This window comes from Oncorhynchus keta, chromosome 31, assembly GCF_023373465.1.
Source record: "Oncorhynchus keta strain PuntledgeMale-10-30-2019 chromosome 31, Oket_V2, whole genome shotgun sequence".
NCBI classification, from domain to species: Eukaryota; Metazoa; Chordata; class Actinopteri; order Salmoniformes; family Salmonidae; genus Oncorhynchus; species Oncorhynchus keta.
Window position 1 is genome coordinate 9,056,805 of NC_068451.1, and position 72,089 is coordinate 9,128,893.

Sequence of the window (72,089 nt, forward strand, 5' to 3'; positions counted from 1 at the left end):
TGGCCAATGACCTTGAGCCTTCTTGGAAGGGGAATTGTAATATAACTCTATGGCAGGACCCAAAGGGCTGACATTTTGGATGTCTATCCTTACTAAGGACTTAAACTATGCTATGACGTACTGTCCCCATGAGTGACAAAACACTGAGCCAATCACGGCGCAATGCTCCTATTTTCTGCTGGTTCGCACTACCACCGCAGAAAGCACTGAGCTAGGCGGAACACCTGCATTTTGGAGCTGCCTTTCTCAAGAAAACAAAAAAGAGACCATGTGTGTATGCAGCTTTATTAACTGAATGATATATATATGTATATCTTTTAGATTGTTCGTAAACTGATATGTGACACGTATTAATGCCAAAATTACATACAAAGGCAAGCCACCAAAATATATTTATTTACAGTGGGGAGAACAAGTATTTGATACACTGGCGATTTTGCAGGTTTTCCTACTTATAAAGCATGTAGAGGTCTGTAATTTTGATCATAGGTACACTTCAACTGTGAGAGACGGAATCTAAAACAAAAATCCAGAAAATCACATTGTATGATTTTTAAGTGATTGATTTGCATTTTATTGCATGACATAAGTATTTGATACATCAGAAAAGCAGAACTTAATATTTGGTACAGAAACCTTTGTTTGCAATTACAGAGATCATACGTTTCCTGTAGTTCTTGACCAGGTTTGCACACACTGCAGTAGGGATTTTGGCCCACTCCTCCATACAGACCTTCTCCAGATCCTTCAGGTTTCGGGGCTGTCGCTGGGCAATACGGACTTTCAGCTCCCTCCAAAGATGTTCTATTGGGTTCAGGTCTGGAGACTGGCTACGCCACTCCAGGACCTTGAGATGCTTCTTACGGAGCCACTCCTTAGTTGCCCTGGCTGTGTGTTTCGGGTCGTTGTCATGCTGGAAGACCCAGCCACGACCCATTTTCAATGCTCTTACTGAGGGAAGGAGGTTGTTGGCCAAGATCTCGCGATACATGGCCCCATCCATCCTCCCCTCAATACGGTGCAGTCGTCCTGTCCCCTTTGCAGAAAAGCATCCCCAAAAGCATCCCCATCCCCATGTTTCCACCTCCATGCTTCACGGTTGGGATGGTGTTCTCCAAACATGGCGAGTGTATTGGCAACGATGATGATTATGAACATGGTCTTTTGCCTGCTAATACCTGCAACGCAGTGAAGAAAACGGTGACAACAATAACGTCTAATGTAACTGGCCCCTCTAACAGTACCAATGGCCCCAGCTTGGCCCCCTTGTTGAAATGGTCTAGAACCGCCACTGTAGCCCATGTGCCTCACCCTAATAATTTGGTCTATTTTCACCAACGCTGTATTGTAAACACATTGTTCGTGGCTGATGTGTGCTTGTTTGAAAACTTTTTTTTGTACAGCTTTGATAGTGCTACTGATACTAATAAGTGGCGCTTGGCTTGCACGTGAAAATTCAGAACACACAACCTTCTACAATAGAATTGTGTTATTTGACGTGTCAAATTAAAAGCTTATTTAACATTTCAAATAGTGTTATATGACGTGTATATTTTTTGGCACGCAAAGACCCAAACAGCGTTCAATGTGCCTCACCCTAATAATTTGGTCTATTTCCACCTCTTAATTTCACCTATATCCTGTTTTAGAGAAATGTAATCATTGAATATTGTTAGAGCTTTCATTGTCTTATCATATGCCCCATTTATTTATCCTATGATTCTGACTTGGTGTACAGGAAGAACACTGTAAGAACGGCCCATGTTCTGAATTTTGTCACTGTACATTTCAAAAGTGCTGAACAAATAGTTATATTGACTACATCTGTCGTCGCTCGCTCATTAATGTCTTGATCAAAATTTCGAATGGCCTCTTATCCGCTTGTCGTCCCCTTATGCCATAGTTTGTACATCTCAATTGTCAGTAGAAACCACATTTGTTTAAGCAAGTCAGCCATATCAGCTATGTTTTTTTAAGGTAGTAACTGAGGCTGAATGAATTGTTTCGCTGCCAGACAAGGCTCCATTTAAAGCATGTTTAGCAGTGATAAGGTGTTGGGACTCTGCTGTTGGGACTGCTGTTTAGACAGCTTTATGTAGGCCCTAACAGTTTGTGGGGGCCGTTTGTCACCGTTATAGTGCAATTAACGTATTGTTTAGTGTTGTGTTGTGTGGTGTGGTGGCTTTGAAGGCATGCATCCCACTTTATTATTTTTTGCCTCACCAAGATTTACATGCTAAGATTGCCACGGTACAGTAGGTACAGCGCATCCATTTAGCTGAGAACAGTTTAAGGGGCCAGCTTGCAGAAAACATCAGCAGTTTTTCTCTTGTTATGTCAGTCACTGGCAGTCACTCAATTAGCCCACGTCAGCAATTTATGTTGTTGTTGTTGATTGGTAAGTTAGTATAAACATGTTGTAATAATGGTTGATGGGGACCCATTGATCACTCGCACTCAGATATCATATTAAAAACCGCAAACATTTATCTTCACCCTATGGCAAAATGGATAGAATTGCAGCAAACTTGCTCAAAAACGTCAACATGTTCTCTATGCCCCATGGCAAACATCTGTAGAATTGCAGGAAATTAAATCTAAAACATGCATGTTTTTTTCTCTCCGCTGTCAAGAGGGGAGGCCTAAAATGTTGTGTTGGCAAAGTGGGGGAAACCACATTTTGCTTAGGGCCCCCAAAAGGATAGGGCCGGCTCTGACAACATGTGTGGGTATGGCTGTGGGTATGCAGACCCGTAAGCCCTCCGTGATCAGTTCAGATGTATTGTGGCCTCCACCCCCATCAATGGTGCCCATCCCTGATTTATACCATTGGTAGCCTATAATTACTGTTGAACGAATTTTGCGGAGATGGTAGGTTGGAAATAGCTAAAAAAATACATTGAAAAAATACATTCTTTTATCAGATTTCTGAGAACAAACAACTTAAAATACACAAAGCCATTAAGTGAGGTAGTGCCTCAATATAAAACAATACTGCAATAATGCACAAAAATATTCTCATATACGGGTTCACTGACAATGTCATGAAAACGATACGCTTCAATGGGGCAGAAGACCGCATGTTGTGGTGATTCTGGATGGCCAGATATCTAGCAGCAATGACACAAAGCTGCCATCTGGGGAATAGTAGGTGGCTCGTTTCAGCTAGTTTTGTGGTTTTTTTTAGGTCCTTTATGCTAATATGGCAAGCATTTGCTAGCTAGCTAACCAACAACTGTAAAAATGTATTTGAGAGACAAGTGCTCATTGTGCAAATGTATTTATATTTTCAAAAAACATTGGAGATTAAATATAGTTCATATGTTGTCAACAATCGAAACCAACCCGTCTGTTTTACCCCATAGTTGTGCACTCGTCTGTTTGGTTGCCAAACAGCCAACCCATCTATAGTACACAACTTTTAAGTACTTTTTAACCATTTCATTTGAGCTCTCTGGCTAGCCCAACACCACACATACTACATAACATCCCCACCCATAAAAAAAATGGAATGAAAGAGGAGAAAAACAAGAAATGGTTTGACCTCTCAACTTTTCCAAACCACATCATTGTCAGTCCTTCCTTATGGTGACATAACAGAATCGTTACAAAAAGTAAAATGACTCTTCCTTGAAAAACTTTATAAAAACTTGACCAAAACTTGCTTCTATGTACAACTAGAAAATATTCCTATTGAAAATGTTACAACCACCAGATACATACAGTACCATCTGACACAGGGCTGTAAAATAAATCATTTACCAAAACTATTAACTACAGTAGTTTCAGTTATTAAACAACGTCTCTGTATTATCATAAAACATTCAAACTTGATTTGGCACATGAGGAAACAACACCAAAACTACAGTAGTTTCAGTTGAGCAAAAGTCCCAGTATCAACATAAAACATTCAATCTGGATTCAGAAAATGATAAAGGAACACATGGCTATATAATACTGCATGCTATCCCCCATGTTTCTAGTGAAAATATCTGCGTCACTCTCCACCACCCATAATAGCCTTGACGTTGGAGTAAAGCGATGTATGCTCATCTGTCTCTGCTGCTGGCTTACCATTCTCGTTCTCCTCATCCTTCCCCATCATCATCATCATCATCATTCCACTCTCCTCTCCTCCATCTTCATCCCCTTCGTTCTTCTCTCGTTTAATTTTGGCGTACTCTGACTCTGCGGTGGTGGTCTTCTTCTCGGCCTCCTCAGGAGTCTTCTTCTTCAGCAGGGAGTAGTTGATACTGGCGTAGTCCACTTCATTTGGTTCTTCCCTTGTGTCAAATTTTCCTGCAGCTCCACTGGTCTGGGTCCCTCCGTTTTCTGCTCCTCCTCTCAGCTTCAACTGCAGAGGGTTCTGTTCACCCCCCACAGTCTGTCCTGCATCCGTCTGTGGAGTACATTACAGAAAGTTGTGATAGGAGTATTTTGTTAGCTTGGTGGTCCCAGACCTGTTTATGCTGTATTATCAACTACCGAAAGCACTGTGTGAGGAGTCTTTTGTTAGCTTGGTGGTCCCAGACCTGTTTATGCTGTATTATCAACTACAGAAAGCACTGTGTGAGGAGTCTTTTGTTAGCTTGGTGGTCCCAGACCTGTTTATGCTGTATTATCAACTACAGAAAGCATTGTGATAGGAGTATTTTGTTAGCTTGGTGGTCCCAGACCTGTTTATGCTGTATTATCAACTACAGAAAGCACTGTGTGAGGAGTCTTTTGTTAGCTTGGTGGTCCCAGACCTGTTTATGCTGTACTATCGACTACAGAAAGCACTGTGTGAGGAGTCTTTTGTTAGCTTGGTGGTCCCAGACCTGTTTATGCTGTACTATCAACTACAGAAAGCACTGTGTTAGGAGTCTTTTGTTAGCTTGGTGGTCCCAGACCTGTTTATGCTGTATTATCAACTACAGAAAGCATTGTGATAGGAGTATTTTGTTAGCTTGGTGGTCCCAGACCTGTTTATGCTGTACTATCAACTACAGAAAGCATTGTGATAGGAGTCTTTTGTTAGCTTGGTGGTCCCAGACCTGTTTATGCTGTATTATCAACTACAGAAAGCACTGTGTGAGGAGTCTTTTGTTAGCTTGGTGGTCCCAGACCTGTTTATGCTGTACTATCAACTACAGAAAGCACTGTGTTAGGAGTCTTTTGTTAGCTTGGTGGTCCCAGACCTGTTTATGCTGTACTATCAACTACAGAAAGCATTGTGTTAGGAGTATTTTGTTAGCTTGGTGGTCTCAGACCTGTTTATGCTGTATTATCAACTACAGAAATCACTTCGATACTACTATTGGCATGTCAATGCTAACTAAGTGTTGGTAAAGCTGAATAAAGAAAGAAACTGGTGCTGCACCTGTTGGTCTTCACATGCCACCATCTCCAGGTTTAGGAAAGGGGTTTTGGAATCCTTTGGGATCCTCTTTTTTTGCCTATTGAAAATATGACAAATTATATTTCTCAATAACTATATTTTGGAGGGGTTCGCATGCAAGTCCATTACAATAAGGTGCAAGGCATTGCAACTTTTGACAATATATCTGATAGTCTTGATAGGAAATGTGAATTTCTAAAGACAATCACCAACACTCATAGAACACTAACTGTACTTCAGTAACAGAATGCATGTACCTTTTACATTTCCCTGTCAAACACAGGATGATACAACAGATGGTGGCTGAGCAGGCTGCACCAATCACAAATGCAGCAATCAGTTTTAGGTCTGACAGCATAGCTATAATGTCTTCCCATTCCTTATCTAAAAAGAGAACAACAACTCTGTATGGGAAATGGCTCACATTACTTCATATCCTCTGGAAGAAAAAAATGGCAATTTTCCTACTCTCAGCCTAAATGTACAGAACATTCTCAATATTGCAAACATTGGGTGGGATTGGGAAGCTGTGGCTCTCTATCCAAGTACCTTGACTAATATAATTACCTTCTTGCTTTTCTTGGCTCTTATTTTGGGTGATCTGCAACTTCTCTCTCACTACACCCACCACATTGCTGCTGACACACTCCACAGTGATGTTGTTGTAGTTTCCAACAAGCAGGCTGATGGTGCTGTTCACTGAGGAACCCAACGCTGACGTTGTGTTCTCTGTGTTGAGCTCCAGCAGTGGCCACTCTATGAGGGGTAAGGGAACCCCCTGACTGACACACACACAGGTCATGACCTCTGCCTGGTCCACACACCCAGAGCCAGGAAGAATCACAGGAAGGTCTGGAGAAAGACAGTGAAAAGAGAGATATTAGTGATAGATTGATCCTATAAACATGGCAACATATTTCCATATCATAAAATATGAAATTAGTTTGTACTTACACATCACATTGACAACAGTGGAAGCTGTCATTGTCCTGTTGCGGTGATGAACTGTACACACATACTCCCCAGCATGTTCTCTTGTCACATTGGAGATGGTGAGAGTGGCATTTTCAATGTAATTCTGAAGTGGGGGACTTGTCCCATTCTTACTCCAAGTGATGTCAGATGGCGTTTCACTGTCAACACTGCAGGTCAGATCCAGGGTACCATCCTCCTTCACCATTTTATGTCCAGTTATTTGGGGGTCTTTCACATCTTTGAGTGCAAAGAGTCTCTAATTTTACACATATTTTCTTTTACACATACTCTAAATTCAAACTATATTGGTTGAGGGACTAATAACAATGGATCATGATTTAAAAGGGGAAAAGTCAAAGCCATGACATAACTGGGTGTAGACTACATATTGTATCATTTGTTTATTATGAAGGTTAATCCTAGGTTTCAAAGATTCTCTGGAATAAGGTATTTCATGTCAAATGTAGGATAGATGGTACTCACATGACACATTCAAAGTTACTGTCTCTTTAAATGTATATGTTTTCTGGAAGGTTACTTGACACGTAACCATCATGTTGTGGTGCCCAGCTGAGGGGGTAAAGGTCAAAGTTGAGAAGTGGGTTGTTGTCACGTTGGTCAGGTCCTCTCTCCTCTGTATGGTGGTGTTGTCTCGAAGCTCAGTGATGTTGTCGCCTGTCCCTCTCCATGTCCATGTGATGTTAGGAGGAGATCCAGAGACGATTCCTGGGGCGGTGCAGGTCAGAGTCGCTGGTTCTCCCTCTGTCAGAGGAGGAGTCAACACTGAGGGCTTCTGGGTTAGAGCTGGAGACAGGAAATACAAACACAGAAGTGAGTTTTACATCTGTCTACAAAACAGCAGTGACACATAATCATTAGTAGATGTGGTAGCAGTAGTGGTATGGCAAATATCTCAATAGATGCTACATCATGAAAAATGTTACAAACAAGTGAAGTAGTATTGAAGTGCTTTCTGTATTACTCCTGACTTTATTCATGTCCCACCTTTAGGGCAGCCACAACTACCACCACCACCAACAGCATCACCCTGAACCATCGCCTTCAGTCCAGCAAAGATAACAGGAGAGAAGGGACTATGTGCTGTAATTTCATGCACCTTCAATCATGCAGAGAACTTCAAAACTACTGCAGCAATATGGTTAAAATGTCCTAAAAATGGCAAATGTGATCAGGATGAAAATATAATTATCCACCCTGAAACTCCCTCTGAAGCTCAGGAGGGTTATAAACACAGAGTGTCTCTACTGGAGACCGATTTGACAAAGAAGAACTGTAGTGTGATCATCAACGACATCAGAGAGAATGACACTGGAGAGTATCAATTCAGACTGCTAAGTGCATATACATACCCCAAGAAAGTGAAAATCACAGTGAAAGGTACTTCATTGCTATTATTACCAGTTACAGTGACAGACTATTACTGTAGCTCATTGTATACAGTTCACCACTTGCCAAGTTCCAGCTCAACATATATCTGAAAGAAAATGGATGTAGCAACTACAGATTTCCCTTTTAAGTCTATCAAAAGTGTGGAAGTTTGAGCATGTGTCCATTTTTTAAAAATCAGCATGAATTAGATTGAGCAATAAAAGCCCACTTTTATTCCATAGGCTTGGATCCTCACTATTCAGCTTTTGCAAGAGCGCATTTTTCACTGGCTGTCCACTGGTTTCAAAAACAGCTTAAACTTCCTGAATTCAACCGTTATATGTTTCCAATACACATTTAGATTTGTGAAAAGCTGTCCACAACAACCAGAATCCGTATGGCGCAAATAGCTGAATGAGAGAGGAGCAGTGTGATTCACGTCAATACGCTATGTAGATATCAATAATAAGTCATATCTGTATCGCCGTAGTCTACACCACTGCTGTCAGCCTTACCTCCAATAGTTTATTCATGTTGGATCATCTTTGGATGCCGACAGCAGTCCGCACCATTGGAAGACATAGCTTGGACTGTAACCTACAAAAGCTTATTCCTGCTCTTTTCCTGCGATTCATCAAACACATTTGGTGTGTCATCATAGTGGTCTCTAACTTGTAGTCAGACTCGCGCCTTTTCTCAATGCTGATTTGAATGTCATTGAGAAAACAGAGCAGTGTGAACCATTTTTTGGGCAAACATCCTTTCTGAATTCAATCATCTTGTTTTTCAAAAGTATCTGTAATCTGATTACAATAATCTTGCTGGTAAAATTCACTTCCATCCCTTCCATGTAACGGATTACATATAATCCGTTACTCCCCAACCCTGCTCCTCCCCAACCCTGCTCCTCCCCACCGCTGCTCCTCCCCACCCTGCTCCTCCCCAACCCTGCTCCTCCCCACCGCTGCTCCTCCCCACCCTGCTCCTCCCCACCGCTGCTCCTCCCCACCCTGCTCCTCCCCAACCCTGCTCCTTCCCACCGCTGCTCCTCCCCACCGCTGCTCCTCCCCAACCCTGCTCCTCCCCACCGCTGCTCCTCCCCACCGCTGCTCCTCCCCACCGCTGCTCCTCCCCACCGCTGCTCCTCCCCAACCCTGCTCCTCCCCACCGCTGCTCCTCCCCACCGCTGCTCCTCCCCACCGCTGCTCCTCCCCACCCTGCTCCTCCCCAACCCTGCCCTCCCCAACCCTGCTCCTCCCCACCGCTGCTCCTCCCCACCCTGCTCCTCCCCAACCCTGCTCCTCCCCACCGCTGCTCCTCCCCACCCTGCTCCTCCCCACCGCTGCTCCTCCCCACCCTGCTCCTCCCCAACCCTGCTCCTCCCCACCGCTGCTCCTCCCCACCCTGCTCCTCCCCACCGCTGCCCTCCCCAACCCTGCTCCTCCCCACCGCTGCTCCTCCCCACCCCTGCTCCTCCCCACCCCTGCTCCTCCCCACCGCTGCTCCTCCCCAACCCTGCTCCTCCCCAACCCTGCTCCTCCCCACCCTGCCCTCCCCACCGCTGCTCCTCCCCACCGCTGCTCCTCCCCACCGCTGCTCCTCCCCACCGCTGCTCCTCCCCAACCCTGCTCCTCCCCAACCCTGCTCCTCCCCAACCCTGCTCCTCTCATAACAGTACAAGATGTCATTACTGGGAAAACTCCCATTCAAAGTCAACACATGCATGCATGCTCTCCTACAGCTGATTATTATATTAACGCTAGAGTAGTGATAAAAGGGACCTTACTTGGGCATGTGGTTCTCTCTGTCAGAGAGAGAAGTAGAGCTGCCCAGATGAGGACCCACATCCTGCCTCTACTGCCTCGATGAATCAACCACAACACTGGGGTCTCTCTCCTCTTTCTCCTCTTTGTCTAATGGTCACGATCTCTGTCTGTGTCTACTGGTATGGAGCAGGAGACAAGTGTGAAATACAATATGAAATGGTGTTGTGATGATAACAACATATAGCAATACACATCGGATATGAATATTTCATTACACCTTTATGAGTGCTACAGTGGCATTCATAACAACCTTCTTAGCACGTTTATTCAACTAAGATGTATTTTTCTGTAATGCCTAGAGAGGATGTCATAGAAACATTTATGTTCAAGGTTCATATGAATGCCTTCTTCATAATGCATTACAAGCCCATTTATAACTCCTTATGAGTGACTCCTTATAATACAATATAATGGCACTAATAACTGCTCATAAATATCTTTAACTGCATTCAGAAATCTTTATAGCTAGGCTATATAAAGCCTTTTGAAGCTATATGTTGAAATGCCCTAAATGAATAATAGAATATTACCATTATATTACTTAGTCATAATCCAGTTAACAGTCATTCAATGTAACAAAACAAAACAATATAATGGTTCAATAGCTTGTCTTTTGATCCATGCAGAAAAAAAATACTGAATCAGCACATTACCTCTCTCTGAGTTCTCTCCCTTCCTATTGACTGTGAGCCCTGTGTGAGTCTCTGATGGGTGTGAACTGTCACTTCATGTCCCCAGTCTGTTACTCCTCCCTCTAACCTGGTGCTGCAATCCATGAAGTTCCTCTGTACTATATCGTCCAGCCATACTTGTACTGTATGGACCATAATCAACACAAACCCATTAACCAACCCTTATAACCCCATCAATCCACAACCATCACCAAACCTTGGTTAACACTACAATCCCCTTGCCTTTTATATTCAGATGCAGTTTTATTTCACTATAAGAAACTTTCTATAAGATTTCTAAGATTGGCTGTTTGTAACATGCAGTGATTTAAAGTACTGAAGTAAACATACTTGAACGTACTACTTAAGTATTTTTGGAGCGGTATCTGTACTTCACTATTTCTATTTTTGACAGCTTTTACTTTTCCTTCACTACATTCCTAAAGAAAATGATATACTTTTTAATCCACACATTTTCCCTGACACCCAAAAGTACTTGTTACATTTTGAATGCTTCTTAGCAGGACAGGAAAATGGTCCAATTCACACATTTATCATCCCTACTGCCTTTGATCTGATGTACTCACTCAACACCAAAATATGATAAATGTGCTATATTTCGTATTGGGTCACAAAAAAATGCAACTTTTACATTACTGTGTAGTTGACCAATAAAATGGTCTGACGGGGATGTGGACATACTCGGTATACATATCACGAAAGAAAGAAATGATCTCACTCCAATACATTTTTATAGAAAGTTAGCGAAAATAGATGTGATCTTGCTACCATGGAAAGGAAAATACCTGTCTATTTGTGGAAAAATCACCCTGATTAACTCTTTAGTCATATCACAGTTGACCTATATGCTTATGGTTTGGCCTACACCTAGTGACCTGCAAAACATATTCCCTTTTAATTGGAATAGCAAGCCAGACAAAATTAAAAGAGACTATTTATATAATGAATATGAATTCGGGGGGGCAGAAATGATTAAATATTAAAGCATTAGACCTCTCACTAAAGGCATCAGTCATACAAAGGCTATACTTAAATCCGAACTGGTTCTCTAGCAAATTAGTAAGAATGTCTCACCCCATGTTCAAGAACGGCCTTTTTCCATTTATTCACAACCACTCACTTTCGGTTATTTGAAAACAAAATCTTCTCCAAAATGTCGTAATTTTTAAGAACAAGACATAGAAAGTTGGTTGCAATTTCAGTTTAATCCACCAGAAAAGACTGAAGAAATAATACATCAAATATTGTAGTTAAACTCAAATATGCTAATATATGCCTTTATCTTTCAATAAAAAAATGTAAAAAGTATCATCTTTGTTATGTCACACATGCAGTTAACACAAATATATGGAAATATCTGCTCTACCCAAAATGACAACCAACTAATTGCAGCATTACCGCAAAAATGAAAGAGGCAAGTTGAAGAGGCTAATAGTAAGGAACTTGTCTGTCAGCCCTTCAATTAAAGACTAAAATTGGATAAAGAAAATTGTGATAAATAAAAATATATACGAGTTTCATTTAACGACCAAAGAATTGACAGCTGTGCCATATAGATTACAAAATAGTTGGGAAGAGATTTCCGATGTACCGATTCCATGGCACATGGTTTATGAATTGACAAGCAAAACGACACCGGATTCAAAACTGAATTTTTCAATTGAAATTATTTTGCAAAATTCTTGCAACCAATAGAATGTTTTATATATATATATATATGGGGGATAAAACCTTACCAGCTCTGCAGATTTTGCTGAGAGGAGGCACAGTCATTAGATATTTGTTTTTGGTACTGTCCATATGTAGCTGGTTTTTGGTCACAGGTCAAGGAATGTCTGAAGAATTGCAACATTTACTTGGAGCTAATGCTGCAGATAGCACTACCGGGTGATCAATAATACTACTAGCAAAAATGTTTATCTTTCATTTACAATCTGTAGAAACTATGAGAATAGAAAGGTTCAGAACTTTTGTGAAGCATCACAGGACAGTTGAAAAAATATATGGCAAATAGAAATCCAATATGGATGGTGTTAAGAGATGGATGGGAGGGGTTGAATGGAGCTGAAGAGTGGGCCTAATAAAAACAAGATAACAAATGTAAAATATACTGTGTCTGTAACATGTATATATATAGGTTCAGAACATTTGGCCAATAGAAATCAAACTGGATGGACATCAGAAATAGAGGAAGGCCAGGACTAAAGACAAACAAAATATTAATATTGTAAAATAGATTGTGTCCTTGAAATGTATATAGTATGTATAAACTGGAAGTGGAAGCCTAAGTGATGTTGTTCATTAGTTTAATCCAGTTTGGGGAGGGGTGGTAGGGTTTGTGGGAAAAAAATAAAGGAAAATATATTTAATTAAGATGTGTATATATGTATGTATGTGCGCTACTGACTCGGTACTACCTTTATTATCAATGTTAGAGGCTACTGGGTTGTATTCAATATATTTTTGTGATGGTCTTATACCACAATCTTTCACGTATACACACATATAAGACCAACTTATGAAGAGAGCTGATTCCTCTTTCACCGTTACATTATGTTGACTTAATAGCAAGAAGACATGATAATAATGCAACTGATCACAGCCTGGAATGGAAGGAATTTGTTGCAACAATGCCTGATAAAGTGTCAGTAATGTGTAAACTGTCAGATGAATTTCAGTTTCAATTTGTGTAGTTGTAATGGAAGTGCATCTAGTCATACATCAACATAATTGTGCATTTCTCTAAAAACAATATCACTGTAAAAGCCATGATGCCGTCTTCAACTCAGTTTCCCATTACATTTTTATTGTGTTTAACCAGACCGGTTAGTGTGTCTTCACAGAGTTCGACCAAAGCTTACAACACTCTTTGGCCCTATTTTAGTTCCTTTTCACACTTTGAGACTGTGCTAAAGTGCAAAGGCCTTGCTACATTTGTTAGTTGGGGTTTTACTTCTCCTAAATACTTACATGCCACTTGGAACACAAGTCACTTTAATGATGCCACTTGAATAATGTTTACATATCTTGCATTTCTCATCTCATATGTATATACTTTATTCTATACTATCTACTACCTGTCTATGCCGTTCTGACATTGCTCATCCATGTATTTATATATTCCCAATTCCATTCCTTTACTTAGATTTGTGTGTATTAGGTGTTTGTCGTGAATTTGTTAGATATTTCGCTACACCCACAAAAACATCTGCTAAGCACGTGTGACAAATACAATTTGATTTGATTTGAAAGTCCATCATCAGCATGCACCATACTACACACATTCACAAAGTTGGTCCCTAAACTAAAAGCCTTGTAGAGTTATTTTAGCCATTGTAAGTTATAGTCAAATGGATTGGAATTGAATTGAAATTGAGGGTAAAACTAAGTGGGTAAACAACTAAGTAAAACGTACTCAACTGATGCATTTGGCACAACTAATGTGATAAAACAAGGTTTGGTATGCACAAATATAAGCATTGTGGAAGCCTGCACATTGGTTGTTTAAACGCTTTATTGTATCACAAAAATATCAGCTATCACAGCCATGGTGTCAAATGTGTTGTACATCAGTTGTACAACCTGAGTGTGTACAGGTCCAAAGATATCTATTCAGTCAGATATTAGTGACTATTAGTAAAGATCCACCATGAGATCCACCAGTTATGTATGCTCTACCAATGACGTTTGGTTTGCTTTTGGTTGTTTTTGTAATACGTTGAGATGCACTAAAAACGGAGCTGTTAAGATGGAACGCAAGATCTGACCAATGTGAACCATATGCACAATTATTTAATTGAAATTTGAACTGCCCTCATGCATTAGTGCAAAGACTGAAAAAACAATTATACCAAGGGCCTGAATGTCAATGCAATATTTTAGGTTACTTTATGTTGACTTTAGCATCATCTACAACTGTGGCTAATAGTGCTGAAATTAAAATTTGTAGGGATAGGGTCTAGTTTCCTGAATTTCCGCCTGACTGTTGTGCCCAAAGTAAACTGCCTGTTACTCAGGCCCAGAAGCCAGGATATGCATATAATTGATAGCATTGGATAGAAAACACGTTGAAGTTTCTAAAACTGTTAAAATAATGTCGGAAACTATAACAGAATTGATACAATTCCAACTGAAATTATTTTTTTTAGGTCCCAGGCTCTTATAATGGAAACCTATTCCTGTTCCAATGTAAGTCTGTCTCCCAGATTGCAATTCCTATGGCTTCCACTAGATGTCAACAGTCTTTATTCAAGGTTTCAGGCTTGTTTTTGAAAAACAAGCAAGAATTTGGAGTTTTGGTTAGGAGAGCACCGGTACAATATCAATCTTTTGGCGCGCTTTTTGGGATATAAAGAAGGATTTTATCGAACAAAACGACCATTCATGTTGTAGCTGGGACTCTTGGGATTGCAAACAGAGGAAGGTCTTCAAAAGTAAATTATTTATTTCATCGCTATTTGTGACGTTATGAAGCCTGTGCTGGTTGAAATATATGTTGATGTGGGGCGCCGTCCTCAGACAATAGCATGGTTTGCTTTTGCCAGAAAGCATATTGTATATCGGACAAGCAGTTAGATTAACAAGAATTTAAGATTTTAAATTATATAAGATACTTACTTGTATGTTCATGAATGTTTAAAATTATGATTATTTATTTGAATTGCGCACCCACCAATTTCATGGAATGTTGTCGGCTGGTGTCCCGCTAGCGGGACGCCTATCCCTAGTGTTGTACTGTGCAACAGTTTGTTGTCTCACCACAAAATTTCGGAGTGAGAAGGGGGCACAAAATACAGATACTGACTCTCAACTCTGGCCTCTACAGATATTTTTAAATTTCTCGCAATTTGTAATGACAAACAGTAATTAGATACTGTATATCTGTGATCTGTAAATGTGCTCACAAGTATCAGAGAAGAAGATCTCCACTGAACAGAGATACCTAAGTGAAACAGGCAGAGAGCAGGTGCACAGTAGAGAGTGGTAAGTTGATTCGTAATCGATTATTCATCGATTTCACACTTCACAACCATTGAAGAAGATATTTTGTGGAAAGCGATCTCAGGTAATGTGATCCTAGAAACAGCCACAGTGATCAGTGTTCGCTGATATTTCAGCTCTGTTTACATACACACACACATACATTGTCTCAACGAGGTACATTTTGGCCTGCTGTGCGAGTGCTACAGTTGTCACGCCCTGGTCATAGAGAGGTTTTTATTCTCTATTTTGGTTAGGCCAGGGTGTGACTAGGGTGGGCATTCTAGTTTCTTTATTTCTATGTTGGTGTGGTTCCCAATCAGAGGCAGCTGTCTATCGTTATCTCTGATTGGGGATAATATATAAGTTGTCCTTTTTCATTTGGGTTTTGTGGGTAGTTGTTTTCTGTTTAGTGTCTGCACCTGACAGAACTGTTTTGTTTTGTTCAACTTTGTTATTTTGTTGCGGTGTTCAGTTTGATTAAAAATCATGAACGCCTACCACGCTGCACCTTGGTCTCCTTCTTCATCCGACGACAGCCGTGACAGAACTACTCACCACAGAAAGACCATGGTCAGGAGGAATGGACATGGGAGGACATTTTGAATGGGAAAGGATCCTGGATGTGGGAGGAGATCCTGGCTGGAAGGGATCGTCTCCTACGGGAGCAGACGGAGGCAGCAAGGAGGAAGCAATTTTACAAGGGGTCACGGCTAGCATGGAAGCCCGTTTTGTTGCGGTGTTCAGTTTTATTAAAAATCATGAACGCCTACCACGCTGCACCTTGGTCTCCTTCTTTATCCGACGGCAGCCGTGACAACAGTGAAGTCATGTATGCCAGATTGATCCAAAAATGTATTCTAACCTATTGGTTCCCATTTAAGGATAAGTTAACACTTACCCTTAGCAAAACAGAGAAATCGTCCAAAAGTACTAGTAATTGAATCATGGGCAACGGCATAAATAGAACATTCTGTGTTTACCCCGGCATATTTCCACAAGGGCGAAATATAATGCAATCAGTGCTTATAATGCATAAAAACAAAAAATCAGGCCACTTCTTGCACAAACAGAACCTTGTGTTCGAGTCTTGACAAACCTCTTAGAGTATCCATTTTCTCTCTTTATATAAAATCAAAGAAAAAGTCATTTCTCATCATCATCAAAAGCCACGGAGTCACAGCACACATCACTATTGAACTATATGTTGGAACAGAATATGTGAGATGAAGATGACAGGGTTCAATTGGATGTGTATCAGGCCTAACGTTTGTTGAACACTGGTCAGCGTTGACAACCACTGGATCAGGAAGAGAGAAGAGATCCCTCATTTCCTCCAGATCCAGGGTCAGAAATAGAGATATTTAAAAGTACAAAACACACCCCTTTCCCTGACACTTCAACTGGCAGCGGACACAGTGGAGAAGAACTATAATGGACGGATCTAGAACAGGAGCAGGTACAAGTTAACCTGGTATCCAAACTGATTGCTCTGCGTTACACAGGAAAATAGTGGTGAGTGCAGCATTCAATCTGGTTTAACCAGGCTACCTATGAGTGTGATATAGGATGACATGCAGAAGGGGAGCCCCAGAAAATGTGTTACTGTGTCCCAAGCATGAGAGCAGGGCCAACAATTAATGGTGTAGAGATGGAAATAGAAACATTTAATCTAGATGATACAGTACAGTAACTAACACATTGCACCTGTTGTGAGGGAATTGTTTGACTATGAACAATAGAGTAAGAGCCTGGAGACCGACAGCTGCTGATAATACAAAGATCTTTTTACATTGTCCACTGGGCCGTGTTCTGACCCTGCAAGTAGCTACCAGCAGTCCTGGGTGGCGAGATGTGACTGGGGCTCCTCCTGGAGGCCGGGGGGTTGACTAACGGAGACGTCATTTCAGATGATTCAGGGATAGGGGGAGATCAAATCAGATACAATTTTAATAGTCACATGCCCCGAATACAACAGGTGTTGACCTTGCAGTGAAATGCTTACTTACGAGCCCCTAACCAACAATGCAGTTAAGATAAATACGGATGACGGCAGCAACTACCCCGAGATCAATTCCAAATAAATCGCGATTCTTCCCTGCGGTAATCCCCCTCCCTGAGGCCCCCATCCCTGGAGCGCCCCCAGAAACTGCAGGGCGGCGTAGTTCAGCTCTTGCCTCTCCAAGTCTGCCACAGAGCCCACAGGTTGATAATCCCTGTCTTCTCCCTGTTGAAAGTACAGAAATAGATGAAAGCCCATTCAGAATCACAGGTTATATCAGCACAATGCCACCAATGCCATTGACACCTCAGAACATTCAGAGTATAAAGGGATAACAAGATAAGTATTTGGTCACTTACGGGTGTATATAACTTTGAACTGACTTTGGAGATAGTTTCATAATTATGACTGTTCCATGGTTTATCTTGGTCCTTCTGTAGCTCAGTTGGTAGAGCATGGCGCTTGTAACGCCAGGGTAGTGGGTTCGATTCCGGGACCACCCATGACACACATGACTGTAAGTCGCTTTGGATAAAAGCGTCTGCTAAATGGCATATATTATTATTATATTAAAGGGATGACATGACAGACATTGAGAGAGGAGAAAGGCGTAAGGAGATTGAGGTGGTTTAGCATATCCTGTTAGTATCGAGGCAGCCGTGCAACAGTAGTAGTGGAAATCAAAGACAATACAGCACATGGAAGAGAGCAGACGACTGTGGGCCAGATCTGGTTGTTGGTGACACATATGTGGCTTTGTTCTGGCACCACAATGTGTCATATGGCCCAGATTTGGTCCAAATTTTGGAGATGCGAACTGAGGGAGGGTTGGCACTTTGCTTATGGGCCATCTCTGGCTTGAGTTATGTGGCCGAAAGGACTTCCCATAGTTATTGGTCTACTTTTGGTCTGAATGTAGGCCACATCCACATTGCCAGGCAAGGTCTGGACATTTCATGCTACAGATCCACTTCAGGACCGTAACACCATGTGGTTAACTGGGTAAAATGGTATAATGGTATAATTTTGCTGTCTGTGATGTGTGAGGGATGCTGTCTACCACTGAGACATGGAGTTGGGATTGGGACTGGGTTGTTTAGGAACCTTACCGTGCTCTCCTCTAGAATGGAGTTAAACTTTGGGGGTGAAGATGAGCATGCTTGACAGTACGGCTGTGTTGCTCTCTTCCACGTATTCTGAGGTATAGTGGGGTTCAGGCAGGTAGTCTGTGTACATCCATTGGATCTCTGGGCTATTCTCTGGACAGTTGTCTGGAGGATGCTGTAGCACGCCAACGTCATCAGCAACTATCTCCGCAGGGATGTCAATGTGGGCTGGTATGGGGAACAGAGAGGACATACAGTGGGGCAAAAAAGTATTTAGTCAGCCACCAATTGTGCATGTTCTCCCACTTAAAAAGATGAGAGAGGCCTGTAATTTTCATTATAGGTACACTTCAACTATGACAGACAAAATGAGAAAACAAAATCCAGAAAATCACATTGTAGGATTTTTAATTAATTTATTTGCAAATTATGGTGGAAAATAAGTATTTGGTCACCTACAAACAAGCAAGATTTCTGGCTCTCACAGACCTGTAATTTCTTCTCTAAGAGGCTCCTCTGTCCTCCACTCGTTAACTGTATTAATGGCACCTGTTTGAACTTGTTATCAGTATAAAAGACACCTGTCCACAACCTCAAACAGTCACACTCCAAACTCCACTATGGCCAAGACCAAAGAGCTGTCAAAGGACACCTGAAACAACACTGTAGACCTGCACCAGGCTGTGAAGACTGAATCTACAATAGGTAAGTAGCTTGGTTTGAGGAAATCAACTGTGGGAGCAATTATTATCTCACCCCGTGTGGTCAAAATGATCACAAGCACTGTGAGCAAAAATCCCAGAACCACACGGGGGGACCTAGTGAATGACCTGCAGAGAGCTGGGACCAAGGTAACAAAGCCTACCATCAGTAACACACTACGCCGCCAGGGACTCAAATCCTGCAGTGCCAGACGTGTCCCCCTGCTTAAGCCAGTACATGTCCAGGCCCGTCTGAAGTTTGCTAGAGAGCATTTGGATGATCCAGAAGAAGATTGGGAGAATGTCATATGGTCAGATGAAACCAAAATATAACTTTTTGGTAAAAACTCAACTCGTCGTGTTTGGAGGACAAAAAATGCTGAGTTGCATCCAAAGAACACCATACCTACTGTGAAGCATGGGGGTGGAAACATCATGCTTTGGGGCTGTTTTTCTGCAAAGGGACCAGGACGACTGATCCGTGTAAAGGAAATAATTAATGGGGCCATGTATCGTGAGATTTTGAGTGAAAACCTCTATCCATCAAGGAGTGGCTTCGTAAGAAGCATTTCAAGGTCCTGGAGTGGCCTAGCCAGTCTCCAGATCTCAACCCCAGAGAAAATCTTTGGAGGGAGTTGAAAGTCCATGTTGCCCAGCAACAGCCCCAAAACATCACTGCTCTAGAGGAGATCTGCATGGAGGAATGGGCCAAAATACCAGCAACAGTGTGTGAAAACCTTGTGAAGATTTACAGAAAACGTTTGACCTCTGTCATTGCCAACAAAGGGTATATAACAAAGTATTGAGATAAACTTATGTTATTGACCAAATACTTATTTTCCACCATAATTTGCAAATAAATTCATTCAAAATCCTACAATGGGATTTTCTGGATTTTGTTTTCTAATTTTGTCTGTCATAGTTGAAGTGTACCTATGATGAAAATTACAGGCCTCTCTCCTCTTTTTAAGTGGGAGTACTTGCACAATTGGTGGCGGACTAAATACTTTTTTGCCCCACTGTAAGTGAATGAGTTAAAATTCCCCAATTCACAACATTTACCTATTCTCATTAAAATCAAAATAATTATAATCACAGCTAGGGCAATCCTAGGCTGGTCCCATATCTATTTGTGCTTGCCAACTCCTACTGTCATTGTTATCCCATGTCAATCCAAACAGTGGCCACAGTAGTTGGCAAGACAGCACAAACAGATATGATACAAGGCGAAGGCAATCCAGCCCATAAAAAAAGCCTCTCAGGGTCTCTCAGCAGGCTTACCCAGCACCTTGAGCTCAGAGAAATCTGGGAAGGTGTAGATGTTGGCACCGCCCAGGTCGGCACAGAAGTAGTACCTCCCTGAGTGCTCTGTACCTATATTACTGATGAGCAGGGTGCAGTTACCCAATGGTGCACGTCCCCAATGAGCTTGGTACGCCCTTTGTAACTTCAACGCACAATGTCTTGAACACCACAGACGGGAAGAGCTGGGAGTAAGGCTTGCCAAAGCACCAGATGTCGTGGATGCCACGGTGTGGCCGGATACATGAACGTGAAGTAGATGACCACGCAGGAGTTGGCCGAGACGTTCCTTGGTACCCAAACATTCCACTGGGATAGGGAGGGAGATTAGAAATGGGAATATTGAGAGTGAAACTGTATATCAATGAACAATCTACAATACATGAACAGTTTCAAAAGGAATCACTGAGAAAAGATGAGCAGAGAGAACAAAGGGAGAGAGAACAGAGGATGATATCATGATGTTCTCCCTGGGTGAGATGGTAAGAGCAGAGACCCTATGTGGAGGAAGCATATGCCTCACTCTCACCACTGGCAACACTTTAAGTGAGAGGGACAATGTTGAGCCAAGATGGACACCAGCCAGCACATCAGCACATTAGGCTGATTTCCTGCTGCCATGTGTACCAGGACACTGTATCTACTCTGTACCCGTTTGTTTTAGTGTTGTTTGCTGTAAGTTTGACACACTCTAAAAGTCAACTGGGTCAATGCAGTAAAACCACCAAATCAGTTTTACTGTGCAATTGCATATCTAGATTACTGCTTTTCTAGTATTACATATATAGTCTTTCAATTCATTTCCACAGTCTGAGTTATTGTGGTGTAATTGAGTAGTTATTCACACTGACACGAGGGAATGAGAAACATAAGAGTTTTACCTTTGATGACCAGCAACAGGGGCAGAAGCAGCTCCAAACACCACATGGTGTCTGTTGAATCCTCCAGCAGAGACCTCTGCAACAGACATCGGACCTCAATTACACATCAACTACTTCACACTTGACCATTCTGTTTCGGACCAATGGAGCCCCATGCTATGTGATATATGTCAATATAATGTTATATTCAATATATAAGTAATACGTTACCTGTGGTCAACTAATGTCAGTAGCAGTGACATATAACTGAAATGGTTCATGTCACTCTTTTTTTAAACATATTCTAATGAGCCTATGTTGCTTTAATCTCAGGTAACAATGACATATGTCAAGATGATTGTGTGTAAAAAGACAATAGACATATCTGAGGATCACCTTGAATGCTGAAGGTGGGAAAAGTAGCCAAGCCAGAAAAGCCAGATTCTTCAGCTTGGTGGTGGTAGTAGTAATAATGTTCACTAGAGGGCGCCCGATAAACTCCCAGACAGCTCTACAGTCCTCTGCCTCAAAAAGTATGTCTTTACCCTTATCACATTTGCCATTCGTAGGGCATTTGTACCATATTGCTGTTCTAAACTTGACGTGATCAGGGTGAGTGAAAGTACAGGAAATAACAGCACATAGGCCAGTCTGTGCTGTTATTTCTTCTGGACTAAAGGTTTGCAGTATTTGTTTGCAGCTGCTGGAGCTGCCTGTCCTGATGGAGGGGAATTAATAGTCATGAGTAATAAACACTTCACTTGTCTGTAACATTTTTGATGATACAGAATCAGTTTACATTAAAATGGGTTTTAATTGCCATACCATTACTACTACCTCATCTATACATCTACTAATGATTTCAATATTTAACATTACTTGAAATGATTAAAGGAACACTACTTTGAAATGTTGCTCTCTCTGCCAGAGAGAAGAGTAGAGCTGCCCAGATGAGGACCCACATCCTGTCTCCACTGCCTAAATGAGTCAATCACAACACCAGGGTCCGTCCTCTTTCACCTCTTTCTCTGGTCACCTTGTCTGTTTCCACAGGCCTGGAGCACAGAAAGAGTATAGAATAATATGATAATGTTATGATAATACACATCTCATTGCCAGCTGTGTAAGTGGAATACATAGGCATTCATAACATCTATCATTAACTTTTTATGACACGTTTATGATGGGTTCAACCTTCTTTGCACATTTCTTTAAGCTGTAATTTAATGCATGGAGAGAAGATATCAAATTCCTAGTAAAGCTTTATTTTACCCTCGGTGTCTGGAGTTTATTTAGAAACCACATGGTAACAGAGTAATTACAGACTTTTTACCTAAGTCATTATGGAGATTCATTGTAACAAACAAGAAAGTACCAATTGTTTCTACCAAGGAACAAGGAGATACTAGTTTTGTTAAATAATTTAAAGTAATGTCTAGAGTTGTCAATTTTTCCCAATTACTTTAACAGTTTTTTCAAGCCGTGCAGAGAATAATTTCTATATTATTTATTTACAAACAGTGGGTTAACTGCCTTGTTCAGGGGCAGAATGACAGATCTTTACCTTACCAGCTCGGGGATTAGATCTAGCAACCTTTCGGTTACTAGCCCAACACTCTAACCACTAGGCTACCTGCCACCCCAGAATTAGAACAAATCAGTACTTTATTGCTTTCTCAGTGTGCTCACTCCCCCTGTTGATTGTGAGCCCCGTGTATGAATCTGGTAAGACACGGGGTGGGGGCCTATGCATTTATGTAAACAACAGGTGGTGCACGATATCTACGGAAGTCTCAAAGTTTTGCTCGCCTGAGGTAGAGTATCTCATGATAAGCTGTAGACCACACTATCTACCTAGAGAGTTTTCATCTGTATTTTTCGTAGCTGTCTACATATCACCACAGAGCGAAGTTGGCACTAAAACTGCACTCAATGAGCTGTATTCTGCCATAAGCAACAGGAAACGCTCACCCAGTAGTGGCGCTCCTAGTGGCCGGTGACTTTAATGTAGGGAAACTTCAATCAGTTTTACCGAATTTCAATCAGCATGTTAAATGTGCAATCAGAGGGGGAAAAAATTCTAGACCACCTTTACTCCACACACAGAGATGCATACAAAGCTCTCCCTTCCCACTATTTGGCAAATCTGACCATAACTCTATCCTCCTGATTCCTACAAACAAGCTAAACTTGGTCAGATGAAGCAGATGCTTAACTACAGGACTGTTTTGCTAGCACAGACTGGAATATGTTCCGGGATTCTTCCGATGGAATTGAGAACTACATCACATCAGTCACTGTCTTTATCAAAAAGTGCATCGAGGACGTCATCCCCACAGTGACTGTATGTACAAAACCCAATTAGAAGCCATGGATTACAGGCAACATTTGCACAGAGCTAAAGGGCAGAGCTGCCGCTTTCAAGGAGCGGAACTCTAACCCGGAAGCTTATAAGAAATCCTGCCTTCCGACGAACAATCAAACAGGCAAAGCTGAATACAGGACAAAGATCGAATCATACTACTCTGGCTCTGACACTCGTCGGATGTAGCAGGGCTTGCAAACTATTACAGACTACAAAGGAAAGCACAACCAAGAGCTGCCCAGTGACACGAGCATACCAGAAAATAACTTCTATGCTCGCTTCGAGGCAAATAACACTGGAATATGTATGAGCGCTTCAGCTGGTCCGAATGACTGTGTGATCACGCTCTCCGCAGCAGATGTGAGTAAGACCTTTAAACAGGTCAACATTCACAAGGCCGCTGGGCCAGATGGATTACCAGGACCTGTACTCCGAGCATGTACTGACCAACTGTCAAGTGTCTTCACTGACATTTTCAACCTTTCCCTGTCTGAGTCTGTAATACCAACATGTTTCAAGCAGACCACCATAGTCCCTGTGCCCAAGAAAACTAAGGCAAACTGCCTATATGACTACCGACCCGTAGCACTCACGTCTGTAGCTATGAAATGCTTTGAAAGGCTGGTCAGGGCTCACATAAACACCATTATCCCAGAAACCCTAGACCCACTCCAATTTGCATACCGCACCAACAGATCCACAGATGATGCATTCTCTATTGCACTACACACTACCATTTTCCACCTGGACAAAAGGAACACCTATGTGAGGTTGCTACTCATTGACTACAGCTCAGCGTTCAACACCATAGTGCCCTCAAAGCTCATCACTAAGTTAAGGACCCTGGGACTAAACACCTCCCTTTGCAACTGGATCCTGAACTTCCTGACTGGCCGCCCCCCAGGTGATAAGGGTAGGTAACAACACATCCGCCACGCTTATCCTCAACATGGGGGCCCCTCAGGGGTGCGTGCTCAGTCCCCTCCAGTACTCCCTGTTCACTAATGACTCCATGGCCAGGCACAACTCCAGCACCATCATTAAGTTTGCTGATTACACAACAGTGGTAGGCCTGATCACAGACAACAATGAGACAGCCTATAGGGAGGAGGTTAGAGACTTGGCCGTGTGGTGCAAGGTCAACAACCTCTCCCTCAACATGATCAAGACAAAGGAGATGACTGGATACAGGAAAAGGAGGACCGAGCACGCCCACATTCTCATCGACAGGGCTGTAGTGGAGCAGGTTGAGAGCTTCAAGTTCCTTGGCGTCCACATCACCAACAAACTAACAAGGTACAAGCACATCAAGACAGTCGGGAATAGGGCACAACAAAACGTATTCCCCCTCAGGAGACTGAAAATATTTGGCATGGGTCCTCAGATCCTCAAAAGGTTTTACAGCTGCACCATCGAGAGCATCCTGACGGGTTGCATCACTGCCTAGTATGGCAACTGCTCGGCCTCTGACCGCTGAGGCACTACAGAGGGTAGGGCGTACGTCCCGGTACATCACCAGGGCCAAGCTTCCTGCCATCCAGGACCTCTATACCAGGCGGTGTCAGAGGAAGGCCCTAAAAATTGTCATAGACTCCAGCTGCCACCCTAGCCATAGACTGTTCTCTCTGCTAACGCACGGCAAGCGGTCCCCGAGCGCCAAGTCCAGTTCCAAAGGCTTACAAACAGTTTCTACCCCCAAGCCATAAGACTCCTAAACAGCTAATCAAATGGCTACCCAGATTATTTGCACCTCCCCATGCTGCTGCTACTCTCTGTTATTATCTATGCATAGCCACTTTAACAGTCCTACCTGCATGTACATAATTGCCTTGATTACCTCGACACCGGTGCCCCCGCACATTCACACATTGATTCTGAACCGGTTCCCCCTGTGTATTGCTCCTCCTTAATTATTTGTTTTGGGGGGAATTTCCTTAAAACTGCATTGTTGGTTAAGGGCTTGTAAGTAAGCATTTCACTGTATGTTCTACAACTGGTGTATTCGGCGCATGTGACAAATACAATTTGATTTGATGGGTGTGAACTGTCACCTCCTGTCCCCAGTCTGTTACTCCTCCCTCTAACCTGGTGCTGATGAATTTCAGTGTCATTTTGTGTAGTTAGTTGTAATGGAAGTGCACGTAGTCATAGATCAACATAATTTACCACTACTGTACAGTCAGAGATCTATCTGCAATTTATCACAAAACAATATTACTGTAAAAGACAATATGCCTTCTTGGTCTTCAACTGAGTTTTCCCACGTTTTTTAACGTTTCTTCAACACTTTGGGCTGCAGTTAAGTTCCTCTTCACACCTTAAGACTGTGTTTAAGTTCCCCCACCCTTACTATATTTGTATAGGTGGGTTTTTACTTCTCCCAAATACTTACATTTGAGCTATAATCCCTAAAATACAATATGTGTTGCTGCTATTAGAAAAATAATATGTTCCGATCAGAACAGGCCTCATGCCTCATGCCTCAAAACGGACATTATAGTGGTATATTTTCTTTACAATATTCATGACTATTATTAAGGTCTCTGGATATTACTTCTTTTTTGTTTGATGTTCTAAATGTCTGATGGCCTGGTGACAAGACCTTTAAACGTCTTCCAACCGGTGGCGGCCACTGATTGGCTGAATACCCAAGTTTATCACATATGAAGAAAAAGTAACTTCCTTCGATTCCAAGCAAAAATAAATGAAGAACATAAGAGAAAATGTGGCATGCTTGTAAGGAAACAGTAAGGAAAAAATATGGAATGGAAATATATTGGCAGGTGAAGGAATCTACAGGTTTCCACAGCAATGGACAGAGTGCAAGGAGCAAATATACCGTTTCAGGACATGGAATCATATCTCCGTATTTGATTCACATAGTTTATCTAAAGTAAAAATAGAAAATCGAATGTGCTTTTTCCTTTACTTATCATACAGTACTTACTTTTTTTCATACAGTACATACAGCACTTTTCCATGATATCCAAAATAATTTTAATGATAAAAAATTGTGCCTCTGGGGGGGGGGGATCACGTGACCCCTGAACAAGATGTCCGCATGAACTAAGAGCTCCTCACAAATAGTTCCTCACAAAAGTCATGGCGACTACAAAAGGCGACCTTTTTACCCGGACTCGAGAAATAGAAAAAGAAAAAGCCTCCAAGAAGCAGCTGTCTTCAGATAAAGCTAGTGCCATTAGCCAGGAGCAAGAGGACCCGTCCCCTTCCGAGGCCCAACAACAGCCAACCTCGCACTCTGTCGAAGACATCACTTTCTGAGCTGAGATCCCAATGTACAGAACTCAACATCAAATTAGAGGGCATTAACTCTCAGTTCAGTGTGATAGGGGACAAGGTGACAACCCTGGAAAATGCTTTGCCTGACATCAACAACAAGATAAGCATCAACGCGGGGCGCCTGGATGAGGCAGAGGGGAGAACCATGGAAAACTCACTGGCAGACGCCATTGAAACAATAGCGGCAGGGTAGCCTAGTGTGTAGAGCATTGGACTAGTAACTGAAAGGTTGCAAGTTAAAATCCCAGAGCTGACAAGGTACAAAATCTGTCGTTCTGCCCCTGAACGGGCAGTTAACCCACTGTTCCTAGGCAGTCATTGAAAATAAGAATTTGTACTTAACTGACTTGCCTAGTAAAATAAAGGTTAAAAAAAAATAAAAAAAATAAAACAGAGCATAAGGAAGAGAAAACAGAGGACATGGAAAATAGGGGCAAAGGAATAACATGCCACTGATCCGCTACCTGCAAGACAAACTTCCCAAGTGGCTTCACCTGTTCACCGACAGGCCCATAGTACTCGATAGAGCTCACCGAGCACTGAGGCCCCCACCAGCAGCCAGACAACAACCGCGCCCAATCACCATACGTTTCCTGAGATTCACCGACAAGGAACGAGTCCTACAGGTGGCGAAAATCAACACCATTACAGTGGGAAATGCCAAATTCCCCTTACACCAGGACTTGTCCGCTGGAATACCCCCGAAAGTGCCGAGAGATTGACAAGGTGAAGATATACTTCATTGACCGAGGAATCTTTAGGGGATTCAAATACCCAAACGAGCTGAAGATTCTTCACCAAGGAGCCCTGCGACACTTCAACACTCCCGAAGAGGCAAAGCGTTTTTTGAAGGACAATTCTGGCCACTGACAAAATGGACAAATTATTTAAAGAGATTACTGTTAATACTAATGAGGGTAAGACAACATATAGCCAATGACCCACAAGCCCCGCTTAATGTTGTTACAGCTGTCTAATTTGTATTTATTTTATTTTAGCTGAGACAGAGATAGGCCCTATAGCATAACCTAGGCCTTCTAAAGTTCTAGCCTACTTGTATTTCCACTTTTTTTTAAATTATTTGTAGTTATAATTTTCACAAAGGCCTCCGCCATTTATAGCCTGTCGATTACGACACATCTACAGACCTAACGAGAGGCTCAGTGTGTCAATTTTATGCCTATGGCCTTATCCTGTTGATATTTTGTTTTAATGAAAACAAACAACTTAACTCCCCATCCCGGGTCCGGGAGCTTAATCATCGACTGACACTAATTAGCTTAACGCAACTGACAGAAATATTCCTGGAAAATATTCCTATTCATGAAAATCACAAGTGAAATATATTGAGACACAGCTTAGCCTTTTGTTAATCACCCTGTCATCTCAGATTTTCAAAATATGCTTTACAGCCAAAGCTAGACAAGCATTTGTGTACGTTTATTGATAGCCTAGCATAGTATTTTGTCCAGCTAGCAGCAGGTAACTTGGTCACGGAAATCAGAAAAGCAATCAAATTAAATCGTTTACCTTTGATGAGCTTCGGATGTTTTCACTCACGAGACTCCCACTTAGATAGCCAATGTTCCTTTTTTCCAAAAATATTATTTTTGTAGGCGAAATAGCTCAGTTTGTTCTTCACGTTTGGCTAAGAAATTGCCCGGAAATTGCAGTCACGAAAAGCCAAAAATATTCCAAATTAGCTCCATAATATCAACAGAAACATGGCAAATGTTGTTTATAATCAAATATGTTTTTCAAATATCTATTCGATAATATATCCACCGGGACAATTGGTTTTTCAGAAGGACCGATTAGGAATAATGGCTACCTCTATATTTTACGCAAGAATCATTCTGGGAGCATCAGGTGACCACTTGCACTATGTAGCCGCTTACGGGTATTCTTCAACATAAATGCGTAAAACTATGTCACAGTGCTGTAGACACCTTGGGGAATATGGAGAAAAAGTAATCTGGTTGATAGCCCATTCACTGCTCAATAGGGATGCATTGGAACGCAGAGCTTTCAAAAGATGAGTCACTTCCGGATTGGATTTTTCTCAGGCTTTCGCCTGCAATATCAGTTCTGTTATACTCAAAGACAATATTTTTACAGTTTTGGAAACTTTAGTGTGTTTTCTATCCTAAGCTGTTAATTATATGCATATTCTAGCACCTTGTCCTGACAAAATATCCCGTTTACTATGGGAACGTTATTTTTCCCCAAAAAAAATATTTTTCCCAAAATTTTCCCTCGTCACAAAAGGTTAAACTTCTAGTGCCCGCTTGCTGTTGTGCGGGCTTATCCTTACTGTCAGTGGTGCTGTTGTGTTTTTTGCCTGCGTATTCTGTTCTTTCCCTGTTTTGGAGACATATGTGTTCTATGGGCATTGCCTGTTTGTTTGGCTAGACTACGCGCAATAAACGCATTTCTTTGGAAGTTTGCTCTGGATTTACTAGAGACAGATACTCTTCTGATAACATTTGCCGTCTATTTGATATTATTGATCAAGTAAACGTGCAGAAGATCCCTGTCCTGCTGGCTTTACTGGATGCTGAGAAGGCATTCGACAGGATGGAGTGGAGCTTTCTGTTCTCAGTCTTAGAAAAGTTCAATATGGGCCCAAACTTTATTAAATGGATTAAGTCTCTATAGTCTCATCCAAATGCCATGATGACTACTAATGGTCTGAATTATTTAGGAAGTGGCACAAGACAAGGATGCTCGCTGTCCCCCCTCTCTACTTGTTGGGGGCGGAGCCTTTGGCAGAGTTGATAAGGAGCAATCCAAGTATTATGGGTGTTTCTGCAGGCGGCCTGCAGCACAAGATTTCGCTCTACGCATATGATGTCTTGCTCTACATATCCAACCCTGAGAAATCCCTCCCATTTCAGACACAATTGCTCAGTATGGCAAGTTTTTAGAATATAAGATACATTTGAACTAATCCACTGTTTGCCCTCTTAATCTTACACTCAACGGCTCCATGAAGACACTGTCCATTCCAATGGAAGACACAGGGGTTACAATACCTTGGGATCTTTGTAACACCGGATCTGAATTGCCTTTTCAAGGATAAGTTTCTTCCACTCCTGGATCGAATCAGAACGATCTCCAAACCTGGATCTTCCTCCTAATTATCTTAGTCGAAGAATCAATGTCATCCGTATGAACATCCTCCTTAGATTGAACTGTTTTTTTCAGATGCTCCCATGCTATCTCCCAGTTTCCTTTTTCAAAACAACTAACCAAAGCATCACCAAATTTATATGGGGGCAATTAATAAAGGGTGTTCTTGCCCGTCCCTGCCTTCAATTGTACTACTGGTCTGCCCAAATTCGCAACATGCTAACATGGATCACAAACAGACAAGACTCAACGTGGATTCAGATAGAAGCCCAATCTTCTGTTTCATTGCCCCTAAGCTAATTTATATTAATTGATAACTTTAGTGAAGTGGGCAACATAGCCACAACCATTGTGATTTACAGCACCCTACAAGCATGGAGGGACTGTAAGACATACAGTACATTGGCATTTTCTCCCAAATATGCTCTCACTCACCTATAGTATGCAACCCAGACATGCCAACTTTAATATTTGGCATACTCTAGGGATCAGGACCTTTTCAGACCTGTTTCATCAGAAAACCACTACACTGAAATCCTTTCAAGAGCTCTGCAGTGAATTCAATGTGGCAAGATCCATTTTTTTATATCTTCAAATTAGACACGTAATTTCCTCATTTTCTTCCAAGGGGAAGTTTAGAACTCAGCTGAATGAAGTTGAGACCCTTCTTGCTACAGCACAATCCATCAAACGCAAAATCTCCTACATCTATAGACTCCTTTCTGAGAAAAGAAGGCTCCTCCTTTACTCCTCTGAAAATAATCTGGGAAAAGGACCTTTGTCTGACTATTAGCAATGAGTTATGGGCGGATGTTTGCAATAGGGTATACTGCTCCTCTACTAATATAAAAATGAATTAATCAAATGTTTGTACAAATTGTATTACACCCCAGTGAAACTCCATAGAATGAATACAGCCAATTGTCCTGATTGTAAAAGATGTACCTCTGAAAGTGGAACCTATATGCATGTATTTTGGAGTTGTAGAGACATGACTAGATTTTGGCAATCTATACATTCTGCTGCACAGAAAATACTAGATGTACAGTTTGATATCACCCTTGTATCTATCTTCTTAATGCCCCGTAGGGCGTTATTGATCCTCCGCAAGAGACAGCCCAGGTTTGATAGACTCTGGTCTCCACTACTCAACTATATTTCAAATTGGACAGAGTGAACGGGGTGATTAGGGCAATTAGCAGATACATGTTGTGTAAGGTGCTGTAAAAACTAATTCTTTGCTCATTGTCTCAGCTAAAGCTGGAAATGACTAATAGGAACACTGATATTGCTGCTGCAAGTTTGTTTGTTTTGTTTTATGTTTTATTTTATTATTTATGTCTGCAAACATCAGTGAGTGTGGAATGTGTTTTGCTGGTTGAAAAACAAGAAAACGTAATACAACTTTAAATTGATTTTTTTCCCCCTCTTAACTTTTCCATTTTATTTATATAAATCTGAAACTTTACTAAGAAGAGAAGTATGAATTATTTAACGTAGAAATGGTCTCAGCGCACTGAAAACTCTCAGCTTAAGTTTAGGAGTGTTGGGGAAGAACAGATGCTCAATAATCTTGTACGCATGGCAATGACCTCATGCTCTTTCTGAGAGTATCCAATGAGATGGCTTCACATTCTTACCTTGTACCCTTTGAGAACCACTAGTTACTTCTAGCACTCAGAGAAAGTAAATCTAGGCCTATAGTAAGCATCTCATTTGACAGTATCTGGGCTTATAACAGATACATTGATAAATAAAGTAACCTTTTCATTAAAAAAATACTTCTATATTCTGCATCTATGAACTAGATGTGAAATATATTAGCTGAGAGACACGCCAGCTATGGTCCAGGGGAGAACTGCATTCCCACATCCTTCAGAAAGATCTACAATTTATGAAGAGAGAAACAGTGTCATTAGAGCAGTCTTTGAAGTCTTGCAATAAACACACTCCAACCCTCACACAACACAATTGCAAGCTGTGCACAAGTTAATATTGTCTACTAGAAGAAATATCTGCAAGTTTTTTCTTTAAATTATAGCACCTCTGTCTCCCTCCTTTTTGGGTGACCTGCAACTTCTGTCTCACTCCTACCACCGCATTTCTGCTGACACACACCACAGTGATGTTTTTGGTGTGGTTTCCAATAGGCAGGCTGATGGTGTTGAGCTCCAGCAGTGGCTACTACATGAGAGGTAAGGGAACGCCCTGTGAAACACACACACACACACAGATAAGAGTGTATCAGTGATAGATTGATGTCAACATGACAGATAAGTGATTCCATGTCATATCAATGTGTAATTTTCAATCAAGTTTGGATAATTCTGTTTGTACTTACACATTAGAGTTACATCAGTGGAAGCTGGATGTCCTGTTGAGGTGTTGAGCACACAAACTCCCCTGCATGTTCTCTTGTTAGAGATTGTGAGAGCGGCCAGTCCAGAGTTGTTCTGTTCCAAAGCTGTTGACCTGTTCTTACTCCAGGTGAAGTTAGATGATGGTGGTGGGTAGTTGTCAACACTGCAGGTCAGATTCGGGGTATCACCCTCTCTCACTGTGATAATGCCAAAGAGTTCGAGTTCCTTCACATCTTGAAAACAAAGTGAATATGCAGTTAATCATGTTCATGAAATATGTGACACGCTCTATCATAATCAGTCAGACATTGCAATGGCTAATTTGCATGCACACCAGTGGAGGATCCTCAGAGGACGACGGGGAAGACCATCCTCCTCAGTGAATTTCATAAAAATGAAAATGGTAAAACATTTAAGATGTACTTTTTAGATGAACAATACTAAATATATGTCACCAAATAGTTAATTAAAACGCACTGTTTTACAATGAGTAGCCTCAACAGCACTCTGTAGGGTTCCACCATGGTGTAGCTGGAGGACAGCTAGCTTCCACCTCCTTTGGGTACATTGACTTTAAATCCAAATCTAGCAGGCTCATCGTTCTCCCCCTTCCATTGAGTTACACTATAATTATGACAGATCTGACATATCCGCCAAATCAAAGGATCAGATAATTAATCTAGTACTGAAAGCATAGGCTACAGCTAGCTAGCAATGCAGTGCATAAAATGTGGTGAGTAGTTCACTCAAAGAGAGAGAACGTGTAACGATTCTCCTCTTCGTCTGAGGAAGAGTAGTCAAGATCGGACCAACACGCAGCGTGGTAAGTGTCCATGTTAATATTTTAATATAACAGAACAGAAAACAAAAATACCAATGAGAATTTAAGAAACGAAACAGTCCTGTCAGGTGAAAAAACACAAAACAGAAAACAACTAACCACAAACACAGGTGGGAACAGGCTACCTAAGTATGGTTCTCAATCAGAGACAACGATAGACAGCTGCCTCTGATTGGGACCCATACCAGGCCAAACACAGAAATACAAAACATAGAACAAAAACATAGAATGCCCACCCCAACTAACGCCCTGACCAAACCAAAATAGAGACATGAAAAAGGAACTAAGGTCAGGACGTGACAGAAAGACATTAGTTGAACAGTTTTGAACAAATGAATTTCTTCAAAAAAATGAAGGAGAAGTAAGAGAGAGAGATTATTTTTTTTCCACTTTCACTTACTTAGCAAATGTAGCTAGCCAATTTAGCCCACTCAAAACCCCCGCTCAAACAGAGGGATGCTATGTTAGCTGGCTGGCTATGACTTTCCAACAGAACACCGTTCCAACAGAACACGCCCAATTTTTCAGTTTTTGATTTGTTAAAAAAGTTTGACATATCCAATAAATGTCGTTCCACTTCATGATTGTGTCCCACTTGTTGTTGATTCTTCACAAAAAAAGTTGCAAAGTTCAAGGGGGCCGAATACTTTCGCAAGGAACTGTATATATTTATTTAGCCATTAATGTATTTAAAGCCTATTTCGGAAAATTAATCAAGTTAGATTTGGGTAAATCATTTTAGGCGAAAATTTAAATGGATCCTTAAGAGGTTTTAAAGAGGGATCACATGATTCAATTCAAATAATCAGGAGAGATCAGCCAATGAATTATACTTGTAAGCATATATTTCTGCAGGTGGCAGTAAATCACCAACCTTAGCTTTATTCCTGTTCATATAACACACTCTAGGTGGCAGAATGTACCATTGCACCACCAAAATAAAATCATCACAGGGGGCCGCAGTGGCTCACAGGGCTGCATACCCACATGTAGTCAGAGCCCTGACTCTGGCTCTGACTACATCTGACTACATCTGACTACATGTGTGGGTATAGATGTGGGTATGCAGACCTGATTTTTTGGGGGGCCTCCACCCCCATCAAAGTTGCCCATTACTGATTTATTCAATTGGTAGCTTATAATTACTATTGAATGAAATTTGTGGAGATGGTAAGTTGGAAAATGTACCATTTATACATTCTTTTAACAGATTTCAGAGAACAAACAAATGAAAATATAAAAAAAGATTGAGGTAGTGCCTCAATATAAAACAATACTGCAATAATGCACACTTATGAATAGAAAAATATTCTCATAAATGGGTTCGCTGACAATGTCATGAAAACGATAGGCATGCTTCAATGGGGCAGAAGACCGCATGTTGTGGTGATTCTGGATGGCCAGATATCTAGCAGCAATGACACAAAGCTGCCATCTGGCGAATAGTAGTTGGCTCGTTTCAGCTAGTTTTATGTTGTTCTTGAAGTGTCATATTTTTGGGGGGTGTTATTTGCTAATATGGCACACAAAAAATGCTACCTCGCTAACCAAACAACTGTAACAATGTATTTGAGAGACAACAAGTGCTCATTGTGCAAATGTATTTATATTTTCAAACATTGGAGATGAAATATGTGACATGTCGTCAACGATCTAAGCCAACCCATCTGTTTTACCACATAGTTGTGCTCGCATCTGTTTTGTTGCTAAACAACCAAGCTGTCTAAAGAAAACAACATTTAAAAGCATAATGTACTTTTTTTCTTGATTCTTTCATTTGAGCTCTCTGGCTAGCCCAAAATGAGAATTCTGAATGACATTTTCAACAGTCTATCAGTATTCTATTTACAGAAATATATTGATTACATCCACACATACTACTTAATATCCCCACCCACTTGTCAAATCAAAATGCAAAAATGAAAGGAAAGAGGAGAAGCAAAAAGAAATGTCTTGACCTATACTTTTCCCAACCGCGTATGTGTCAGTCCTTCCCCTTGGTGACAAAACACTGTCATTACAAAAGTAAAATTACTCTTCCTTGAAAAACTTTATAAAAACTTGACCAAAACTTGCTTCTATGTACAACTAGAAAATATTGTTATTGTAAATGTTACAACCACCAGATACATACAGTACCATCTGACACAGGGCTGTAAAATAAATCATTTACCAAAACTATTAACTACAGTAGTTTCAGTTATTAAACAACGTCTCTGTATTATCATAAAACATTCAAACTTGATTTGGCACATGAGGAAACAACACCAAAACTACAGTAGTTTCAGTTGAGCAAAAGTCCCAGTATCAACATAAAACATTCAATCTGGATTCAGAAAATGATAAAGGAACACATGGCTATATAATACTGCATGCTATCCCCCATGTTTCTAGTGAAAATTGCTGTGTCACTCACCACCCATAATAGCCTTGACGTTGGAGTAAAGCTCTGTATTCTTATATGTCTCTGCTGCTGGCTTACCATTCTCGTTCTCCTCCTCATTCATCACTCCACTCCCCTCTCCTCCACCTTCATACCCTTCTTTCTTATTCTCTCGTTTGATTTTGGCGTACTCTGACTCTGAGGTGGTGGTCTTCTTCTCTGCCTCCTCAGGAGTCTTCTTCAGTTGGGAGTAGTTGATAGTGGCGTAGTGCACATCTTGAGGTTCTTCCCCTTTGGCAGAGTTTCCTGCAGCTCCACTGGTCTGGGGTCCTGTGTTTTCAGCTCCCTCCATCAGCACCACCTGCAGAGGGGTCTGTTCGCCCCGTACAGCCGGTCCTGAATTCGTCTATGGAGTAGATTACAGAGAGCACTGTGTGAGGAGTCTTGTTAGCCTGGTGGTCCCAGATCTGTTTATGCTGTCAATGCTAACATAATGTTGGTAAAGCTGAAAAAAGAAAGAAACTGGTACGGCACCTGTTGGTCTTCACATGCCACCATCTCCAGTTTCGTTAAAGCGCTTTTGGAGTCTGAGTCCTTTGGGATCCTCTCTTTGCATCTAGGGAAAATATTATAAATAAAATGTCTCAATAACTATATGTTAGAGAGGTTAGCAAGCACCTCCATTACAACATGGTGCAAGGCATTGCAACTTTTGACAATATATCTGATACTCTTGATAGGAAATGTGAATTTCTAAAGACAATCACCAACACTCATAGAACACTAACTGTACTTCAGTAACAGAATGCATGTACCTTTTACATTTCCCTGTCAAACACAGGATGATACAACAGATGGTGGCTGAGCAGGCTGCACCAATCACAAATGCAGCAATCAGTGGTGGGTTCAACAGCAGAGCCCAGATGTCTTTAGATACTTCCTCTATAAAGAGAACAAAGCATGTATGATTTTAGAAGTTGCTCACCATACTTTGTATCCTCTGATTTTCTTTTTAAATGAAATAATACAATTATATGTTCTCACTCAAAGCATATAAATCCTCTATGCTGCAGACATATTGGGTGGGATAGGGAAGCTGTTGCTCTCTAACAAAGTAACAACTTATATCTTTACCTCCTTGCTTTCCTTGGCTCTCTTTTTGGGTGACTTGCAGCTTCTCTCTCACTCTGCCCACTTCATTTGTGCTGACACATTCCACAGTAGTGTTGTTGTGGTTTCCGACATGCATCCTGATGGTGGTGTTCACTGAGGACCTCAACACTGATTTAGTGAGGGAGTACTCCTCAGTGTTAAGCCAGCCTATGAGAGGTAAGGGAACCCCCTGGCTGACACACACACAGGTCATGACCTTTGCCTGGATGACACACCCAGAAGCATTGAGAATCACAGGATGGTCTAACGAGAGACAGAGGGGGAAGATATATCATGGACAATTTAAAGTAAACATGTTTCAAGCTATTTTGTGTTGTTGTACTCACACATCACAGTGACAACAATGGAAGCTGTCAGAGTCCTGTTGAGGTGTTGAGCTTTACACACATACTCCCCAGCATGTTCTCTTGTCATGTTGGAGATGGTGAGAGAGGCCAGTCCAGAGATATTCTGTTCCAAAGCTGTTCTTACTCCAGGTGATAGATGGTGCTGGTGGGTAGCTGTCAACAAAGCAAGAGAGATTCAGGGTATCACCCTCTCTCACTGTGTTACTACCAGAGATCTTGGGTACCTTCACATCTAGAAAATAAAGTATATAATCAGTTTATCATGTTCATGAATTATAACTGTTGAAGCACAACAAGCTGTTGGGTTGTGCAAAGTAAGGTCAGATGATGTAGGCTACTTACGAGTCACATTCAAAGTCACTGTCTCCTCAGTGGTGATGTTCCCTTTGAATGTCACTTGGCACGTGACCTTGGTGGTGTGGTGCTCTGCTGAAGGTGTAAAGGTCAAAGTTGAGAAGTGGGTTGTTGTGAAGCGGGTGAGATCCTCTCTCCTTTGTGTAGTGGTGTTGTCTCTGAGCTCAGTGATGTTGTCTCCTGTCCCTCTCCATGTCCATGTGATGTTAGGAGGAGTTCCAGAGCAGATCCCCGGGGCGGTGCAGGTCAGGGTCGCTGGTTCTCCCTCTGTCAGAGGAGGAGTCAACACTGAGGGCTTCTGGGTCAGAGCTGGAGGTAGGAAATAGAAACACAGACTGAGGCCTAAATTCAATCAGGATCGTGGAAGATTCGCACAATAGCGTGATTTACATTTAGAGGCAATGCTCCCGTATTCATGGTAAATGCACATGTCGGCTCATTGGAATTTATCTTTACATTTAAGTCACGCTATAACATGGATTTTGTATCAATGTAGAAAACAGCAGAAACATATACTCATAGAAAGTATGAAATCATAGTACCGGATTAGAAAAATAAACACTTTGAAATGGGAGACTTGGGGAAATCTTGGGCTTTGTAAATTGGAGGTACTTATGTTACAGTCAGTGTACATGATTAATTACACTAAAGTAATATTCTTATCACTGTAACTAACAGTAATATAGTCATGCTGTACCTTTCACTGCCATTTTCAGTTTCGTCTGGTATGTAAATTTACTGTTCAATGTTCCGGACAGTCTAAATTTATAGTCTCCATCATCAGTCTTAGTGATGTCGTTGATGATCATACTGCAGTTCTTCTTTGTCAGGTCTGTCTCCAGTAGTGCTACTCGCCTTCTATAACCCTCCTGAGCTATAGAGGAATTTCTTGAGTGGAAAATGGAGTCTGTTTCGACTTTAATATAACATCGTTCATCAGGGCATTTAAGCCACATTGCTATGCTACCAAGGAAGTCATCAGGGTGAGTGAACGAACATGGAATAACAGCACATAGTCCAGTCTGTGGTGTTATCTCTGCTGGACTGAAGGTGATGTTGTATGCTGCTGCAGTGGCCTTCTCTGACGGAGGGAAATTAATATAGTCATGAGTAATACAAGAAGCACTGATACTACTTCACTTGTTTGTAAAAAAAAATAATGTGACAGTATCTGTTGAGATGTGTGACATATGTATATTAACAATAGTAGTGATAAAAGGAACCTTACTTTGGCATGTGGTTCTCTCTGTCAGAGAGAGAAGTAGAGCTGCCCAGATGAGGACCCACATCCTGCCTCTACTGCCTCGATGAATCAACCACAACACTGGGGTCTCTCTCCTCTTTCTCTAATGGTCACTATCTCTGTCTGTGTCTACTGATATGGAGCAGGACACAAGTGTGAAATACAATATGAAATGGTGTTGTGATGATAACAACATATAGCAATACACATCGGATATTAATATTTCATTACACCTTTATGAGTGCTACAGTGGCATTCATAACAACCTTCTTAGCACGTTTATTCAACTAAGATGTATTTTCTGTAATGCCTAGAGAGGATGTCATAGAAACATTTATGTACAAGGTTCATATGAATGCCTTCTTCACAATTGCTCAGAAACATTTATGTACAAGGTTCATATGAATGCCTTCTTCACAATTGCTCATAAATATATTTAACTGCATTCATAAATATTTATTCCTATGCTATTTAAAGCCTTATGAAGGAATGTGTTGTAATGCCCTAAATGAATAATATTACCATTACATAGTCATAATTAAGTTTTAACAGTCATTCAATGTAACGAGACAAAAATATATAATGGTTCAATAGCTTGTATTTTGATCCATGGAGAGAATAAGACTGAATCAGCACATTACCTCTCTCTGTGTGCTCTCTCTTCCTATTGACTGTGAGCCCTGTGTGAGTCTCTGATGGGTGTGAACTGTCACTTCATGTCCCCAGTCTGTTACACCTCCCTCTAACCTGGTGCTGCAATCCAGGAAGTCCCTCTGTACTGCATATCACCCAGCTATACTGTACTGTATCTAGACCATAATCAACCCAAGCACATCAACCAACCCATCACACCCCACCAATCCACACCTATCAACCAGCCTTGATCAACACTGCAATCCCCTTGCCTTGTATATTCAGATGCAGCTTTATTTCATAAGAACGTTTCTATAAGATTTCTATCAGAAAATGTGTTCATGTTTCAAGATTGGCTGTTTGAAACATGTGCATGTGAATTACATGGAGAATGCCTTGCTTTGGATAGAGATAAGCTGGCAATAGTCTCACTGTTATTGATGCCCTCTGTGGTATGAGAAATGAAGCCCTGTACCCAATATGATAGATCTGCTGCAAGAAGGGTACTGCCATATTCTGTAGTAACTGACATAGTAACTATAGTAAGTGTGCTAAATGCACTTATTATGGGCTGTCACGCCCTGACCTTAGTTATCTTTGTTTTCTTTATTATTTTGTTCAGGTCAGGGTGTGACTAGGCTGGGTATGTTAGTTTTTGTATTGTCTAGGGGTTTTTGTATATCGAGTTTTTTTTGTAAGTCTAGGTATATGTAGGTCTATGGTGGCCTGAATTGGTTCCCAATCAGAGGCAGCTGTTTATTGTTGTCTCTGATTGGGGACCATATTTAGGTAGCCATATTCCTTGAGTATTTTGTGGGTTCTTATTCTATGTTTAGTTGCCTGTCTGCACTTTTCATATTAGCTTCACGGTTTGTTTTGTTACTTTGTTAGTTTGTTCAGTGTTTCTTCATTAAAAGAAGAATGTATGCTTATCACGCTGCGCCTTAGTCTCCTAATTACAACGACATGGGCGGAAGGTAGCCTAGCAGTTAAGAGTGTTGGGCCAGTAACATAAAGTTTTCTGGTTTGAATCTAAGGGGCCGGCAAACGGTAAGAATATGCAGGGTAGGGTTAAATGCAGAAGACACATTTTGGTTGAATGCGTTCAGCTGTGCAACTGACTCGGTACTACCTTTATTATCAACGTTAGAGGCTACTGGGTTGTATTCAATATATTTCTGTGATGGTTCTATACCACAATCTTTACAGTATACAGACATATAAGACCAACTTATGAAGAGAGCTGATTCCTCTTTCACCGTTACATTATGTTGACTTAATAGCAAGAAGACATGGTAATAATGCAACTGATCACAGCCTGAAATGGAAGGAATTTGTTGCAACAATGCCTGATAAAGTATCAGCAATGTGTAAACTGAATTTCAGTTTCAATTTGTGTAGTTGTAAAGGAAGTGCATGTAGTCATAAATAGTTTACTTCATCTTCACACTTTGTGACTGTGACATTTGTTAGGTCGGGTGTTACTTCCCCGAAAAACTTACACTTAAACTCTACACCATGTTCCTTGAAATATACAGTGCCTTGGAAAGTATTCAGACCCCTTAGCCTTTTCCACATTTTGTTACGTTACAGCCTTATTCTAAAAAGGATTAAATAAAAAATCTCATACATCTACACACAATACCCCACAATGACAAAGGCAAAAAAAATGTTTTTATCAATGTTTGCTCATGTATTATAAACAAAACAGAAGTACCTTATTTACATAAGTACTCAGACCCTTTGCTATGAGACTCGAAATTGAGCTCCGGTGCATCCTGTTTCCATTGATCATCCTTGAGATGTTTCTACAACTTGATTGGAGTCCACCTGTGGTAAATTAAACTGAATGGACATGATTTGGAAAGGCACACACCTGTCTATATAAGGTCCCACAGTTGACCGCGCATGTCAGAGCAAAACTAAGCCATGAGGTCAAAGGAATTGATTGTAGAGCTCCGAGACAGGATTGTTTCAAGGCACAGATCTGGGGAAGGGTACCAAAAGATGTATGCAGCATTGAAGGTCCCAAAGAACTCAGTGGACTACATCATTCTTAAATGGAAGAAGTTTGGAAACACCATGACTACCTAGAGCTGACCACCCGGCCAAACTGAGCAATCTGGGGAGAAGGGCCTTGGTCCGGGAGATGACCAGGAACCTAAACAACTCTCAGACCATGAGAAACAAGATTATCTAGTCTGATGAAATCAAGATTTAACGTCTGGAGGAAAGCATGGTGGTAAGAGCATCATGCTGTGGGGATGCATTTTAGCGGCAGGGACAGTGAGACTAGTCAGGATCGAGGGAAAGATGAAAGGATCAAACTACAGAGAGATCCTTGATGAAAACCTACTTCAGAGCGCTCAGGATGTCAGACTGGGGGGAAGGTTCACCTTCCAACAGTACACTGACACTGGGCACACAGCCAAGACAACACAGGAGTGGCTTCGTGACAAGTTTCTGAATGTCCCTGAGTGACCCAGCCAGAGCCCTGACTTGAACCTGATCTAACATCTCTGGAGAAATCCTAAAATAGCTGTGCAGCGACGCTCCCCATCCAACCTGACAGAGCTTGTGAGGCTCTACAGAGAAGAACGGGAGAAACTCCCCATTTACAGATGTGTCAACCTTGTAGCTGTAACGGTTTTCTTCTTCCTCCGACGATGAGTATGAAATATCAGACCAATATGCAGCGTGGTAAGTGTTCGTCATATTTATTACACTGAACACAGAAAACAAACTAACAAGAGAATAAAGGGAAACTGAAACAGTCCCGTATGGTGAAAACACTGAAACGGAAAATAACCACCCACAAACAAAAGTGGGAAAACAGGCTACCTAAGTATGGTTCTCAATCAGAGACAACGATTGACAGCTGCCTCTGATTGGGAACCATACTAGGCAAAACACATAGAAATATAAACACAAGAACAAAACATAGAATTCCCACCCCAAATCACGCCCTGACCAACCTAAAATAGAGACATGAAAAAGGAACTAAGGTCAGGACGTGACAGTAGCTTCATACCCAAGAAGACTAGGCTGTAATCGTTGTAAAAGGTGCTTATCAGATGGCGCCGGAGGGGATGGCTGCCGTTTTATGGGCTCTTAACCAACCATGCTATTTTGTTTGTTTTTTCACATTGTTTGTAACTTATTTTGTACATTATGTTGCTGCTACCATCTCTTATGACCGAAAAGAGATTCTGGACATCAGAACAGCGATTACTCACCTTGAACTGGACAAAGAATTTTTCTTTAACCAGTTGAAGCTAGGGGGGCGCTATTTCATTGTTGGATAAAAAAAACATGCCCGTTTTAAGCGCAATATTTTGTCACAAAAAGATACTCGACTATGCATATAATTGCCAGCTTTGGAAAGAAAACACTCTGACGTTTTCATAGCTGCAAAGATATTATCTTTGGGTGCCCCAGAACTGATCTTACAGGCGAAACCAAGATGCAACTTCAACCAGGAAATTAGCAGGATTTTTGAGGCTCTGTTTCCCATTCGCTCCTTATATGGCTGTGAATATGCTGTGAACGAGCTTATGCGCTCTGCCGTTCCTCCAAGATGTCTGCAGCATTGTGACGTATTTGTAGGCATATCATTGGAAGATTGGCCATAAGAGACTACATTTGCCAGGGTCCCGTCCGGTGTCCTTTGTCCACGTTGGTGCGTAACTCTCAGCGGCAAAACTTTTACCATGCGATACAGACAGCGAGGTATCGTTCCTGGAAGTGTGCATCATTGAAGAGATATGTGAAAAACACCTTGAGGATTGGTTCTAAACAACGTTTGCCATGTTTCAGTCTGTCACGGTTTTCTAATGGTGAAGGAGAGTCGGACCAAACTGCAGCGTGTCGATTGCGATCCATGTTTACGTTTGTTTAAATAAACACGACTAAACAATAAACGAAACGAAAACCGAAAACAGCCTATACATGTGTCAACTAACATCAAACAAGGACATCAAGACACTCAGGACAATCACCCACAATACAACCAAAGAATATGGCTGCCTAAATATGGCTCCCAATCAGAGACAACGATAAACACCTGCCTCTGATTGAGAACCACTTCAGACAGCCATAGACTCTCCTAGAACACCCCACTAAGCTACAATCCCACTAAGCTACACACCACATACAAAAACCCATGTCACACCCTGGCCTGACCAAATACATAAAGAAAAACACAAAATACTTCGACCAGGGCGTGACAGTCGATATTATGGAGTTAATTTGGGAAAAAGTTTGGCGTTTGGATAACTGAATTTTCGTTTTTGTTTTGGTAGCCAAACGTGACGCACCAAACGGACCGATTTCTCCTGCACAAAAAATCTTTCAGGAAAAACTGAACATTGCTATCTAACTGAGAGTCTCCTCATTGAAAACATCCGAAGTTCTTCAAAGGTAAAAGATTTATTTGAATGTTTTTGCTGGTTTTTGTGAAAATGTTTCCTGCTGATGCTAATGCTAAATGCTACGCTAGTTATCAGTACTGTTACACAAATGCTAGTTTGCTATGCTTGAGAAGCATATTTTGGAAAATCTGAGATGACAGTGTTGTTAACAAAAGACTAAGCTTGAGTTAGCATATTCATTTCATTTCATTTGCGATTTTCATGAATAGTTAACGTTGCGTTATGGTATTGAGCTTGAGGCTATGATTACGCTACCGGATCCGGCATGGCTCAGCGCAAGAAGTTAATGAGGCGGACGAGATGGATTTCCTCCAGACACCCGTCAAGGCCCTCATCCCGTCATCCCGTCAAGAGACGGAGATATCGCAGAAGGAGGTCGGGGTGCCTTGTAAGGTTCAGACGATGAGTGGCTAACCTGCCTTTACCATCGGTACTATTGGACAATGTACAATTGTTGGATAATAAAGTGGACAAACTATAAGAACGTATATCCTACCCAAGGGTATTAAAAAGTGTAATATCGTATGTTCCACCGATTTGTGGCTGAACGACGACATGAGTAACATACAGCTGGCGGGTTACACACTGTATCGGCAGGATAGAACAACAGCCTCCGGTAAGACAAGGGGTGGCGGTCTATGTACATTTGTAAACAACAGCTGGTGCACGATATCTAAGGAAGTTTCAAGGCTTTGCTCGCCTGAGACCACCTTTAGACTGTAGACCACCTTTACTCCACACACAGAGACGCGAATAAAGCTCTCCCTCGCCCTCCATTTGGCAAATCTGACAATAATTCTATCCTCCTGATTCCTGTTTACAAGTAAAAACGAAAGCACGAAGCACCGGTGACCCAGTCAATAAAAAAGTGGTCAGAATAAGCAGATGCTAAGCTACAGGACTGTTTTGTTAGCACAGACTGGAATATGTTCCGGGATTCTTCTGATGGCATTGAGGTGTACACCACATCAGTCACTGGCTTCATCAATAAGTGCATAGATGACATCGTCCCCACAGGACTAAGATCGAATCGTACTACACCGGCTCCAACGCTCTTCAGATGTGGCAGGGCTTGCAAACTATTACAGACTACAAAGGGAAGCACCGCAGCGAGCTGTCCAGTGACACAAGCCTAGCAGATGATCTAAATTACTTCTATGCTCGCTTCAAGGCAAGTAACACTGAAACATGCATGAAAGCATCAGCTGTTCCAGACGACTGTGTGATCACGCTCTCCCTAGCCGATGTGAGTAGGACCTTTTAAACAGGTCAACATTCACAAGGCCGCAGGGCCAGACGGATTACCAGGATGTGTTGTCTGAGCATGCGCTGACCAACTGGCAAGTGTCTTCTCTGACATTTTCAACCTCTCCCTGTCTGAGTCTGTAATACCGACATGTTTCAAGCAGACCACCATAGTCCCTGTGTCCAATAACACTAAGGTAACCTGCCTAAAAGACTACCGACCCGTAGCACTCACGTCTGTAGCCATGAAGTGCTGTGAAAGGCTGGTCATGGCTCACATTAACACCATTATCCCAGAAACCCTAGACCCGCTCTAATTTGCATACCGCCCCAACAGATCCATGGATGATGCAATCTCTATTGCACTCCACACTGCCCTTTCACACATTGACAAAAGGAACACCTATGTGAGAATGCTATTCATTGACGACAGCTCAGCGTTTCACACCATAGTGCCCTCAAAGCTCATCACTAAGCTAAGGACCCTGGGACTAAACACCTCCCTCTGCAACTGGATCCTGGACTTCCTGACAGGCTGCCTCCAGGTAGTTAGGGTAGGTAACAACACATCCGCCATACTGATCCTCAACACGGGAGCCCCTCAGGGGTGCATGCTCAGTCCCCTCCTGTACTCCCTGTCCACTCATATCTGCATGGCCAGGCACAACTCCAACACCATCATTAAGTTTGCTGATGACACAACAGTGGCAGGCCTCATCACCGACAATGATGTGACAGATTAGAGGCAGGAGGTCAGAGACCTGGCCGTGTGGTGCCAGGACAACAACCTCTCCCTCAACGTGATCAAGACAAAGCAGATGATTATGGACCACAGGAAAAGGAGGGCTGAGCACGCCCCCATTATGATTGACGGGGCTGTAGTGGAGCAGGTTTAAATCTTCAAGTTCCTTGGTGTCCACATCACCAACAAACTAACATGGTCCAAGTTTTGTCGTGAAGAGGGCACGACAAAACCTATTTCCCCTCAGGGGACTGAAAAGATTTGGCATGGGTCCTCAGATCCTCAAAATGATATACAGCTGCACCACCAAGAGCATCTTAACTGTTTGCATCACTGCCTGGTATGGCAACTGCCTCTGACCGCAAGGCACTACAGAGGGTAGTGCGTACGGCCCAGTACATCACTGGGGCAAAGCATCCTGCCATCCAGGACCTCGAAACCAGGCAGTATCAGAGGAAGGCCCTACAAATTGTCAATGACACCAGCCACCCTAGTCATAGACTGTTACCTCTCTGCTACCGCACAGCAAGCGGTACCGGAGTGCCAAGTCTAGGTCCAAGAGGCTTTTAAACAGCTACTACTCTCTGCTTATTATCTATGCATAGTCACTTTAATAACTCTACCTACATGTACATATTACCTTGACTAACCGGTGCCCCCGCACATTGTCTCTGTAACCGGTATCCCCTGTATATAGCTTCGCTATTGTTATTTTACTGCTGCTCTTTAATTATTTGATACATTTATTTCTTATTTTTGTAGGTATTTTTCTTACAACTGCGTTTTTGGTTAAGGGCTTGGAAGCATTTCACTGTAAGGTCGCATGTAACAACTAACATTTGATTTGATTTAAACAAAGTACTGCGTAAAGGGTCTGAATGTACATTTAATATTATTTATTTTTTATACATTTCCCAAAATGTCTAAAAAACAGTTTTTGTTTTGTCAGTATGGGGTATAGTGTGTATGTAGACTGATGAAAATAAGTATTTTATACATTTTAGAATAAGGCTGTAATGTACAAAATGTGGAAAAATTCAAGGGGTCTGAATACTTTCCGAATGCACGGTATATGTTGTTTATACTCAGTTTTTACAGAGTTTAATAAACTATAGTTTTATAAAATCACCTCTTTATAAAACACATTGTTTCATGATTTGGACTAGGCACCTTAGTTCCAGTGAAGGGAAATCTTGAGGCTACAGCATACAATGACATTCTAGACGATTCTGTGCTTCCATCTTTGTGGCAACAGTTTGGGGAAGGCCCTTTCCTGTTTCAGCATGACAATGATCGGTGTGGACGAACTTTACTGGCCTGCACAGAGCCCTGACCCTCAACCCCATCAAACACCTTTGGGATTAATTGGAACGCCGACTGTGAAACAGGCCGAATCGCCCAACATCAGTGCCCGTGGCTGAATGGAAGCAATCCCCGCAGCAATGTTCCAACATCTATTAAAAAGCCTTCCCAGAGGTGGAGGCTGTTGTGGAGGCTGTTACAGCAGCAAAAGGGGGACCAACTCCATAATAATGCCCATGATTTTGGAATGAGACTTTCGATGAGCAGGCGTCCACTTACTTTTGGTCACTTATCCATCCACAATGTTTATGCTGGTAAAGTCATAATAATAATGACAACTGTGATGGAACCAGGACGTTTCCATGATAGGATTTTCTAAATGCAGACAGATCATTTGTTCGTTCAACATGGTGGGATATATTTGTGTCGGTAAAAATGTATTATGCGAGAAATAGCAGTGGAAAATCCCGCACTGATTATATCTGCAGCAAGTCAGTTTGGGGGAAACGTGCACATTTTATTCTGCATGAAAATCTGTCGCCAATTGGATGGAAACCTGTCTGGTGGGGTAAAGAGTAGAGCTAAAGTAGAATAGTGTTGGACCAATTAAACAAAGTGTTTTCGTACCAATTAATTTGTATCACTATCAACAAGTTATGCAAGGTAGGACTGTCTGAGCGAGGTAAATTATAATCAAGGACAACTTTAAGTTCCGTTCGGCTAACTGAAATTTGCAACCAGAGAATGTAGCCTCGCGGTTCGAGAGGCAAACCAGCAAACAAATTCCAGATCCGATGAGGGAAAAGTATTTTGTGAAGTGAGCTGGCAACTGGAGGGTTGCTGGTATCAAATATTTGATGGCATTTCGTGCCCTTGAGCAACCCCCCACAACAGCACCCAGTGGTAGGTTAGTGTTTTTGGCCTGAATCTCATTCTCTACGCAGCTCTGCAGAGTGGTCACTAGCTGAAATGGCCAAAAGTCATAAAATGTGATTTAAACCGACTTAACCCTAACCTTAACCACACAGTTAACCCTAATGCTTAACCTAACCTCAAATGAACACTACACATCTCTGCAGCTGACCCATCTAGCGAATTTCGCTCTATTCTGTAAATATCAACCTGTCGCAAATTGTGGCAGCCCCCCCACACCTCTACAAAATATTTCTGTATGTGTATGTATGTGTGTCCTTCAGAGGGGTTGGCTTCAAAAAAGGAAGTCAAATTTTGGTAATTTTGGTTGTGCAACTGACCAATAAAGTGATATAGGCCACCCTCCGGGCCGGCCTATATCACCCCCGTGGCGGCCTATATTACCCCCGGGGAGGCAGGGTAGCCTAGTGGTTAGCACGTTGGACTAGTAATCGGAAGGTTGCAAGTTCAAACCCCTGAGCTGAACAGGCAGTTAACCCGCTGTTCCTAGGCCGTCATTGAAAATAAGAATTAGTTCTTAACTGACTTGCCTGGTTAAATAAAGGTAAAGTAAATAAAAAATATCAATCTTAATAAACAGGTTGCAACATCCTCTGCTTCTGATTCTACTTCTTTCAGTACTGCACAAATTGGCTCTAAAATCATGATAACAATAATACAATGTCAGTTGTCAGTCAAAATCATGTCAGTTAACAGTGTTTCTGTGACTTAAATAGCAAAAGGGTGACTTGTTTCCCCCGAAAATGACCTCATCACCCTGAATCCATAATGATCCTCTGCTTGTGATAAACTTCTATTTTATTTTAGCATTTGGTTCAGAGGCTTGATTTAGCTTTTTTTTTTCAATTCCAATTATTTTCTATTGCAATACGTAGTTTTTGTTTTGTTTTTACCCCTGAAATCTTTTTTAAGTGAAATAATTCAACCTCTTTTTTAGAATAATGTCACAGGATTTTTGCACACAAATATATTATAAACGAATTGTGTAGTATTTTATGTAAAAGCACATTAGGAAGCTACAAGTTTTTATCTTCCTCATATTCAACTATGTTGCAAATATTATCAAGTGAAATGGTTTAAAATAAAGCTTTGTGAGATGGACCTACTGCAAACAATGAGGGGTGGTGTGGGGGGAATAACTGTTACATACTGTATCAATAAAGTCATACTAATATCAAATCAAAATCAAATCAAATTTATTTATATAGCCCTTCGTACATCAGCTGATATCTCAAAGTGCTGTACAGAAACCCAGCCTAAAACCCCAAACAGCAAACAATGCAGGTGTAAAAGCACGGTGGCTAGGAAAAACTCCCTAGAAAGGCCAAAACCTAGGAAGAAACCTAGAGAGGAACCGGGCTATGTGGGGTGGCCAGTCCTCTTCTGGCTGTGCCGGGTAGAGATTATAACAGAACATGACCAAGATGTTCAAATGTTCATAAATGACCAGCATGGTCGAATAATAATAAGGCAGAACAGTTGAAACTGGAGCAGCAGCAGTCAGGTGGAATGGGGACAGCAAGGAGCCATCATGTCAGGTAGTCCTGGGGCACTGTCCTAGGGCTCAGGTCCTCCGAGAGAGAGAGAAAGAAAGAGAGAATTAGAGAGAGCATATGTGGGGTGGCCAGTCCTCTTTTGGCTGTGCCGGGTGGAGATTATAACAGAACGTGGCCAAGATGTTCAAATGTTCATAAATGACCCAGCATGGTTGAATAATAGTAAGGCAGAACAGTTGAAACTGGAGCAGGAGCATGGCCAGGTGGACTGGGGACAGCAAGGAGTCCTCATGTCAGGTAGTCCTGGGACATGGTCCTAGGGCCCAGGCCAGTTGAAACTGGAGCAGCAGCATGGCCAGGTGGACTGGGGACAGCAAGGAGTCATCATGTCAGGTAGTCCTGGGGCATGGTCCTAGGGCTCAGGTCCTCCGAGAGAGAGAAAGAAAGAGAGAAGGAGAGAATTAGAGAACGCACACTTAGATTCACACAGGACACCGAATAGGACAGGAGAAGTACTCCAGATATAACAAACTGACCCTAGCCCCCGACACATAAACTACTGCAGCATAAATACTGGAGGCTGAGACAGGAGGGGTCAGGAGACACTGTGGCCCCATCCGAGGACACCCCGGACAGGGCCAAACAGGAAGGATATAACCCCACCCACTTTGCCAAAGCACAGCCCCCACACCACTAGAGGGATATCTTCAACCACCAACTCACCATCCTGAGACAAGGCCGAGTATAGCCCACAAAGATCTCCGCCACGGTACAACCCAAGGGGGGCAACCCAGACAGGCCGACCACAACAGTGAATCAACCCACCCAGGTGACGCACCCCCCAGGGACGGCACGAGAGAGCCCCAGCAAGCCAGTGACTCAGCCCCGTAACAGAGTTAGAGGCAGAGAATCCCAGTGGAAAGAGGGGAACCGGCCAGGCAGAGACAGCAAGGGCGGTTCGTTGCTCCAGAGCCTTTCCGTTCACCTTCCCACTCCTGGGCCAGACTACACTCAATCATATGACCCACTGAAGAGATGAGTCTTCAGTAAAGACTTAAAGGTTGAGACCGAGTTTGCGTCTCTGACATGGGTAGGCAGACCGTTCCATAAAAATGGAGCTCTATAGGAGAAAGCCCTGCCTCCAGCTGTTTGCTTAGAAATTCTAGGGACAATTAGGAGGCCTGCGTCTTGTGACCGTAGCGTACGTGTAGGTATGTACGGCAGGACCAAATCAGAGAGGTAGGTAGGAGCAAGCCCATGTAATGCTTTGTAGGTTAGCAGTAAAACCTTGAAATCAGCCCTTGCTTTGACAGGAAGCCAGTGTAGAGAGGCTAGCACTGGAGTAATATGATCAAATTTTTTGGTTCTAGTCAGGATTCTAGCAGCCGTATTTAGCACTAACTGAAGTTTATTTAGTGCTTTATCCGGGTAGCCGGAAAATAGAGCATTGCAGTAGTCTAACCTAGAAGTGACAAAAGCATGGATTAATTTTTCTGCATCATTTTTGGACAGAAAGTTTCTGATTTTTGCAATGTTACGTAGATGGAAAAAAGCTGTCCTCGAAATGGTCTTGATATGTTCTTCAAAAGAGAGATCAGGGTCCAGAGTAACGCCGAGGTCCTTCACAGTTTTATTTGAGACGACTGTACAACCATTAAGATTAATTGTCAGATTCAACAGAAGATCTCTTTGTTTCTTGGGACCTAGAACAAGCATCTCTGTTTTGTCCGAGTTTAATAGTAGAAAGTTTGCAGCCATCCACTTCCTTATGTCTGAAACACATGCTTCTAGCGAGGGCAATTTTGGGGCTTCACCATGTTTCATTGAAATGTACAGCTGTGTGTCATCCGCATAGCAGTGAAAGTTTACATTATGTTTTCGAATAACATCCCCAAGAGGTAAAATATATAGTGAAAACAATAGTGGTCCTAAAACAGAACCTTGAGGAACACCGAAATGTACAGTTGATTTGTCAGAGGACAAACCATTCACAGAGACAAACTGATATCTTTCCGACAGATAAGACCTAAACCAGGCCAGAACATGTCCGTGTAGACCAATTTGGGTTTCCAATCTCTCCAAAAGAATGTGGTGATCGATGGTATCAAAAGCAGCACTAAGGTCTAGGAGCACGAGGACAGATGCAGAGCCTCGGTCCGATGCCATTAAAATGTCATTTACCACCTTCACAAGTGCCGTCTCAGTGCTATGATGGGGTCTAAAACCAGACTGAAGCATTTCGTATACATTGTTTGTCTTCAGGAAGGCAGTGAGTTGCTGCGCAACAGCCTTCTCTAAAATCTTTGAGAGGAATGGAAGATTCGATATAGGCCGATAGTTTTTATATTTTCTGGGTCAAGGTTTGGCTTTTTCAAGAGAGGCTTTATTACTGCCACTTTTAGTGAGTTTGGTACACATCCAGTGGATAGAGAGCCGTTTATTATGTTCAACATAGGAGGGCCAAGCACAGGAAGCAGCTCTTTCAGTAGTTTAGTTGGAATAGGGTCCAGTATACAGCTTGAAGGTTTAGAGGCCATGATTATTTTCATCATTGTGTCAAGAGATATAGTACTAAAACACTTGAGCGTCTCTCTTGATCCTAGGTCCTGGCAGAGTTGTGCAGACTCAGGACAACTGAGGTTTGGAGGAATACGCAGGTTTAAAGAGGAGTCCGTAATTTGCTTTCTAATAATCATAATCTTTTCCTCAAAGAAGTTCATGAATTTATCACTGCTAAAGTGAAAGTCATCCTCTCTTGGGGAATGCTGCTTTTTAGTTAGCTTTGCCACAGTATCAAAAAGGAATTTCGGATTGTTCTTATTTTCCTCAATTAAGTTAGAAAAATAGGACGATCGAGCAGCAGTAAGGGCTCTTCGGTACTGCAGGGTACCGTCCTTCCAAGCTAGTCGGAAGACTTCCAGTTTGGTGTGGCGCCATTTCCGTTCCAATTTTCTGGAAGCTTGCTTCAGAGCTCGGGTATTTTCTGTGTACCAGGGAGCTAGTTTCTTATGAGACATTTTTTTAGTTTTTAGGGGTGCAACTGCATCTAGGGTATTGCGCAAGGTTAAATTGAGATCCTCAGTTAGGTGGTTAACGGATTTTTGTCCTCTGGCGTCCTTGGGTAGGCAGAGGGAGTCTGGAAGGGCATCAAGGAATCTTTGTGTTGTCTGTGAATTTATAGCACGACTTTTGATGTTCCTTGGTTGGGGTCTGAGCAGATTATTTGTTGCAATTGCAAACGTAATAAAATGGTGGTCCGATAGTCCAGGATTATGAGGAAAAACATTAAGATCCACAACATTTATTCCATGGGACAAAACTAGGTCCAGCGTATGACTGTGACAGTGAGTGGGTCCAGAGACATGTTGGACAAAACCCACTGAGTCGATGATGGCTCCAAAAGCCTTTTGGAGTGGGTCTGTGGACTTTTCCATGTGAATATTAAAGTCACCAAAGATTAGAATATTATCTGCAATGACTACAAGGTCTGATAGGAATTCAGGGAACTCAGTGAGAAACGCTGTATATGGCCCAGGAGGCCTGTAAACAGTAGCTATAAAAAGTGATTGAGTAGGCTGCATAGATTTCATGACTAGAAGCTCAAAAGACGAAAACGTCATTTTTTTTTTTTGTAAATTGAAATTTGCTATCGTAAATGTTAGCAACACCTCCGCCTTTGCGGGATGCACGGGGGATATGGTCACTAGTGTAGCCAGGAGGTGAGGCCTCATTTAACACAGTAAATTCATCAGGCTTAAGCCATGTTTCAGTCAGGCCAATCACATCAAGATTATGATCAGTGATTAGTTCATTGACTATAATTGCCTTTGAAGTAAGGGATCTAACATTAAGTAGCCCTATTTTGAGATGTGAGGTATCATGATCTCTTTCAGTAATGACAGGAATGGAGGTGGTCTTTATCCTAGTGAGATTGCTAAGGCGAACACCGCCATGTTTAGTTTTGCCCAACCTAGGTCGAGGCACAGACACGGTCTCAATGGTGATAGCTGAGCTGACTACACTGACTATGCTAGTGGCAGACTCCACTATGCTGGCAGGCTGGCTAATAGCCTGCTGCCTGGCCTGCACCCTATTTCATTGTGGAGCTAGAGGAGTTAGAGCCCTGTCTATGTTGGCAGATAAGATGAGAGCACCCCTCCAGCTAGGATGGAGTCCGTCACTCCTCAGCAGGTCAGGCTTGGTCCTGTTTGTGGGTGAGTCCCAGAAAGAGGGCCAATTATCTACAAATTCTATCTTTTGGGAGGGGCAGAAAACAGTTTTCAACCAGCGATTGAGTTGTGAGACTCTGCTGTAGAGCTCATCACTCCCCTAACTGGGAGGGGGCCAGAGACAATTACTCGATGCCGACACATCTTTCTAGCTGATATGCACGCAGAAGCTATGTTGCGCTTGGTGATCTCTGACTGTTTCATCCTAACATCGTTGGTGCCGACGTGGATAACAATATCTCTATACTCTCTACACTCGCCAGTTTTAGCTTTAGCCAGCACCATCTTCAGATTAGCCTTAACGTCGGTAGCCCTGCCCCGGATAAACAGTGTATGATCGCTGGATGATTCGCTTTAAGTCTAATACTGCGGGTAATGGAGTCGCCAATGACTAGAGTTTTCAATTTGTCAGAGCTAATGGTGGGAAGCTTCGGCGTCTCAGACCCCGTAACGGGAGGAGTAGAGACCAGAGAAGACTCGGCCTCTGACACCGACCCGCTGCTTAATGGGGAAAACCGGTTGAAAGTTTCTGTCTGCTGAATGAGCGACACCGGTTGAGCGTTCCTACAGCATTTCCTTCCAGAAACCGTGAGAAAGTTGTCCGGCTGCGGGGACTGTGCCAGGGATTTATACTACTATCTGTACTTACTGGTGGCACAGACGCTGTTTCATCCTTTCCTACACTGAAATTACCCTTGCCTAACGATTGCGTCTGAAGCTGGGCTTGCAGTACAGCTATCCTCGCCGTAAGGCGAGCACAGCGGCTGCAATTAGAAGGCATCATGTTAATGTTACTACTTAGCTTCGGCTGTTGGAGGTCCTGACGAATCGTGTCCAGATAAAGCGTCCGGAGTACATGGAGATATAGAATGTATTCAGGGTGTATTTTCCATTCTGTTTTGGATATGAGAAAACATATCAACTATATAGATAACAAACTGAACTGGTCACATTCTCTGTTGTTTACTTGATTTATTTGTTGTTTGGACCCAAAGAAAGATGGCTTTGCTTGAGGCGGGACAGACTTGTAAAAGAAAGAGAATGATCAAACATCATCATAGAGCTCTTGTTGTCATTAAGTAATAACAGTGCTAATTTGCAGAAGGATTGCAGAATTCTGATCGGAATTATTGTGTCAAAGATATAAAACAAAAATCATCACAATAATAATAATGAATACCACAAAGTAAAGAAAGTACATATCTGCTTTACAACACACTATGTGACAAACAAATGAGAGAAGACATGAACAACGCTTCTCCATTTTGTTCCCAGGTTTAGAAAGAACTTAACCCCCCATGAGGCGTTCAAGAGAACTGACGACAGTAAGTGTTACTAAACGGATGTCCATATTGGCATGTCTCAACGTTGGGCAACACATCTTGAACGCTCTGCCATTAGGTCTAGTGACTTAACCATGTCAGAACAATGACATAAAATCTCTTATTAACAGTCATGACAGCTGACATAAGCTTGACACCGTCATGGCACAAATCTTTGCTTCAGTCGGGTTATTGGCTTAGCATACCGCTAGCCAACTAATTTACATAAATACCAATTTGTGTCATGACAGTGTAAAGGGTTGTCAGTATTTTGACATCAGTTTTCACGACCGAAAATGACATGTGTTATGTTATGACAGCGTTATGTCACCCTTATGACAGAGAAGTCAATTAAAGTGTTACCGAACCCGTATCCGACTTGCCTGTGTAAACCATTGTTGCAATAGTGAGCATGTACATACCGTAGTGTATTTACACATATGGCTGACAGCATAATAGTCATGCAGGGTATTTATTTACATAATGTATACTGGTATCCTTTTACCCATATCCATATGCAGCTTATTAATATTGTATTAACAGTCATTGTTATCTAGTGTTGCCATTAGTGAGCTTGGAGATTACATTACATGAGTTGATCAAGTATATTTGAATAGCACAACCGAACTGTTGTAACAACTTCAATGTTGTGCCACTCAAATGCCTCATCTGATACAACCCTATAGGATTAGGCATCGATTTCACACTTCACAACCATTGAAGTAGACATTTTGTGAGAAGCGGTCTCAGATAAAGTGATCTTTTGAAACAGCCACAGTGATCAGTGTTCGCTGATCTTTCAGCACTGTTTACACACACACACACACACATTGTCTCAACGAGATACATTTTGGCCTGCTGTGCGAGTGTTACAGTGGAGTCATGTATGCCAGATTGATCCAAAAATGTATTCTAATCCATTGGTTCCCATTTAAGGATAAGTTAACACTTACCCTTAGCAAAACATCGTCCAAAAATACTAGTAATTAAATCATGGGCAACGGCATAAATAGAATATTCTGTGTTACCCCGGCATATTTCCTCAAGAGCAAAACACAATGCAATCAGTGCTTATAATGCATAAAAACAAAATAAATCAGGCCACTTCTTGCACGAGCAGAACCTTGTGTTCGAGGCTCCACAAACCTCTTAGAGTATCAATTTTCTCTCTTTATATAAAATCAAAGAAATATTCATTTCTCATCATCATCAAAAGCCACGGAGTCACAGCACACATCACTATTGAACTATATGTTGGAACAGAATATGTGAGATGAAGATGACAGGGTTCAATTGGATGTGTACCAGGCCTAACGTTTGTTGAACACTGGTCAGCGGTGACAACCACTGGATCAGGAAGAGAGAAGAGATCCCTCATTTCCTCCAGATCCAGGGTCAGAAATAGAGATAAGAAAAGAAAAAGCACAAAACACACCCCTTTCCCTGACACTTCGACTGGCAGCGGACACAGTGGAGAAGGACTATAACGGACGGATCTAGACAGTTAGCTTGGTATCCAAACTGATTTGCGCTGCGTTTCACAGGAAAACTGGTGAGCGCAGCGTTCAATCTGGTTTAACCAGGCTAGCTATGAGTATGATATAGGGTGACATACAGAAGGGGAGCCCCAGAAAAGCAATGCCAACAATTAATGGTGTAGAGATGGAAATAGCAACATTGAATCTAGATGATACAGTACAGTAACTAACGCATTGCACCTGTTGTGAGGGAATTGTTTGACTATGAACAATAGAGTAAGAGCCTGGAGACAGCTGCTGATAATACAAAGATCTTTTTACATTGTCCACTGGGCCGTGTTCTGACCCTGCAAGTAGCTACCAGCAGTCCTGGGTGGCGAGATGTGACTGGGGTTCCCCTTGGAGGCTTGGGGGTCGACTAACGGGGACGTCATTTGAGATGATTCAGGGACGGGCGGAGACGATGGGAGTTCTTGGTGTGGCGGTGAAGGTTGGTGATGGTGTCTATGGGGGAGGGGGGAAGACGTTTGAAGAGGGGGCGAATGACGTGAGGAGGGGGGCGACAACATGGCTGCCACTGTGTCCCGCGGTGACGATGGGTCAGGGAAGGATCGCGATTCATTTGGCCTTGATCTCGGTGTAGTCACTGCCGTCATCCCCCCTCCCTGAGGCCCCCCCATCCCTGGAGCGCCCCCGAGAAACTGCAGGGCGGCGTAATTCAGCTCTTGCCTCTCCAGGTCTGCCATAGAGCCCACAGGTTGATAATCCCCGTCTTCTCCCTGTTGAAGGTACGGAAAGAGAGAAGGCCCATTCAGAATCACAGGTTATATCAGGACAGTGCCACCAATGCCATTGACACCTTAGAACATTCAGAGTATAAAGGGATAACATGACAGACATTGAGAGAGAAGAAAGGAGGGTTAGTAGTTACTGGTGAGCAGAGGCGTAAAACAAGGAGATTGAGGCGGTTTAGCATATCCTGTTAGTATCGAGGCAGCCGTGCAACAGTAGTAGTGGAAATCGAAGGCAATAGAGCACATGGAAGCTGATCTCAGACAGCAGACGACTGTGGGCCAGATCTGGTTGTTTTGTGACACATACAATGTGGCTCAGTTCTGGCACCACAATGAGTCGTATGGCCCAGATCTTGTCCAAATGTATGAGATACGAACTGGGGGAGGGTTGGCACTTTGCTTATGGGCCATCTCTGGCTTGAGTTACTTTTGGTCTGAATGTGGGCCACATTGCCAGGCAAGGTCTGGACATTTCATGCTACAGATCCACTTCAGGACCGTAACACCAAGTGGTTAACTGGGTAAAATGGTAAATCGTAATATTGTAGATTAGAGCCAAATTTGGGCCATCGTATAATTTTGCTGTCTGTGATGTGTGAGGGATGCTGTCTACCACTGAGACTTGGAGTTGGGATTGGGGCTGGGTTGTTTAGGAACCTTACCGTGCTCTCCTCTAGAATGGAGTTAAACTTTGAGCCCAGAAGCTCTGTCTTAAGCTGTGCAAGAGTAAGGGAAGAGAAAACAGAGACAGAAGAACGCAGAGAAGCGATGAAGCAGAAAACAGTGGTCTGGAAAGGCTATGGTGGCAGCTACACCAGTGGTACTGTGATAGATAGCTATAGTGGTACTGGGATTCTCCGGCTAGGCCAGTAGTTGGCTGGGGAAGTTTACATTTTCTCTTTAACATAAGAGGTCATATAGGTTTTTGATTATTTATGAATATCTCCATGGAATGAACCTTACTTTACATCAAAAATAGGACATGAATTGAATGGGTATAGTATAGTTTCAGTATCAGCAACGGGTAAGCTATCATTCTCACGTTTAAGACAGATCTGAGAATGGTCATTATCATCATTATAGTCATCATCATCAACATGTCTCACCACTTTCTTCCTCAGACATTGTTTGTCCTTCTTGACTGTGCTGTAGTACAACGCTGGGTTCTCCAGTTTAGAGACCAGGTCCTGCCCAGGGTTGCCATTCTCTCTGGGGGGTGGAGTCACAAGATCAGACTCGGTCTCATGGCCGCTAACTAACTCAGGGTGACACTCCAAGCCTGGGCATCCATTTTAAAACAAGGGCCTGCATCCCAACGCAGTTAATAATCTACAGGCCTATGGTTCATGGTTGTGGTCGACGTTCATGGTTGTGGTTATTGGTTCATGGGTTTAGTTGCGGTTGAGCCGACACCCTCTCTTGGAGCGACTTTCAGTAAAAGCTTTTGTCGGAATGTGATGTATTGGTATAATGCTGAAGCACCTTAGTTAAGTAGGCTACCGTGGCTGTATTTTTAGCATAGCAGGTCAAGGGTACAAAGCAGTATCAAAGCAGGGAATTGAGCCTGCAAACTATAGGCTACGGTTAGTCTGGCTTGCTAACCCAATCCACCAGGCAGCCATTTTGGATCTCCATCTCAGAGTATTCCAGAAATGGGACTAGGGATGGCAAATGAATTGAACTCGCTCTGGCGTTAGCATAACTTATGACTAATGATTCTCAAGTCCGTTCATCGATCAATCATTCACTCATGAATACACAGAGGTGTTTTAGAATGGATGGCGAGGCTGAAGTGTTTCCTTATCGTCAATTCAAACAGGAAATGACCTGTACCTGTAACTCGCATCGACCCCTGTCACAGTTAGTGAAGGGTGGATACTCACTTCTTGTTGTTATGGCCCACATATCTCACTGCTGCGATGATGAAGGCGATGACAGCCACTCCACCGATGGTGCCAACGATCACTGCCATCATGTACTTCTCTAACATCGGACAAGAACATCATATTGAAGACAGTGTAGAAACATAAAATACTGTTTAGCTAGGTCCTGGTACTGTAACGCATTTACATTCAAGATAATGCTATTGCCATATCAAGCCAATGGGGTAGCCAGTTTATGCTCTTACTTATACAGTCAATCTAGATATCATATAAAGGTACTACACTTCTGATTTCAGTTCAATCCCTCATGTATGCTTGGCTATACAACGTATAGCATTTTAATTGTATGCATTTGTTTCTGTGTTTAACCATAAACCTGAACTTGTGTACTCACTCTCCTGCTGTAGCTCCAGATGAAAGCTCTCCGACCCGTATATGTTGCTAATGCTGCAGTGCACATTGACAGCACCGTTGCCCAGGCGCTCGCCCTTCTCCCGTAGTTTGATCATGCCCGTGGACGTGTGGCCGTCCGTGTGCGTGTAGTAGTTGTAGCGTCCGTCCGTGTCGTTGATGGTGATGTTCTTGTCGGGGAGGTAGAACTCGATGATGGGCTCAGGGTTACCCGTAGCCATGCAAACACACTGGACTCCCTCCCTCACCACTGTGCACTTGGACTCTTCCAGAAGGACAGGGGCGTCTGAAGAGAGGGTGGAGGGAAAGGATATGACTGACATGTAGAGTGGGATGGCATGGTGTAGCGTGGTGTAATGTAGGTGGTACAATACGATATGATATGTTATGATACCACATGACGTGATGTCCCACTCACATTCCACAGTGATGTTGAGGGAGCTGCTGGCTCGTCCGTGTTCGTTCTCTGCCAGGCAGCGGTACTGTCCGTCTCCCTGAGGGGTGAGCTCCAGAAGCTCCAGCACAGACACCTCCTCGGCCGTGATGGTGCCCACCAGCTCCCCGTCCTTCAGCCAGGTGAGGGTGGGTGCGGGATTGCCTTGGGTGCTACATTGCAGGGAGATGGAGGAACCTTCCAAAACGGTCAGGGAGCCATTTACCACTGGCTCACTGGGAGGGTCTGCAGGGAGGATAGATAGGGGATGAAAGGTAGAGTTATATGAAAGTAGTTCAAATGTTTTACTGTCTATAAACAAGAGCAAGAAGATATGGGCCAGGTTTATCACATGACTAATACATCGTTATATATATTGCGCATCACTACTTCACAGGAGAGGCATTTGACTGCAAACATTTAATTTTTTTAATCAAAATAAGTTTTGGTGCAGAAATGCCTTCTTGATCATGTGAACTTTCATGTGCCTTAATAACAAACGTGTATGCCATCTGTAAATATGAATACAATTGTTAAATTACGAGCCTAGTTAGTTTAGCCACGGAAAAAGTCAGGAACCTTCCCACTAGCCATGATTGGCTGAGATAATTGATGGGCTGGACAGGCTGAGAGATGAGTTCGGATTGGTCTGCCATGTAGCATGCTTCTGTCTATAATGAGCTGCTCAGTATGTCTAGGTAATCTTTTCTTAAGCAGATTTGTTTTGGAAAGATAGTTTTACACTTTCTGGAGGACTGAGTTTTGAAATCAGTGTAATTCCCAGTGGAAGCAGAGTATGATAGCTAAGGAGATGGAGAAAATTCAGGCGTTTGATAGCAAATGCGGAGGGAGTCGAAAAGAAAACAGTCTGTTGTGTAAAACTAAGGGCAACCATGTCATCCGTGACAGAGAGGGAGAAGCGTTCATCCATGTACTGTATACAGGTAAGAGAGTATAGCTAGCTACATTTTCAGATATTATACATTTCTAATTTTGTCAGGAAGTCATTTTCATTGCAAGTTAAAGCGTACTGTTAGCTGTGTAGTAATATTATTCGTATCTCAGAGCCATTTTCTAGTTTAGCTACCTGTAAATTCATGCAGGGTACTAATGCTACGAGTTGGGATAATGTTTCATTGTTTAGCTAGCTAGTTAGTTATCTACATGTCTAAACAAAATACTCCACTATGCAAGTAACCATTTCCCTGTACAGTTTATTTGTGCATTATTTGTGCATGTGACAAATAAACTTTAATTTTATTTGATATAGTATGTGTTTACCAGAGACTGTAATGTGAAGAACAGCATGAACTGTACCATAGTCCGATATAACGTTAGACCAACGAGACAGTGTCCAAGTTCTAAAATTCTCTGGTAGAATGCCATGCTTTTACACTCACAACCGTAAGCTATTTTCTGTAATTAGCGAACCGTTAACTTGTAAATAATGATCTTGTTGTGAGTTTATTTTCCTGGAATAATTCATTGATAACTGTTTACAGATATGTTGATAGACCAGCCTTTAGTCTTGAAATCTTGCCTCACGTGTGTATCCTTAAAGAGATGGGTGGGGCTATGTCTTAAGAGGGTGTGAACAATTCATAATGGGTGTAGACAAAGAAGAGCTCTCTAGTAGGTCTACCAAAACATTCAAGTGTCATTTTCTTAGAAGTGAGGTTATACGTTTATCAACTTTTAAAGCAGAATTACTTTCCCATTGTTCCTCAACTGCAGTGTGTGATATACTATTTTCTAGCTCAGAGTCTTTACTTTTATCCAATGTAAAAAACACAATTTCAAATTTGACTAAATAAGACCGAACCAAGTCGGTCGGTCACATATGTCACTGCAAATGACATAAACTAAAATGTCAGCTTGGTTGACATACTGTATAACTACAATGGTTAAATGTAACTATTTTTGATTATTCCAGAAACACCATGTTGCACAATGACACTTACACAAGACAGCCAGGTACATGGATGTGTTCATGGCGCCGTAGCCATTATCTCCCACGCAGGTGTAGATGCCCTCCTGAGAGGGGGTTAAGTCCTCCAGGGAGAGCGAGGCGTTGGAAGCCGTGTCCCACAGCAGCTCCTGGTCCCCAAACAGCCAGGAGATCCTGGGAGGAGGGTTACTGTCCACCTCGCAGAGCAGTGTTACCGAGCTGCCCTCCATCACCTCCACGGACACGTTCACCCACACCGAGCGAGGGGCATCTGGGGTGAGAGGAAGGGGAAGGTGGGGTTAGACTATTAAAAGTGACAGGTGTATAACCTGGTTAAACCCGACCTAACACTGCACTCATCATTGTTTCAAAGAAAAACAAAAAGGTGAAACGTAGACAAACAGGTTTGGTTGGATGACAGGCTAACATACCCAATACATACCATGTCACAATCTTGCCAGGCTAACATACCCAATGCATACCATGGTACAATCTTGCAATATATTTCTAAATGAAGTTACTACCCTTCTACTTTAGATGTAGAATAATGGATGACTGTAGATATTGACAATGATTCTACAATGTGTAGGCTACCCTGGGGCGGCAGGGTAGCCTAGTGGTTAGAGCGTTGGACTAGTAACTAGTAACCGAAAGGTTGCAAGTTCAAATCCCCGAGCTGACAAGGTACAAATCTGTCGTTCTGCCCCTGAACAGGCAGTTAACCCCAGAATTTGTTCTTAACTGACTTGCCTAGTAAAATAAAGGTAAAATTAAAATATCAGAAATATGTGTAACACTGCTAATTTGTAGTTGGCAAGATGAGTTTTTCTATATTAATATAATCCCCCACATTACATAATGTGTCTCCTGTTGTGTCCCAATGACACGCTTCTCACAGAATTTGAGGATTCAAAGCTACAGGTTCGGTGACAACAATCAGTTGGTCACTTACACTTGACATCCAGAGAGATAAGTCTCTCATAGACCAGGGTGGTGTTGGGGTAGTAGACCCTGCAGCCCAGCAGCTGACCATTGTGTATGGGCCTGGGGGTGAAGATGAGCGTGCTGGACAGCACGGCTGTGTTGCTCTCTTCCACGTAGTCTGAGGTATACTCGGGTTCAGGCAGGTAGTCTGTGTACATCCATTGGATCTCTGGGCTATTCTCTGGACAATTGTCTGGAGCATAGCACGTCAACTCCAGATTCTCGTCAGCGACTATCTCCTCAGGGATGTCAATGTTGGGCTGGTCTGGGGGACAGAGAGGATATAAGCGAATGAGTGAAGATTCACCATTTCACAATATTTACCAATTCTCATTAAAACTATAATAATTATAATCCCAGCTAGGACAATCCTAGCCTGGTCCCAGATATATTTGGGCTTGCCAACTCCTACTGTCATTGTCATGCCAAACAGTGTCCACAGTCGTTGGAAAGACAGCACAAACAGATATGGTACGAGGCGAGGGAAATCCAGCCCTTAAATGTGACATATTCAATTGTAAACAATTGTAAACATAACCTCTCAGCAGGCTTACCCAGCACCTTGAGCTCAGAGAAATCTGGGTAGGTGTAGATGTTGGCACCGCCCAGGTCGGCACGGAAGTAGTACCTCCCTGAGTGCTCTGTACCTATATTACTGATGAGCAGGGTGCAGTTCCTCTGTTGCAGGTCCCCAATGAGCTTGGTACGCCCTTTGTAACTTTCATGTACGATGTCTGTGCGCGTCTTGATCACCACAGGTGGGAAGAGCTGGGGGTAGGGCTGACCAAAGTACCAGATGCCGTGGGTGCCGCGGTACGGCCGGATACCGGACGGGTACATGAATGTGCAGGGGATGACCACGCAGGAGTTGGTCATGGCCGAGATGTCCCTGGGTATCCATACATTCCACTGGCCACTGACATCTGAGGGAGGGCAGGAGGGATATGGGACAAAGATTGGAAATGGAAATATTGAGAGCGAAATTATATACTGTATCAATGACCCGTCGATCTACAATACATCTACAGTTTCAAATGGAATCACTGAGAAAAGATGAACAGATAGAGAGAACAAAGGATGATATCATGATGTTCTCCCTGGTTGAGATGGTAAGAGCAGAGATGTGGAGGAAGCATATGGCACCACTAGCACCACTGTTTAAGAAAGCACTGGAACATTAGGCTGATTCCCTGCTGCCATGTGTGACAGTTGGAACCTGTATCTACTCTGTACCTGTTTGTTTTAGTGTTGCTTGCTGTAAGTTTGACACACTCTAAAAGTGGGTCAATGCAGTAAAACCACCAAGTGCAATTGCATACAGTTGAAGTCGAGAGTTTACATACACTCATGTTGGAGCCATTAAAACTTGTTTGAAAAACCACTCCACAAATTTCTTGATAACAAACTATAGTTTTTGCAAGTCGCTTAGGACATCTACCTTGTTCATGACGCAAGTCATTTTTCCCAACAATTGTTTACAGACAGATTATTTCACTGTATCACAATTCCAGTGGGTCAGAAGTTTACATACACTAAGTTGACTGTGCCTTTAAACAGCTTGGAAGACTCCATAAAATGATGTAATGGCTTTAGAAGCTTCTGATAGGCTAACTGACATCATTTGAGTCAATTGGAAGTGTACCTGTGGATGTATTTCAATGCCTACCTTCAAACTCAGTGCCTGTTTGCTTGACATCATGGGAAAATCAAAAGAAATCAGCCAAGACCTCAGAAAAAAATTGTACACCTCCACAAGTCTGGTTCATCCTTGGGAGCAATTTCCAAATGCCTGAAGGAACCACATTCATCTGTACAAACAATAGTACACAAGTATAAACACCATGGGACCAGGCAGTTGTCATACCGCTCAGGAAGGAGACGCGTTCTGTCTCCTAGAGATTAATGTACTTTGGTGCGAAAAGTGCAAATCAATCCCAGGACAACAGTAAAGGACCGTGTGAAGATGCTGGAGGAAAGAGGTACAAAACGAGTCCTATATCGACATAACCTGAAAGGCCTCAGCAAGAAAGAAGCCACTGCTCCAAAAACACCATAAAAAAGCCAGACTACGGTTTGCAACTGCACATGGGGACAAAGATCGTATTTTTTGGAGAAATGTCCTCTGGTCTGATGAAACAAAAATAGAACTGTTTGGCCATAATGACCATCATTATGTTTGGAGGAAAAAGGGGGAGGCTTGCAAGCTGAAGAACACCATCCCAACTGTGAAGCACGGGGGTGGCAGCATCATGTTGTGGGGGTGCTTTCCTGCAGGAGGGACTGGTGCACTTCACAAAATAGATGGCAACATGGAAAAATTATGTGGATATATTGAAGCAATATCTCAAGACATCAGTCAGGAAGTTAAAGCTTGGTTGCAAATGGGTCTTCCAAATGGACAGTGACCCCAAGCATACTTCAAAGTTGTGGCAAAATGGCTTAAGGACAACAAAGTCAAGGTATTGGAGTGGCCATCACAAAGCCCTGACCTCAACCCTATCGAAAATGTGTGGGCAGAACTCAAAAAGCATGTGCGAGCAAGGAGGACTACAACCGGACTCAGTTACACCAGCTCTGTCAGGAGGAATGGGCCAAAATTCACCCAACTTACTGTGGGAAGCTTGTGGCAGGCTACCCTAAATGTTTGACACAAGTTAGTAAGGCGATGCTACCAAATAGTAATTGAGTGTGTGTAAACTTCTGACCCACTGGGAATGTGATGAAATAAATAAAAGCTGAAATAAATCATTCTCTCTGCTTTTATTCTGACACTTCACATTCTTAAAATAAAGTGGTGATCCTAACTGACCTAAGACAGGGAATTTTTACTAGGATTAAATGTCAGGAATTGTGAAAGACTGAGTTTAAATGTATTTGGCTAAGGTGTATGTAAACGTCCGACTTCAACTGTATGTAAACTTCGACTTTAACTGTTTCTGGATTACTTCGTTTCTAGTATTTACATTTGTAGTCTTGAAATGAATTTCCCCAGTCTGAGTTGTGGTGTAATCGAGTAGTTATTCACACTGAATAGGGAATGAGAAACATAAAAGTCTTACCTTTGATGATTAGCAACACTGGCAGAAGCAGCTCCAAACACCACATGGTGTCTATTTAACCCTGAACCGGAGACCTCTGCAACAGACATCGGACCTCAATTACGCAGCCACAACTTTTACCATTTACCATTCTTTACCATTCTGTTCTGGACCAATGGAGCCCAATGCTAAGTGATATATTTTGAATATGCCAATATAGTGACATATAACTAATGTCAGTAGTGGTGACATGTAAATGCAATGGCTAAATTATACATTTTTTTAAATATTATAATTAGCATATGTTGCTTTTATCTCAGGTAACAATGGCAAAAGTCAATATGTTTGTGTGGAAAAAGACAGTAGACATTAATGACTATTACCTTGAATTGCTCAATGGGCGAAAAGTAGCCAAGACAGAAAATGTCTGATTCCTCAGCTTGGTGGTAGCAGTAGTAGTAATGTTCACTAGAGGGCGCCCAATCACACCCAGACACCTCAACAGCCCTCTCCCTTATCTTCTCTGTAAAAACAATATATATATTAAAACACACACAACAATTGACATGAGCATCAGGCGATGTCATCAGCCCTGCTGCCTGAGACGGGTTCTTCACAGGCACTGGCACATAGACATGGTGACGCACACTCTCTCTTTCTCTCTCGCGCTCTCACTCAGACGGCATTGTGTGAGTGCCTGTAAAGTCACTCATTAGGCTATTCATACGTAAGTCCCAGGTCTTCGACAGACAGTCACTGTTGGGCCCTGTTCAGAACCATGACTCAATACCCTAGTCCCTAGGCCCCTATCCACTACATGACATCATGGCGTCAACCATCATCATTTGGTCCGTTGGTTGTTTGGACCATTTAGTCTGTATCTACCAGTCTGTGTCTCCCCCTGTATGTCATCCATGATGCTATGGAGGCAACGACTTGTCTTTAGCCTCCCCCCGAGCAGCCGGCGGCTGCAGATGGTGGGCCTAAGAGTGGATTGTGTTGGAGAGCTCCATGATTAACACATCACTACGTCCCCAGACAGTCTATAGGCTGATAAGCTGTGTTCCTATGGAAAATAAGGGCAAATTCTGTTGGTTTTATGCAGTTTGGCAACAACAGGGAGAGGGTATTCTGGGCTGAGGGACACGAACATCCCGTTCTCGAACAAGCAATTGTACGCACACAAACAGCATGCTCATGCGTATTTCCAAACAGTGTCATAACACTTATACACACACACACACATTTGAAATCCAAAGTAAAATGTACGGTCCACATACAGATCACTTATAAAGTTGACTTGGACCCCTTTCAACCAAACCATGAGGCTCTAGGTTATGGCAATCATAGCCAATGCCATTAAAACATTGCGTCAAGCTGTACCATCTGCATTAGACAAAACCCCAAGAGAGGGACTGTGTCTGAGCTGAGAGTCAACACATCAGCCATGTCAGTAGGAACATAATAGCCCGGAGAGCAGGGCACTGACACCACCAGCAACAACAACGAGAGCCATTGATTGGCAGACAAACGGCCAGCACAGAGACCAGCCACAGACCACTTGCCTCATACCAGCTTCAGCACCAGGCTCCGGCTCCCTCTCGGTTCCTTCCCTCGGGTTCTGTCGGTTCTACGTTCTCCCCGAGCGTGTGCTTCCCTTGTGGGTCTCCACAGGTGGAAAAATCCTGTCTGTCGGGTTCTATGGATTCTAGGACAGGGGACGAGGAGAGAAAGAGGGACAGTGGCAGAGAGAGAGATGGAAAGAGGGAAAGAGAGACTGTGTGAGCTGCAGACTGTGGTGAATGTGTGTGGTGGGTAGTTTTGAATATGAATTCAAAAATTTCTCTGCCTTTTCCTAGGCCCACTACACGCATTCCTCTCCTCTATCGCCCTCTCTGCTATTGCCCGTCTCTCTGTCTCAGACCGTGGACCAGGCTTTTGACTCTCACAACCAGGTCAAATGAACCCTGCTAGTATTAGATAACTTCCCTTCTAGGACCTACTGTATCCACAAAGAGCCAGTGACCTCTGGGTGAATGTAAGTTGAGCCATAATATCACTATGACTAGTGAGTATGAGTAGATAAGTATGACTGGGTTTATACCCATACAGATGAGAATGTTCTCCATTTCCAAACAGTTCCATTGGAATCATACATCCCCACAGTTAGAGGCTTTAGTTATTGTACGGTGCCCACGTTGACTACGGTAGTAGTTGCAAACAAAATGAGTAAATATTTTAAAAACTAAGCCAAAAGATGCAAACCTGGGATTCTGATCTAAAAACAAACAACAGTGGTTCTTATTTTATTACAAAAAAACAAGACATTTGGTGTTGTAAAATGTTTTGAGCATTCCGTTGGACCACACACACACACACCAAATATTTTCCTGCATAAGGTATGTTTGTGGATGTGGGATGACAACATGGTCCAGCAAGCAACTAGAAGGACCCCCTACATATCAACGCAACAAGGAATACTTCTATTTCATGGTGGAACGGTTATTACAGTTTAAGTGGCGTGAGTCACTGTCCACCAAGCCATGGATGTTTTCAAGGGAATCCCTACACAAACACACTTGAGGATGGGCTGAGTAGGCCTGTGTGGTGGAAGGTTGGTAGAGTCCGAGTGAATACCTCATTCACAGACTGGAGCCTGTACAAATGAATGTGCAGCATGCCACAGACTCCTACACACATGAGGCACACGGCGTGCCAACACACTTCGCACAGTGGCCCTTACGGCGACACAACAGCTATGTGACCTTCCTCTCCGCCTCCTCCTCTCTCCTTCCCACATCCCCTCATCCTCCTCCACTTGCTGTCGTTCTGTTGGGACAAAGCAGTGTTTCCCTGCGCCATGGTCATTGTGTGTGTGTGTGTGCCTGTGTGTGTATGTATGTACGTATGTGTGTGTATGTACCACTTGGGGGAGGTTTCCTCCCAAGTCATTTCAAACATTTACAGAGCTTAGAGTGTATAGTCATGGCCAAAAGTTTTGAGAATGACACAAATATTAATTTCCACAAAGTTTGCTGCTTCAGTGTCTTTAGATATTTTGGTCAGATGTTACCATGGAATACTGAAGTATAATTACAAGCAGTTCATAAATGTCAACGGCTTTTATTGACAATTGCATGAAGTTGATGCAAAGAGTCAATATTTGCAGTGTGGACCCTTCTTTTTCAAGACCTCTGCAATCCGCCCTGGCATGCTGTCAGTTAACTTCTGGGCCACATCCTGACTGATGGCAGCCCATTCTTGAGTAATCATTGCTTGGAGTTTGTCAGAATTTGTGGGGTTTTGTTTGTCCTCCCGCCTCTTGGGGATTGACCACAAATTCTCAATGGGATTAAGGTCTGGGGAGTTTCCTGGCCATGGACCCAAAATATCAATGTTTTGTTCCCCGAGCCAATTAGTTATCACTTTTGCCTTATGGCAAGGTGCTCCATCATGCTGGAAAAGGCATTGTTCGTCACCAAACTGTTCCTGGATGGTTGGGAGAAGGTGCTCCCAGAGGATTTGTTGGTACCATTCTTTATTCAAGGCTGTGTTCTTAGGCAAAAATTGTGAGTGAGCCCACTCCCTTGGCTGAGAAGCTACCCCACACATGAATGGTCTCAGGATGCTTTGCTGTTGGCATGACACAGGACTGATGGTAGTGCTCACCTTGTATTCTCCAGAAAAGCTTTTTTCCGGATGCCCCAAACAATCGGAAAGGGGATTCATCAGAGAAAATGACTTTACCCCAGTCCTCAGCAGTCCAATCCCTGTACCTTTTGCAGAATATCAGTCTGTCCCTGATGTTTTTCCTGGAGAGAAGTGGCTTCTTTGCTGCCCTTCTTGACACCAGGCCATCCTCCAAAAGTCTTTGTCTCACTGTGCGTGCAGATGCACTTCCTGAGCAAGCTCTGTACTGGTGGTGCCCCGATCCCACAGCTGAATCAACTGTGGGATCGGAGACGGTCCTGGCGCTTGCTGGACTTTCTTGGGCGCCCTGAAACCTTCTTCACAATTGAACCGTTCTCCTTGAATTTCTTGATGATCTGATAAATGGTTGATTTAGGTGCAATCTTACTGGCAGCAATATCCTTGCCTGTGAAGCCCTTTTTGTGCAACGCAATGATGACGGCACTTGTTACCTTGCAGGTAACCATGGTTGACAGAGGAATAACAATGATTCTAAGCACCACCCTCCTTTTGAAACTTCCAGTCTGTTATTTATATTATTATTATTATGTTATTCGAACTCAATCAGCATGACAGAGTGATCTCCAGGCTTGTCCTCATCAACACTCACACCTGTGTTAACGAGAGAATCACTGACAAGATGTCAGCTGGTCCTTTGGTGGCAGGGCTGAAATGCAGTGGAAATGTTTTTTGGGGATTCAGTTAATTTGCATGGCAAAGAGGGACTTTGCAATTAATTGCAATTCATCTGATCACTCTTCATAACATTCTGGAGTATATGCAAATTGCCATCATACAAAATGAGGTAACAGACTTTGTGAAAATTAATATTTGTGTCATTCTCAAAAATTTGGCACAACTTTATGCATGTTCATCTGCTAATCTGACCACTATTGCATTGCCATTGTTAGCAATGTTGGCACAGCAACATTTCCAAATTGCTATACTTTAGTTAATGGCATAGAGACAAAAATAACACATTGATGAAATGTTTTTATAAAGTTTTTTCTTATTCATGATTGTTGGTTTCTGTGTGTTATACAGTAATAACAACATTACACTGCTAGAGGTCACAGGTCTGTATTGTGATAAATACTTAGGTGAAATGTACACACTAAGGTCATCCACACTAAATGACCTTAGTGTGGACTCTTGGAACATTCACATTGTAAAAATGACTGCAACACAAATTCCCCTTTAGGAGTCTATGGGAGAGTTTCAATTGGTTTTGCTCGCTTCCTGCTTCCTCTCCTCTGTTCAGGGAATCTGGAAACAAATGCGCTTGTATGAGATGAGACTCCCCTTTTCCACTTGCGCGTCATCAGGCAAATGACGTTTCTAGGGGTGGAATCCCCAAATAAATGTGTAAAGTGATTTTTTAAAAACAAACAAAGGTAGCTAGTTGTGCAAGACATTTTAAAGGTTAAAGGATAAGTAGTGTATCGTTTTTAAAAGTGTGCATGCTTTTCTCCTTCGAGAAAACAACAGCTGATTGAAAGGGGGTGTGGCGGCCGTTAAAACCCTTCCGTGCTAGGCGCCGTTGGGACGCTCTTGTGCGTCCTCTGCTGAAGTAGATCATCGAGGAGAGGAGGACACTTCTTCATTCGCCAACTAACGAATTGACGCTCTCCTCCACCACTTATCGTTTTCCGGGTCACGGAGGAGAGGAGGACAGCTTACTTTTTATCAGTTGAGAATCTCCCTAGGCGTACACTCCACCACTCCTCCTGTTCTTCATAGTGTTTCACATAGCCTGTGGGGGCTGTATTATCCCAGCGCCAACACAGTAGTAAATAGGCAGAATAATCACAGGCATCCTTAGCCCTATAATTTCATTCATAGCCTACACTAGGCCATATGCAGTGTGCACTATGTTCAGGACGTCTAGTGCAACAATGAGACTATCGACACAGAATCAGTAAGGCCGAAACAGGCCATGACACCTTTCCATATTTCCATGACTCATATTCCATATTCCAAATGATCAACCAATAACAAATGGCCCCACTGTCCTCAAGAGAAGGAGCCAGCTCAGCCAAGACAATTTGTATTCTTAATATCATATACTGCATGTATGTGAAGCTCGCTGGTGGCTCATAGGAATAAAGGAAACACTGTAAGCGGAACACTGCCCATTGTGAGGCAGAAACTGGAGGAATTTTCCGGAACAGGCCAGCTCACAGCTTGCGTTGCTGTTCGCCTGTGCGCACTGGTCCACAAGCTCTGGCCCCCACTGAAATACTCCAAGGAGCAGATGGTCTTAAAGCACACCCGCTCCCCCCTCCCACACACACAGCACTCGGAGCTGCCTGTGAGAAGCCCACCCCTCCACCGTCACTCCACATGACACAGTCTGTGTGAGGTAGAGTACTGCTTATAAGGCCACA

At 42.5% G+C, this 72,089-nt stretch overlaps 2 protein-coding genes, 1 long non-coding RNA gene and 2 pseudogenes across 4 annotated transcripts; 1 reads left to right on the top strand and 4 right to left on the bottom strand.

The window, feature by feature from the left end:
• Positions 1–3,624: 3,624 nt before the first annotated feature.
• LOC118364038 (sialic acid-binding Ig-like lectin 11) lies at positions 3,625–39,919 on the bottom strand. Its single transcript, XM_052489457.1, has 8 exons — positions 39,353–39,919; positions 9,531–9,686; positions 6,839–7,159; positions 6,335–6,592; positions 5,948–6,232; positions 5,638–5,764; positions 5,363–5,438; positions 3,625–4,399 (listed from the first exon to the last, which is right to left on the bottom strand). Exons 2-8 carry the CDS (start codon positions 9,589–9,591, stop codon positions 3,998–4,000), a joined length of 1,530 nt encoding a protein of 509 aa, XP_052345417.1. The 5' UTR covers positions 9,592–9,686; positions 39,353–39,919; the 3' UTR covers positions 3,625–3,997.
• LOC127914285 (uncharacterized) lies at positions 7,054–7,981 on the top strand. Its single transcript, XR_008087882.1, has 2 exons — positions 7,054–7,186; positions 7,367–7,981. It is a non-coding gene; the product is annotated as an uncharacterized LOC127914285 (long non-coding RNA).
• LOC118364039 (myelin-associated glycoprotein-like) lies at positions 18,376–21,361 on the bottom strand (annotated as a pseudogene).
• Positions 33,195–38,933, bottom strand: LOC118364335 (sialic acid-binding Ig-like lectin 11). 2 transcript variants are annotated; one of them, XM_035745805.2, is made up of 5 exons: positions 37,094–37,301; positions 36,729–37,010; positions 36,410–36,536; positions 36,129–36,210; positions 33,195–36,000 (listed from the first exon to the last, which is right to left on the bottom strand). In XM_035745805.2, exons 1-5 carry the CDS (start codon positions 37,179–37,181, stop codon positions 35,620–35,622), a joined length of 960 nt encoding a protein of 319 aa, XP_035601698.1. In that variant the 5' UTR covers positions 37,182–37,301; the 3' UTR covers positions 33,195–35,619. The 2 variants fall into 2 exon arrangements, 1 of the variants encoding a protein (XP_035601698.1); XR_004821558.2 differs by lacking the exons at positions 33,195–36,000; positions 36,129–36,210; positions 36,410–36,536 and adding exons at positions 37,457–37,777; positions 38,166–38,549; positions 38,697–38,933 and having other exon boundaries at positions 36,861–37,010; positions 37,094–37,346.
• Positions 39,920–56,950: 17,031 nt separating the features above from the next.
• The window catches only part of LOC118364334 (myelin-associated glycoprotein-like), a 20,012-nt pseudogene continuing 4,873 nt past the window's right edge, over positions 56,951–72,089 (bottom strand).

Bases quoted from the DNA above. Each gene is read 5' to 3' on its own strand.
- LOC118364335 (XM_035745805.2), bottom strand. From the start codon at position 37,181: ATGACAAGAGAACATGCTGGGGAGTATGTGTGTAAAGCTCAACACCTC. The intron at 37,011-37,093 runs GTGAGTACAACA...GTCTCTCGTTAG, and splicing joins CATTGTTGTCACTGTGATGT to ACCATCCTGTGATTCTCAAT. The intron at 36,537-36,728 runs GTAAAGATATAA...TTCTCTTTATAG, and splicing joins GAGCCAAGGAAAGCAAGGAG to AGGAAGTATCTAAAGACATC.
- LOC118364038 (XM_052489457.1), bottom strand. From the start codon at position 9,591: ATGTGGGTCCTCATCTGGGCAGCTCTACTTCTCTCTCTGACAGAGAGA. The intron at 5,439-5,637 runs GTACATGCATTC...TATTTTCAATAG, and splicing joins TTGACAGGGAAATGTAAAAG to GCAAAAAAAGAGGATCCCAA. The intron at 4,400-5,362 runs GTGCAGCACCAG...TGTACTCCACAG, and splicing joins TGGCATGTGAAGACCAACAG to ACGGATGCAGGACAGACTGT.